The 71565-nt window shown below is 52.5% G+C and overlaps 1 protein-coding gene across 2 annotated transcripts; it reads left to right on the top strand.

Moving 5' to 3' along the window:
• Positions 1-31977: 31977 nt before the first annotated feature.
• LOC116944612 (neuroligin 4-like) lies at positions 31978-63262 on the top strand. 2 transcript variants are annotated; one of them, XM_032958335.2, is made up of 8 exons: positions 31978-32476; positions 38181-38420; positions 39680-39808; positions 41111-41260; positions 41629-41814; positions 42655-43815; positions 44949-45246; positions 46703-63262. In XM_032958335.2, exons 3-8 carry the CDS (start codon positions 39703-39705, stop codon positions 48357-48359), a joined length of 3558 nt encoding a protein of 1185 aa, XP_032814226.2. In that variant the 5' UTR covers positions 31978-32476; positions 38181-38420; positions 39680-39702; the 3' UTR covers positions 48360-63262. The 2 variants fall into 2 exon arrangements, with proteins under 2 accessions (XP_032814226.2, XP_032814225.2); XM_032958334.2 differs by having other exon boundaries at positions 38175-38420.
• Positions 63263-71565: the final 8303 nt, after the last annotated feature.

Below are 71565 nucleotides of genomic sequence, written 5' to 3'. Positions count from 1 at the left end.
CCCCACTCTACACTACCCCCTCCATCATTCACAACCATTCACACCACACTCTACACTACCCCCTCCATCATTCACAACCATTCACACCCCACTCTACACTACCCCCTCCATCATTCACAACCATTCACACCCACTCTACACTACCCCCTCCATCATTCACAACCATTCACACCCCACTCTACACTACCCCCTCTATCATTCACAACCATTCACACCCCACTCTACACTACCCCCTCCATCATTCACAACCATTCACACCACACTCTACACTACCCCCTCCATCATTCACAACCATTCACACCCCACTCTACACTACCCCCTCCATCATTCACAACCATTCACACCACACTCTACACTACCCCCTCCATCATTCACATCCATTCACACCCCACTCTACACCACCCCCTCCATCATTCACAACCATTCACACCCCACTCTACACTACCCCCTCTATCATTCACAACCATTCACACCCCACTCTACACTACCCCCTCCATCATTCACAACCATTCACACCACACTCTACACTACCCCCTCCATCATTCACAACCATTCACACCCCACTCTACACTACCCCCTCCATCATTCACAACCATTCACACCACACTCTACACTACCCCCTCCATCATTCACAACCATTCACACCACACTCTACACCACCCCCACTCTACACCACCCCCCACTCTACACCCCCACCCCTCACTCTACAACCCCCCCCACTCTACACCCCCCCACCCCCCACTCTACATCCTCCAACCCCCCACTCTACACCCCCACCCCCCCACCCCACTCTACACCCCCCCACCCCCCACTCTACACCCCCCACTCTACACCCCCCACTCTACACACCCCCCACGCCAAAATCCCTACCCCCCCACCACCACCACCCACAACCCCCCACCCACCCCCCCCCAAATGCAGAAACACTGCGGGCGCGCACTCACGCGGCCGCATTGAAGCGAGGACGCGGGGGGGGAGGGACAGGGGGAGAGAGCGGAGAGGGGGGAGGGAGAGGGGGGATGGAGAGGGGGGAGGGAGAGGGGGAGGGAGAGGGGGGAGAGCGGAGGGGGGGGGTAAACAGATGGGGGGAGTGAATGAGTGTTAAAAAGGGAGCAGAGGGATGGGAGAGAGATAAGGGGAGAGTGGATAGAGATCAAGAGTGTGCTCATCATCATCATGAAACTAAACTTTGTTTTATTTTACCAGGTAAGGTCCCACTGATCTTTGCAGATCTTTTTCAGAAGCGACCTGGCCACCACGAATGATATCCCGACGAAGTGGCTCATCGTCACCGTGCGGACATTCACAACACTCTCAACGCAAAGTCTCCAAGCGCGTTTACATTATGAGACCTCCTTTGCCAGTAACAAGATATAGGAATGGGTTTTACCCTTTTAACTGGCACAAAAACTGACACCTTTATTCAAGGCATCATGTTTGCAATAACCACAAAACAAGCAGTCAAAATGCAAACAAAAAAGACAACTCTGATAATAATATGCACTGTCCTTGAATATGAGAAAAGCTGTCTCGGGTGTGGACCAATAAAATTCAAGGAAAGTGCATATTATTATCAGAGTTGTCTTTTTTGTTTGCATTTTGACTGCTTGTGTTGTGGTTATTGCAAACATGATTCCTTGAATAAAGGTGTCAGTTTTAGTGCCAGTTAAAAGGGTAACACCTATCCCTATCTCCAAGCGCGTGTTGTCGATTCTAAAATGTGGAGGGAAACACGGGACGACCCGAAGAAACATTCCACGCGATTCGAGTCGACCTCGAACCCACCACGACCTCCTGCATACCGGGCGAGGGAGTTAACATCTCCTCGCCACCGTGGGGAGAGAGTTGGATCTTTCATTTAAAAAGGGGGGTGGGTGGCACTTAAAGCAAAGCATTGAAAAACAAACAAAAAACGAAATGATGAACGAAGCAAAGTGCTGACTACACCGAGCATCTTCCTCGTGTGCCCTCTGATCGTAAAACAAGAGAGTTGGGGAGGGAAAGGAGAGTGAGGAGCGGGAGGAGGAAACGGATGAGAGGCAGTGAATGGTTTGGGGGGTGGTTGAGAGTGCAGAGAGAGAGAGAGAGTTGGGGAAAGAGTTAAAATTTGAGACTTTGGGGAGCCCAAAAAAATGGGATGGAGAGAGAGAGAGAGATAAATCAAGCCAGGCGAAAGAGCAGAGTGTGATACTGGAGAGATAGAGATGGGGAGAGAGAGAGAGAGGGAGGGAGAGAGCATCTTCCACGCTCTGGTCGGAGCCAGGGTGTGTGGGCTGGAGTTCCGCCGTGCGCGGCTGACCCACGCCGTGCCGGCCTTCAAGGAGCGGTGGGCGCTGGAGGAGGCCGTGTGCTCGGTGGCAGATGACGGTAGAGAGCTCTGTGCATGCAGATCTGAGCTGCCCGTCGGAGGCCGTAGGACTGTGGGAAGGGCTGCGCGCAGATTCAGCACTTGTCGTAGTTATATAAAAAAAGAGAGAGAGCGAGAGAGTGAGCGAGAGAGAGAGCGAAATGGAGTAGGAAGAGAGGGGGCAGAGAGAGGGGGGGGGGCAGAGAGAGAGGGGGGCAGAGAGGGGGTAGAGAGAGAGAGAGGAGGGGCAGAGAGGGGGGGTAGAGAGAGAGGGAAGGGGTAAGGAGAGCAGAGAAAAAAAGAAAAAATATTTTGTTGGGTCTTTCATTTAAAAAGGGGGGGGGGGGTGGGGGGGTTTACATAAAGCAAAGCAAAAAAACCCCAAAAAAAAACGAAATGATGAACGGATGAAAGTGCCGACTACCACGAGCATCTTCCTCTTGTTTCCTCTGATCGTAAAAAAAAAGAGAGAGAGATGGAGAGAGATGGAGAGAGAGAGAGAGGATGCACGGAGAGAGTGGGAAGGCCCTGGAGAGTAGGACGAGAGGCGAGCGAGTGGAGAGGTACAGGAGAGAAAGTCAGATTTACGGTGGGTAGAGAGCGATGGGAGAGGCAACTGAGAACAGAGAGGCCAAGACGGGAGAGGGAGATGAGAGCTCGGGATGAGGGAGAGCGTGCGAGAGTGAACAAGTGGAGAGAGCGGAGTGATCTGGGAGAGCGAGGGAGCGACTGAAAGAGTGCGAGGCAGTGGGTGACGAGGAGAGAGAGTTGCGGGAGAGGGAGCGAGGGCATAGACATGATAGAGGGGGGGGGGGTAGCATAGCGAGAGAGAGAAAACACGGAAAATATTTAATTTTAAAGGGGGGGCACATAAAGCAAAGGAACGCCCCCCCCCCCAAAAAGCTGCATGAACGAAGCAAAGTGCCGACTAAACCGAGCATCTTCTTGTTTCCTCTGATCGTAAAAAATAGAGAGAGAAGGGAGAGATAAACGAGGGAAGGGAGCGACACGGGGAGAGAGCGGAGGGAGAGCGCGCGGAGAAACACAGAGAGAAGGGAGGGAGAGAACAGAGAGACACAATTACTGGGGAGAGAGGCACGGGGGGGGGGGGGGGGAGGAGAGAGTGAGAAGCAGCGGACGGGCAAGAGGGAGAGAGAAGAGAGAGCGGGGGGAGCAGCGACGAGAGAGAGAGAGGGAGCGAGGGGTGAGAGGAAGGGAGCGAGAAGCGAGCGAGAAGAGAGAGACGTAGAGAGAGAGAGAGACGTAGAGAGAGAGAGAGAGAGACGTAGAGAGAGAGAGAGAGACGTAGAGAGAGAGAGAGAGACGTAGAGAGAGAGAGAGAGACGTAGAGAGAGAGAGAGACGTAGAGAGAGAGAGATGGAGACACAGCGAGAGAGAGAGAGACCCACCACATCGCTTCTCCATTCACCCGCGCAGCCGTGAGCAGCCATCGGCGCCCTTCGCTATGAACAATCACGGAGAAGCGCAGCATCATCATCAGCAGTAGCAGCAGAATCATCATCAGCAGCAGCAGAATCATCATCAGCAGCAGCATCAGCAGTAACAGCAGAATCATAATCAGCAGTAGCAGCAGCAGCAGTAGCAGCATCATCAGCAGCAGCAGCATCATCATCATCAGCAGCATCATCAGCAGCAGCAGCAGAATCATCATCCTCCTCTACTGCCACCTCTTCACAATCGGAATTTTTTGTCGTCGGCCCGGAATGAGTAAACAACATTGAGATTTCATTATTTTTCATTTGTATTTATTTTTTTATTATCATTTTAGGGGGGGGGGGGGGGTGTGGCGATTGGATTTAAACGGACGCTCGCTCGCATACCTGTTACGATGCGTCTAATGAACGCGCGTCCTTTGGGGTTGATGGCAAATTAATTGATGACGTTACGTGTACATCCTCGCTGCTGGATGGTGCCTGCAACAAGGACAGCCAGCAAGAATGCACATTTCGCGTGATGCACCGCCACCACCACCACCACCACCGTCGTCGTCGTGGTGGTCGTCGTCGTCATCGCGCGAGCTTGGGATGAAGATCGTGGTGCACGCGATGCCGGCGGTGATGGAGACGGCGGCGATGGGGACGGCGGCGATGGGGTTGAATTGTCGGCGCGGGGCTTGAGAGAAGGTGGGTTGGCAGGGGGGGGGGGGGATTTTGAGCGGCGCGCTCACGATGACTCTGCTCGTAGCCGTACCGAGTTCGAGTCCCAAAGCCACGGGTTGATAAATGTGCGGCGTGGGCCTACTCCTCCCGTAAACAACAACAACAACATAGTAGCCTGGTGGTGCGTCTGTGTTCATGGCCATCGTCGCTTGGGGAGATACAGACGGCCCGGAGTGTGGGGATGGCTACATCACAGCTATCCTGCGCACTGCCGGCTTTAATAGGTGCTCGCTAACAGCACGACTTAATAGTCTGTTCAAGGGTATATGGGGGAGGGGGGTTGTGCGTCTGTACTGCATGCAAGTGTACGTGTGTATTGCACGTGTGTGTGTGTGTACTGCATCTATATCAACTCCGTGTGTACTGCGTGTGTGTATATGCACTGCAAATCTGTGTGTTTGTAATTATTGAGTGTAGTGTGTGTAATTATTGAGTGTGTGTTTGTAATTATTTAGTGTGTGTGTGTTTGTTATTATTTAGTGTGTGTGTTTTTGTTATTATTTAGTGTGTGTGTGTAATTATTTAATGTGTATTTGTGGTTCGAGCGGTGGCGTAGTGGTTAGCGCACTGCGTTAAAAACCCCCGGCGACCAAAATTAGAATCCCACTCACGGCCCAACATCAGCGGCGAATCTCTGAAACCGCTCCGGGCCCTCCACTGGGTCAGCTCTGGGGAGACAAAGGCGGCCGGGGCTGGTGCTGGATATACCGTCGCCTCGTGTTTCGGTAAAGTAAAAAAAAAACACAGCACTTGCCTCGGCAGCTATACGGGGGATATTTGTCTTTGTGCACATACGTGTGCGCGCTGTGCGTGTTGTGTGTTGATTAGCGTTGACACGTGACTGAATTTCAACCATAAGTGCCGCATTTCTGTTTCCCCCTTTACCCCAGTAAGGCCACGCGGAGTCTCGAGACTAATTGTCGCGAGGCTCCCTCCTCCTGGCCTCGGGCTATTTGGCGAAATGTGGGCAGCACAATTGGTGACGGATCCATTTTTCGATCAGTCCACACGTTTGGGCGGTTTAATGAGGCTGCGTGTCGCCACCTCCGAATTATGAAATGAAGAACATCTAACGTGGCGCTTTATGCGTTATTTGAGTTCCATTAAAATGCATGCCAGACGGTTTGTCAAACTGGTTGTGTGTGTATTATATATGGGGAGCGGTGGTGCAGTGGTTAGCGCGCTGCTCTACAAACCCGCCTTCCCCGAGTTCGATTCCCGCTCACGGCCAACACCGGTGACGAATTTCTTGAACCGGTCCCGGGCCTCCCCTTAGGTCGATTCGGCCCAAAACGAGTACCTGCAGCGGTGTGTAAACATCGCCGCAGGGGAGACAAAGGCAGCCGGGCGTGGTGTTGGCCACCCACCCCGCGTGTGCCGTTCCAGCCTTCATAGATGCTCGCGAATAACACTTGCCCCAAGGCTATAGTGGGATCTTTGTACATGTTGTGATGCCTGGGTTTGTGTGGATGTGCCGATGCGTGTGTGTGTTTGTCTTATGTGTTACTATACATCTGTGGTACTATCCATGTTACAATGCGTGTTGTTTTTTTATTATGCACGTTTGCGTATGTATGTGCCGTATACCCGCTCACAGCACTTGCTCCAACAGTCTGTTCAGGCTATACGGGGGATCTTTGTATGTATGTGCGTTCGTACACATATCCATACGTACGTAGGGTCCTCGCTCACAGCACTTGCCACCAAAGAGTCTGTTGAGGCTATGCGGGTGTAATCTTTCTCTTTGTAAACCACCCACGTGTGTGCGTCTGTGTGCGCGTGTGCTGTTAATCATGAGTTCAATTGCTTGCCTACACATGCGGAGGCGTACGTGCGTACATGCATCCGTTAATAACCAATGCATAGTGGATGCTACTTTGGCTGTATTGCGTCCTCGCACATTTGGCTATTATTACAGGTATAGCTGCTGCTGCAACAGTCTAGAGATGTAACAAACAAAAAACACTCCCCCACAAATCTTTAGACGGAAAAAAGGTCAAATTTCCCTTCTACGTTTCTCAGCCCCAGAAATGTCATGACATATTAGTCTTGTTAGTACATTAATAATTTAATAACATCACATACAACATGCGTGCCTACAAATGTCCTCACGTTACATAAGCTCGCGCGCGCGTGCGTGCGTGTGTGTGAGCGCACGTTCCGAGGGATATTGTATATTGTTATAGGCAAGTGCGTTGTATATTACGCTGGAGGCGATATTGACACTGGCATGGCCAGAGATGGGATGATGATGGTGACGATGGTGATGGCCTGGCAGTCGAGGCTAGCGACGGAATGCCAGCCAAAGGATTGAACCTCGGCTTGACGGGGCTCGACAGATCGAGGAGCGATGCAAATCGACTCCCGTGCGCAAGGCGATGATGGGTGGATGGATCGTTGCAGCGTTGCGAGACCGTGGGGCGAGATAACGGCGGCGTTTGTGTGCGAAGCCTTAGTCCAGCAGTGGACAGATCACGGCTGATTGATGACGACGGTGGAATATTGATGCGAATTGCTTCCGCGAGGAAGGCCACGCTGGGTTGGCAGCAGAGTCCTGCTGCGTTGGTACATGTTGTAACATTCAAACGGTGACGAGACTTTGCAGGCTTGCTTTGCGATAAAAAAACACCCTCCACACGTGGACATTAGTAGCGGAGATCTCTGCACAGACAGATTTAAGGATCCACCGCTCCGCTGTTATAGTTCGGCCGCCTCGTAGCACCTCCGTGCCTAAAAACTAAAATATTGTACCAGGCAATAAGTCGCCACTGAGCCGTATAGCTCTTGTTCAGAAGCGACCTAGCGGCCACAAATGTGTAGCGGCCAAATAGAATAAGCCAGTGATTCTTAACCTTGATTGCAGCATTGCACCCCTTTTGATTCTCAATCGTAAACAAATCGAATCTAATGTGAATAAGCACATAGGGTTGATGAAACAAAGTAGTTGTACTTAGGTGCCAGTGCTGAATTTGTGTTTACCGTGATTTACTTTCTCAACAAATCTGGTGTATCTCGCACCCACATCTGGGAGCTTGCACCCCAGGTTGAGAAGCTCTGCTCTAAACGCGTGTTAATTATATATGTGGATGGAGAGAGACACGCAAACTCCTAATATACAGCAGCAGGCGTCAGGGTCTGGATGGAACCCACGACCTCCTGTACACCAGGCGAGGTAGTTAACATCTCCCAGCCACCTTGATGATGATGAGAGACACACAAACTCCACATATACAGCAGCAGCAGGCATCGTCAGGGTCTAGATGGAACCCACGACCTCCTGTACACCAGGCGAGGTAGTTAACACCCCATAGCCACCTTGATGATGAGAGACACACAAACTCCACATATACAGCAGCAGCAAGCATCGTCAGGGTCTGGATGGAACCCACGACCTCCTGTATACCGGGCGAGGTAGTTAACATCTCATAGCCACCGCGCACCATAACAGAAAAACATCCTTGGCGGTTTCCCATCTAAAGTTGTAGCCATTGATCATCGGCATCAGCAGCAGCCATGGTCAATCCACTGCTGGATAAAGGCCTCCCAGAGTATCATCTTGAGCCACTGCCACCACCTTACCCCTGCCCCCCCCCCCACCTCGACATTTGCCACGTCGCAACAATCCACGCGGCACCTGCGCACGAGCTCATATCATCGCTCCATCTCCCTCCCTAACGGCGCCGCGCGGGGAACGCAAACCGCCGCGTGCAGCTCTGATGTACGGACGAGAAACATCGAAGCCCGCAGGGGAGATGGCAAGGAACGTGAAACGTGCCCCACGGGAAGCTCGCAGGGCCATGCACGCACGTCCCGGGAGACGGAACGAGGAACACGCGGGTCGGGGGGGAGGGGGGGGGACGGACGCAAATCGGAGCGACGTCGATTTAGGGCAGCAACGCGAACATAATTCGCGCTTTGGGCGGGAGGTGTCACGGCTGCGCGCGGGAGGATGCCCGATGGGACGGGACTGCTAACGGAGTGTCGGCCAAAGGAAGGAGCGAGCCCACGTGCAGACACCGCGAGGAGGGATTAGGAGCGACGGGGTCGTCGGCTCGACCGTGCGAGATGGATCGCGCCGGTCCGGCGGCGCGCCGGACCGGCGAGCGATGGCGACGGCGTGGTGGAGGAGTTCATTCGGCAGTGGCTGGATTCTGTCAGCCCTTTTTTTGGGGGGGGTTTTTTCCACAGGTTTGATAAAATGCGCGTGGCGTGGTCTTGATGGAGCGGTGGCGCGGTGGAAAAAGATAGCGGCGCTGTGCATTGGAGCCACGACCGATGCGCTTGGTTCGTATCTCAAATCACAATTCCCTGCGGACCACATTTGTAAATCCCGCGCTGGATGAGGATCTCCCCACGCCGTGCGGTTTCGTTGCGGGGGGGGGGGGGGGGACGGTCGGGGGGTGGTGGGGGGGTATTGGATCATACTCAATTCACCAGGGCTGCTCAGCGCGGCGGTTACTTGTAAGGCGGAGAGAGTAGAAGCGGCACCATAGAAGTACGGTCCAGTGGATTGAGCCGTGCGACCGCCCTCTTTGCGGCCCACGATGTAGGCTCGCGCGGCCGGGCGCACGGTGGTCACCCGATGCGGTCAACCTCACCGGGGGGCTCGACCCGGCTCGCGGCCACTGAGATCCGACGAGGTCGGGACGCGTCGCTGCCGGTGCTCTTGGCCGTCGCGGTCTCCTCCGACCGAATATTGCGGCGCTCCGCACGCGGGCCATCGCTCGAGCCGCAACACGCGTTGACGTGCCGACGACTTGAGCGGAGAAGTTGAAAACCGTCTTCTTTGGCTCTCTCGGTAAGGTCACGTAGAATGAGAATAAAATAATAAATTAATAGAATAACATAACACGGTAAAATTCTCACGACGTTTCGGCCACAACACAAGTAGCCTTGTGTTGTTTTATTTGATTAGTTTATTATTTCATTCTCATTCTACGTGACTTTACCGAAAGAACCAAAGAAGATGAATCCTTGCAGTCACGAAAGCTTTAAATCGAAAGTTGAAACCGGTCGAGACTTTAACCGCTTTAAACGAACGACAAGTTGGGAAGGTTCACGGAAGGCCGCCGGGCTGGTGGGCTACTAGGCAATGCTCCGATGGACTTGCAGGCAGTGTGTGTGTGTGCGCGTGTGTGCTGTGACACGTCAAAGCAGCTTTTGTACACAACAACAATGAAAGTCGTGGTGGTGTAGCCATCGAGCATTCGGGCAGTGCAGGCTTCACCGGGGGGCCTGATAGCGTGACTACGAAGAGCGAGGGGCAGGAACTCGGGCACGGCAGGACCTCGTTTAGTTTGTGAGACCATGGGGCCCTGCCAACCAGGCTAGGCCACTCTTTTTTGCCCAGAAGGTTGCGCTCTTGGGTGGCAGATGCGCACATTAGGAGAGCGAGTGGCGAGGTGCTGTTAGTTTTTCGGTTTATTGTTTTTTGGTTGTCTTCTGAAAGTGCAAGGTCAAGTAGACGTTTTTTTCGAATGGAGCTGTGGAAATGGTGGCAATTGTTCTGAATGTGTTGGAAGCATTTAGGTATGGGCGGATGTATGCTGGACTTCATTCGCACCATAAGTTGCCAACCGTGCTAATTGGGTGCGACAGCTGTGATCAGCTAGGCCGCCGCGAGTCTCGACTGCCGGACCATCACCTAGTCATCATCATCATCATCCCATCTCTCGGCATGACAGCTTCTTGCGTTTAGTTTGTCGTCCTTCCCCCGCACCTCTGGCTAAGTGCGGTGCGGAGTTTAATATGCGTGCATGCATACGGTTCGTACCCGAGGGCGAGTTTGTGCTTATCGCAGAAACTCCGGCCAAGGTCGTGCTGACGTTGAGAGATTTATTTCGCGTGACAGGCGAGCGGGAATTAAGCAGATATCAGCCTGTCATAGGGACAAGTGTGGGAACGCTTCATTCAATAATCCGTGACGAATTTGTTTGCCACAGGTGCGAGTCTGTTGTGTGCCAAAACTGTTCACGGTAAGGCCGTACGTCAAACAGAATTGTCGTGCCTCGTCAGCTACATTTCTATCGGAAGGCAATGCGTGTTTTTTTTGCATTAATGCAGCCGGCCCACGTCTTGGTAAATTGTCATGAATCAGAAGCGTGTGTGTGTGTGTGTATATATAGGTATATATCGCAACTTTATTTTGTCAAAGATAATTTCACTTGAAATCTTCAGGGGCGAAGCGATCTTCTGATGTGCAATCGTGCAAGGGCGCTTCTGTCTCTTGAACACGTGTGACGTCTGTCTGCCATCTAGTGGCAGCATCTGGCGGGGGGGGGGGGGTGGTGAATATGTTGCACGTGAGTTACCAGGGTCATGGACCAGTCACTGCAATGCTTTTAAAGATATAGGTTACAGAATTATTAACGCGATCTTTACTTGCCAGGGGTTGTTCGGGAGCGCCTGCGGCACACCTCACGACCATTTACGGCCTTCTACCAGGAGAGTCACGAACAGAAATTGCACACACGAACGACGCATTCACGCACGCGCCCGATGCTCCGTTTTGAAGTTTTAAAATGAAACATCTTTGAATTGTATTATGTTTTTAATAATATAATTTTATTTCTTCAGTGAAAGCTCGTATCATTTTACATCTGGAAGACGTCATTGAAAAGGACATTTCGCGTGAATTTTCTCTCGTCGTTAAGTAGATGATGGCCTTGCTGCGTGTTCGGTTCGATGCGGACTTTCACCTGGTTCGGGATTGCGTGATCGAGATAAGGCGACGTGGAGCTGCTGGCCATGCGAGAAGACCGCCGTCTGCAGATCGATTCCAACGTAATCGAACGTCTGTCCCTGCGCCTCCGTCGTTCATGCAGGGGTAGCGTAGCTTTGCAGCGCCCCCTGCATGAAAACTACGGAAAGTGCAGCGTTCATCACAGATAGATTAAAGTTGTGCGCTTATATCTTTACTTATTCAACCATTGTCATGTAACACTATTTTTTGTTGTAAAATAGACTTGTGTTATATTTAATGTACTGATGTGTGCGGGAGGCATTGCTTGCAGTGAGGGAAAAAAAAGTATTTGATCCCCTGCTGATTTTGTACGTTTGCCCACTGACAAATAAATGCTCAGTCTATAATTTTAATTGTAGGTTTATTTGAACAGTGAGAGACAGAATAACAACAAAATCCAGAAAAACGCATGTCAAAAATGTTATGAATTGATTTGCATTTTAATGAGGGAAATAAGTATTTGACCCCTCTGCAAAACATGACTTAGTACTTGGTGGCAAAAACCCTTGTTGGCAATCACAGAGGTCAGACGTTTCGTGTAGTTGGCCACCAGGTTTGCACACATCTCAGGAGGGATTTTGTCCCACTCCTCTTTGCAGATCTTCTCCAAGTCATTAAGGTTTCGAGGCTGACGTTTGGCAACTCGAACCGTCAGCTCCCTCCACAGATTTTCTATGGGATTAAGGTCTGGAGACTGGCTAGGCCACTCCAGGACCTTAATGTGCTTCTTCTTGAGCCACTCCTTTGTTGCCTTGGCCGTGTGTTTTGGGTCATTGTCATGCTGGAATACCCATCCACGACCCATTTTCAATGCCCTGGCGAGGGAAGGAGGTTCTCACCCAAGATTTGACTGTACATGGCCCCGTCCATCATCCCTTTGATGCGGTGAAGTTGTCCTGTCCCCTTAGCAGAAAAACACCCCCAAAGCATAATGTTTCCACCTCCATGTTTGACGGTGGGGATGGTGTTCTTGGGGTCATAGGCAGCATTCCTCCTCCTCCAAACATGGCGAGTTGAGTTGATGCCAAAGAGCTCCATTTTGGTCTCATCTGACCACAACACTTTCACCCAGTTGTCCTCTGAATCATTCAGATGTTCATTGGCAAACTTCAGACGGGCATGTATATGTGCTTTCTTGAGCATGGGGACCTTGCGGGCGCTGCAGGATTTCAGTCCTTCACGGCGTAGTGTGTTACCAATTGTTTTCTTGGTGACTATGGTCCCAGCTGCCTTGAGATCATTGACAAGATCCTCCCGTGTAGTTCTGGGCTGATTCCTCACCGTTCTCATGATCATTGCAACTCCACGAGGTGAGATCTTGCATGGAGCCCCAGGCCGAGGGAGATTGACAGTTCTTTTGTGTTTCTTCCATTTGCGAATAATCGCACCAACTGTTGTCACCTTCTCACCAAGCTGCTTGGCAATGGTCTTGTAGCCCATTCCAGCCTTGTGTAGGTCTACAATCTTGTCCCTGACATCCTTGGAGAGCTCTTTGGTCTTGGCCATGGTGGAGAGTTTGGAATCTGATTGATTGATTGCTTCTGTGGACAGGTGTCTTTTATACAGGTAACAAGCTGAGATTAGGAGCACTCCCTTTAAGAGTGTGCTCCTAATCTCAGCTCGTTACCTGCATAAAAGACACCTGGGAGCCAGAAATCTTTCTGATTCAGAGGGGGTCAAATACTTATTTTCCTCATTGAAATGCAAATCAAATTATAACATTTTTGACATGCGTTTATCTGGATTTTGTTGTTATTATTCTGTCTCTCATTGTTCAAATAAACCTACCATTAAAATTATAGACTGATCATTTCTTTGTCAGTGGGCAAACGTACAAAATCAGCAGGGGATCAAACACTTTTTTCCCTCACTGAAGCACACGAGCCTTCAAACCAGGGCAACCTGAGTTCGATTCTAGCCACGGCTAAACCAGTCCGAGACTTTCACCAACCCAAACTCATGAGCGTCGTGAAGTATGGTGAAAGAACCCCCCCCCAACCCCACCCTTGACCAACTTTGCAGGCCTTCATCCAGCAGTGGATTTACAGATGGATGTACATTATAACATGTCGTACGCATATTCAGTATATTATAAGATACATTATTTTAAAATATTTACAACGAAGGTTGACAGCATTAATGCATGTTGCCCTGTCTGTCTGTAACCTGGGTGGTGGTGGTGGTGGATCTTGTCTCTCGTACAGGTGATCTAATATTTACTCATTACCTGGTGATGCCGCTGCTGCTGCTGCGTTGGCACAGAGCACAGTTAGGAACAAAAATACTCAACACATTCGTCATGTACGTGTGTTGAACTCCTTTCGCACCGTACGCAGACAACCGTGCTAATTGGATGTACTGCATATGTTTGTATAATAGTACGTATATGTTTTTATAATCGTATTATATATTAAGTGTTTGACGTTTGTGTATACGTGTGTGTGTGTATACGCACACGTAGCGGGTTAGCGCTACGCTGCGCTATGAACCCGGCGACCCGGGTTCGATTCCCGCTCACGGCCAACACCCAGTGACGAATGTCTGAACCGGTCATGGGCCTCCCCTAGGTCGACTCAGCCTCAAATATGTATCTGGTGCGATGCGTAAACATCGCCACTGGGGAGACAAAGGCGGTCGGCCGTGGTGCTGGCCACCCACCCCCTCGTGTACCGTTCCGGCCTTCATAGGTGCTCGCTAACAGCACTTGCCCCAACAGTCTGTTAAGGCTATACAGGGGATCTTTGTCTTTGTTGTGTATACGCATATTGTACATACTGTACACATCGGTAAGCAAACACCAGTTGGCACAGTAGGGAGCACAACTGGTGGCATCTGTCAGTGCTCTCGGTCAGTGAACCCATGGCACCTGCAGGGTCTGTCCCGTGACTTCCTGCCAGCGGCGAGCCTTCGACACTTCACGCGGGCCTCAAAGTGCACCTGGCCTGGCACTGTCACGAAGATGACTGTGACGTCACTAAGTGACTGTGACGTCACGGTCACTTCGTGGCCAATGGCGGGCATTGGTATTGGTACAGCCTTCGAAGGCGCGCGCTTGGGCCACTTGCCCCAGTAGTCTCTGAAGGCTATACGGGTGATCTTTGTCTTTGTATATGGGGTGGGGAGCGGTGGTGTAGCGGTACAAACCTGGCGACCCGGGTTCGATTCCCGCTCACGGCCACCGCCAGTGACGATTATCGTCTGTGCCGGAGCTGGGCCTCCCCTAGATCGACTCGGCCCCAAATTAGTAGCTGGTGCGGCGTGTAGAAAACACCGCCGCTAGGGAGACAAAGGCGGTCGGGCGTGGTGCTGGCCACCCATCTCCTCGCGTGCCGTGCCCGGCATTCATTCGGTGCTGCCCGCTAACAGCACTTGCCCCTACAGCACTTGCCCCAACAGCACTTGCCCCTACAGCACTTGCCCCTACAGCAGCATTCCAAGGCTATGCAGGGGGGGGAGGGGACCTGTATTTGTGTCTTTGTGTGTCCACTTGGTGTGCTGGATGCCGAGCTATGTTCCGGAGTTCAGCCCTGGACAACTCCGAATGAGTGTAAGTCCCGCGTGTGTTCGTGAGACGCACCACGCACGTAGCCTGGTAGCAGACTGTAGGGGCAAGTGCTGTTAGCGAGCAGCGCCTGTGAAGGCCGGCACTGTGGCGGGGTGGGTGGCCAGCACCACGCCCGGCCGCCTTTGTCTCCCCAGTGGCGATGTTTTCTGCACGTCGCACCAGGTACGCATTTGAGGCTGAGTCGACCTAGGGGTTGGACACACACTGCCCGCGCGTGTCTCGACAGCCGTGCCCCGTGAAGCCACGCGGCCTTTAAAGCGGCGTCTGTTGCTAGAGCAGTGTGCACGTGTAGCTGTGTGTAGCTCTGTGTTGCTGTGTGTAGCTGTGTGCAGCTGTGTCTATGTAGCTGTGTGTAGCCCTGTGTAGCTGTGTCCATGTAGCTGTGTGTAGCTGTGTCCATGTAGCTGTGTGTAGCTGTGTCTATGTAGCTGTGTGAAGCTGTGTCTATGTAGCTGTGTGTAGCTGTGTGTGGCCCTGTGTAGCTGTGTGTAGCTGTGTGTATGTAGCTGTGTGTAGCCCTGTGTAGCTGTGTGTAGCTGTGTCTATGTAGCTGTGTGTAGCCCTGTGTAGCTGTGTGTAGCCCTGTGTGTAGCTGTGTCTATGTAGCTGTGTGTAGCCCTGTGTTGCTGTGTGTAGCACTGTGTTGCTGTGTGTAGCTGTGTCTATGTAGCTGTGTCTATGTAGCTGTGTGTAGCTGTGTTTATGTAGCTGTGTGTAGCTGTGCAGCTGTGTGTAGCTGTGTAGCCCTGTGTAGCTGTGTGTAGCCCTGTGTAGCCCTGTGTAGCTGTGTCTATGTAGCTGTGTGTAGCTGTGCAGCTGTGTGTAGCTGTGTAGCCCTGTGTAGCTGTGTGTAGCTGTGTGTAGCCCTGTGTAGCTGTGTGTAGCTGTGTGTAGCCCTGTGTAGCCCTGTGTAGCCGTGGGTAGCTGTGTGTAGCCCTGTGTAGCCCTGTGTGGCTGTGTGTAGCCTGTGTAGCTGTGTGTAGCTGTGTCTATGTAGCTGTGTGTAGCTGTGTCTATGTAGCTGTGTGTAGCTGTGTCTATGTAGTTGTGTCTGTGTAGCTGTGTCTATGTAGCTGTGTCTATGTAGCTGTCTGTGTAGCTGTATGTAGCTGTGTCTATGTAGCTGTCTGTGTAGCTGTGTCTATGTAGCTGTGTCTGTGTAGCTGTGTGTAGCTGTGTCTATGTAGCTGTGTGTAGCTGTGTCTATGTAGCTGTGTGTAGCTCTGTCTATGTAGCTGTGTGTAGCTGTGTCTATGTAGCTGTAGCTGTGTCTATGTAGCTGTGTGTAGCTGTGTCTATATAGCTGTGTGTAGCTGTGTCTATGTAGCTGTGTCTATGTAGCTGTGTGTAGCTGTGTCTATGTAGCTGTGTGTAGCTGTGTGTAGCTGTGTCTATGTAGCTGTCTGTGTAGCTGTATGTAGCTGTGTCTGTGTAGCTGTGTGTAGCTGTGTCTATGTAGCTGTGTGTAGCTGTTTTCTGTGTAGCTGTGTGTAGCTGTTTTCTGTGTAGCTGTGTGTAGCTGTTTTCTGTGTAGCTGTGTGTAGCTATGTCTATGTAGCTGTGTGTAGCTGTGACTATGCAGCTGTGTGTAGCTGTGTCTATGTAGCTGTGTGTAGCTGTGTCTATGTAGCTGTGTCTATGTTGATGTGTGTAGCTGTATGTAGCTGTGTGTAGCTGTGTTTATGTAGCTGTGTGTAGCTGTGACTATGCAGCTGTGTGTAGCTGTATGTAGCTGTGACTATGCAGCTGTGTGTAGCTGTATGGAGCTGTGTGTAGCTGTGTCTATGTAGCTGTGTGTAGCTGTGTCTATGTAGCTGTGTGTAGCTGTGACTATGCAGCTGTGTGTAGCTGTGTCTATGTAGCTGTCTGTAGCTGTGTCTATGTAGTTGTGTCTGTGTAGCTGTGTGTAGCTGTGTCTATGTAGTTGTATGTAGCTGTGTGCAGCTGTGTGGAGCTGTGTGTAGCTGTGTCTATGTAGCTGTGTGTAGCTGTGTGTAGCCTGTGTAGCTGTGTGTAACTGTGTGTAGCTGTGTCTATGTAGCTGTGTGTAGCTGTGTCTATGTAGCTGTGTGTAGCTGTGTCTATGTAGTTGTATGTAGCTGTGTGCAGCTGTATGGAGCTGTGTGTAGCTGTGTCTATGTAGCTGTGTCTATGTAGCTGTGTGTAGCTGTGTATGTGCCGTGCTGTCCTTCATAGGTGCTCGCTAACAGCACTTGCCCCAACAGTCTGTTCAGGCAGAAGGGGGATCTTCGCCTTTATTTGTGTGCTCGATGCATGTTTGCTCCGTGTGAATCAGGCCTGCAGTTCGCCTGAGCATATTTATTCATATTGGAGGAATCCGATGAGCTATAAAGCTCTTTTTCACAGATGTCCAGTAGGGGCACGAGGTAAGAACGTTACAACAACAAACGGTACAAAAAAACACGACGGTAGTGCAAAGTACAAAAAAAGGTTAAGAAATCGCCCAAACACAAACAAATACAACCACTAAACCATCGCCATCCTACCAGGCAAAGCCCACCGAGGTATGAACTTATTTGTCAGAAGCGACCTGGACATCACAACTGATCGCCGTTCAACAAAGACGCCCATCGTTTTGGATAATCTATGGCAGCGAAAATAATCGAAATAATCTCAATGCGTGTTGATAAATGTGGAGGGGGTGGCCGAGCCTCACGTATCGAAGGAAGGAGGCAGCCTCCTGTGTGAGCGCCCTGGCTGATGTGGGGCCATGAGCATCGGAGAGCGATCGGGAGGAATCCTGAGCCCAGGTAAAACACTGGGCGGGGATTACCTCAATGGGCAGGATGACCTCACTAGGCAGGGATGACCTCACTAGGCAGGGAGGACCTCACTGGGCAGGATGACCTCACTGGGCAGGGATGACCTCACTGGGCAGGGATGACCTCACTGGGCGGGGATGACTTCACTAGGCAAGGATGACCTCAATGGGCAGGGATGACCTCACTAGGCAAGGATGACCTCAATTGGCAGGGATGACCTCACTAGGCAAGGATGACCTCACCAGGTAAGGATGACCTCACTGGGCGGGGATGACCTCACTGGGCAGCGATGACCTCACTGGGCGGGGATGACCTCACTGGGCGGGGATGACCTCACTGGGCGGGGATGACCTCACTGGGAAGGGATGACCTCACTGGGAAGGGATGACCTCTCTGGACAGGATGACCTCACTGGGCAGCGATGACCTCACTGGGCGGGGATGATCTCACTGGGAAGGGATGACCTCACTGGGCAGGGATGACCTCACTGGGCAGGGATGACCTCACTGGGCAGGGATGACCTCACTGGACAGGGATGACCTCACCAGGTGAAACTGCTGGGGCCGGCCCGGCCAACACACAATATTACAGCCGCTTGGAACGCGATAACAAAACTAAAACGTTTAACACGTAGTAGGCTTTCGCGACCAATCTCATCCACAATACAGGTTTTTGTTACGGGTTAGATCGCGTAAATATATAAATGTGTCGTTAAACCTGGCACCACCCGGCACAGCCAATTCGTAAAGTTTGTCACGTGAACAGAACGTGCCAATTCGTTACTAGTGCAGAACAAAAAAGGTTTCTGCAGGATAAATAAAAATAAAGGATGCAACAACTCCAGTGTCGTCCTCCGACATTCTACAAGAAGGGGGGGAGGGGGCGGGGGGCCGTAATAATTACTGGGGGGGGGGGGGGGGATCGTCCCTTACTTGTGTACTTGTGTACGGTAGGAAATGTTCTGGAGAGGATTTATTCAACAGCGCTTTAGCCGCGGCCTCGTTGCCTGAGGAGCTTTGTGGAGACCCCCCCCCCCCACCGCCCCCCCACCGCCCCCCCCACCGTCCCCCCACCGTCCCCCCCACCGTCCCCCCCACCGCCCCCCCCACCGCCCCCCCCACCGCCCCCCCCACCAAATGTGGTTTCAGGCAGGGGCGGTCCTGCACAGACGCAATTTTCCTCGCCTGCTACAGCAGAGATTATATTTTTCATCAGCTGTACGACGCTGAACGAAAGCTTGCCTGGCCTGTCACTCCACACGGAGCTCTTTCTGGGTCTTCTCGCTTCACGGTTTGTGGCTCCTTTAATTTCGACGCTTGGACTATTTTACTGGAACACCTTGCCACCGGCTTGGAACGTTCAGGGCTGGCCTGCCTAACGATCCATCCTGGATTTGAGCAGACTGGATCACGGTGTGAGGAGCTCGCAGACTCTTGAAAGATCTGGACACGGTCACATCATCATCGAGCTCGTCCGGCATGCGAGGAGGCTGCGTTTGGCTGGGGGTCATGTGGCCACCGCATTGCCCAGCCAACGCATTGCCCAGCCACCGCATTGCCCAGCCACCGCATTGCCCAGCCACCGCATTGCCCATCCACCGCATTGCCCAGCCACCGCATTGCCCAGCCACCGCATGCCCAGCCACCGCATTGCCCAGCCACCGCATGCCCAGCCACCGCATGCCCAGCCACCACATGCCCAGCCACCACATGCCCAGCCACCGCATGCCCAGCCATCGCGTGCCCAGCCACCGCATGCCCAGCCATCGCGTGCCCAGCCATCGCATGCCCAGCCACCGTATTGCCCAAGCAGCTTTTGTTTGGCCAGATAGAAGGGGGCTGCACGGGTGCGGCACGGCCTACAGAAGACATGGGCTTATGCGGTACGAGCGGATGAAGAGTTGAGTAGACTTTTCCCACGACTGGCACTATTGGTATGTGTGTGTGTAAATTTATACGTATGAATGTAGGTCGACTCAGCCTCAAATGAGTACCTGGTGCGGTGTGTAAGCATCGCCACTAGGGAGACAAAGGCGGCCGGCATAGTGCTGGCCACCCATCCCCTCGTGTGCCCTGCCGGCCTTTATAGGTGCGACTCGCTAACAGCACTTGCCCCAACAGTCTGTTGAGGCTATACAGGTGATCTTTGTATGTGTATGTATGTTGAACTTCTTTCCCACCGTACGTAGCAAACCTGTGCTAATCGGAGGCGTGTATGAATGTACATCTACGTACATGCGTTTTACAGATGGCTAAAAACAACACAAATGTAATTGGTACTGTGTGGTATTGGTAATTGGTTTGTAATTGGTCAAATATCCAAATGCCGAAAAATTATCTGCAAATTACCCAATTGGGATTTCACGCAGCAGAGGCATCGCTCTCCTCCCGCGGGAAAAGAAAAATCAAACTTAGCCAGACCCTTGGGGTAAATGACACAATGCCTACCGTACGAATGAATATAAATACGCGTGTATCTATATTAAACATCTATACGATGCATTATGTAAATATATACATATTGCTAATATGGCATTGCATGGGGAATGCCGTCATCCAATAGCGGATTGACAAAGGGCTGTACATTATCCGTGTATAAATACATATTAGTATTCATATTAGTATATGTGTGTGTGTGTGAGACCCGGCCTTCATAGGTGCTCGCTGACAGCACTTGCCCCTTAGAGCCGGTGCAGGCTATACGGGTCATCTTTGTTTTTGGTGTGCGCATGCGTTACACGCGGGGTGGGGGAGCGGTGGTGTAGTGGTTAGCGCACTGCGCTCCGAACCCTGCGAACCCGAGTTTAATTCGCGCTCACGGCCAACACCGGTGACGATTATCCGAATCGGTTCTGGGCATCCCCTAGGTCTACTCAGCCTCAAATGAGTACCTGGTGCGATGCGTAGAAAACATCGCCACTGGGGAGACAAAGGCGGCCGGGCGTGGTGCTGGCCACCCCCGCCTCCCTTCCCCCGTCATGGGTACTCGCTAACAGCACTTGCCCCACCAGCCTGGCAAGGCTATACGGGGCATCTTTGTCTTTGTCCCGTTACACGTGGGGCTGGGCTATAGGAGGCGAGGGTTGCGTCGCTCTTGTGATTTCACTCACGTAACCAACTCTGCACGGGGAAGAGACCACGGGGGGAGAGAGAGAGAGAGAGGGGGAGGGAGAGAGGGGGGGAGGGAGAGACAGATCGAGAGAGGCGAGGAAAGGGAGGAGAGAGAGGGCACAGATGAGAGCGGGAAAGACGATATGGCTGCGGAAACGTATTGTCACATTCGAGTTACCAAACGTCCTGGCTTGGCCCGGGACAGTCCCGGTGGTTTCTGAAATCCTCTCGCGGTGTTCTGGGACATTTTGTCAGTGCGTTTTCAAATACTTATGCCCACGTGCTCAACTCATGGTAAGGCGGGGGTGAAGAGGAGGAGGGGGGGGGGGGCAAGGGCGGGGCTAGTAGGGGAGTGGGTGTGGCCTCGTCAAAGTGGGCGTTGGTCACAGCGGGGTGGGTGGGGGGTGCTAAATAAACCACGTGTCCTCGTTGAGGCTCCGGGAAATGCTGCAGATTGAGCCAGGCGTGAGACGGCTTGGGGACGTTGGCATCCAGGCACCAACACCCACCCGTCAAGCAGTCAGGGTTCACCTGGTCAGGGTTCACCTGGTCAGGGTTCACCTGGTCAGGGTTCACCTGGTCAGGTTCTCACCTGGTCAGGGTTCACCTGGTCAGGGTTCACCTGGTCAGGTTGTCACCTGGTCAGGTTCTCACCTGGTCAGGGTTCACCTGGTCAGGGTTCACCTGGTCAGGTTCTCACCTGGTCAGGTTCTCACCTGTCTACGCCTAACCCATGCAGGCTCTCACCTGGTCAGGCTCTCACCTGTCTACACCTAACCCATGCAGGCTCTCACCTGGTCAGGCTCTCACCTGGTCAGCCTCTCACCTGGTCAGGTTCTCACCTGGTCAGGGTTCACCTGGTCAGGGTTCACCTGGTCAGGTTCTCACCTGGTCAGGGTTCACCTGCTCAGGTTCTCACCTGGTCAGGGTTCACCTGGTCAGGTTCTCACCTGGTCAGGTTCTAACCTGGTCAGGGTTCACTTGGTCAGGTTCTCACCTGGTCAAGGTTCACCTGGTCAGGGTTCACCTGGTCAGGTTCTCACCTGGTCAGGGTTCACCTGGTCAGGGTTCACCTGGTCAGGTTCTCACCTGGTCAGGGTTCACCTGGTCAAGTTCTCACCTGGTCAGGGTTCACCTGGTCAGGCTCTCACCTGGTCAGGGTTCACCTGGTCAGGTTCTCACCTGGTCAGGGTTCACCTGGTCAGGGTTCACCTGGTCAGCTTCTCACCTGGTCAGCCTCTCACCTGGTCAGGCTCTCACCTGGTCAGGCTCTCACCTGGTCAGCCTCTCACCTGGTCAGGCTCTCACCTGTTCATGCTGTCATCTGGTCAGGCTCTCACCTGTCTAGGCCTAAACCATTCAGGTTCTCATCTGGTCAGTCTCTCACCTGGTCAGGCTCTCACCTGGTCAGGCTCTCACCTGGTCAGCCTCTCACCTGGTCAGGCTCTCACCTGTTCATGCTGTCATCTGGTCAAGCTCTCACCTGTCTAGGCCTAAACCATTCAGGTTCCCACCTGGTCAGGTGCTCACCTGGTCAGGCGCTCACCTGGTCAGGCTATCACCTGACCAGGCTATCACCTGGTCAGGCTCTCACCTGGTCAAGCTCTCACCTGTCTAGGCCTAAACCATTCAGGTTCTCACCTGGTCAGGTGCCCACCTGGTCAGGCTGGCATGCGAGGGGGACTTTGAGTTCCGGCTCCAAGCCTCCGAGGTTTTCATCGAACATTGCCTTCGATTCACGGAATATGCCGCACTTGCGTGCCGCTCGAAATGCGTATGGGAGAGCGACGTCTCCGTTTGACTTGGATCACACCCTCTCGACGTGTTACCTCCAATCAGCGCGGTTGGTTACGTACGGTGGGAAGGAAGTTCAACGACACACACCGTTGGTGTGAAAACCTGCTGATAAATGTAACTGAAATCCGTTCATATTTACAGGTTGCTCCGGATTTCCACAAACCCCATCCCACCACCACCACCACCTCTTATCCTCTGCGTCCTATCCCTCCACGCCAGTGGTTCTTAATCTTTCCTGCAGCCTTGCAACCCCGTTGGTTCTCAATTCTTCAAACAAACAAAAAAAAGTACAATGTGAATAAATAGATAGGTTTGATGAAACAAAGTAGTTGTCACTTACGTTCCCGTGCTCAATTTTGTGTTTCCGATGATTTACCGTCTAAAAAAAAGAGTCATCTGGCCACGTGTCGCACCCAACAGGAAGGGCATCTCGCACGCCCAGGGGGTGCGTGCCCCCCAGGTCAACAAGGAGGAGAACTCTTCCTTGGTTCTTTCGGTAAAGTCGCGTAGAATGAGAATAAAATAATAAATTGATAAAATAAAATAAAACAATAAAATTATCACGACGTTTCGGCCACAACAGAAGCAGCCTTCATCAGGTGAAGGGACGAGACTGTCTGGAGGACAGCGCTGGAGCGAGCAAAGCCACGCTCAGATAGCGACCTTTAAGCTGCGTGTTATTTTATTTTATTTTATCAAATTATTATTATTTTATTCTCATTCTACGTGACTTTACCGAAAGAACCAAAGAAGATGAATCCTTGCAGTCACGAAAGCTTTAAATCGAAATTTAAGGAGGAGAACCACGGCCTTACGCGATGACTCGGTGTGTGTGTTGACCAGGATGCATCTGGCCCCAAATGCGGTGATGACCCAGTAAATGAATGCCGCTGTACATGGAGGGGTTGCCTGTGGACTCGCAGTGGCTTCAATTTAGCGAGGTGGGGAGGGGGGCGAGAATTAATAAAAGCAGAAGTTGGTGTGTGTGACCTTGGGAAATGAACTTTATTTTTTTTGTTAAGCGGAACCTAAATTGCACGCGTTCATTATGATTATTAGGTGATGGAGATTTGGAATGGGTTTAGGGAGAGATAGTCGGGAGAGGTGGTTAGTCAGAGATGTTACAGTGCAAGTGGACTGGAGAGAGGGAGACAGTTCCACGCGACCACGAGGAGAGAGAGAGAGAAATGCGAGAGAGAGAGCGAGAGAGTGAGCGAGAGAGAGCGAAATGGAGTAGGAAGAGAGGGGGCAGAGAGAGAGAGAGAGGGGGGGTAGAGAGGGGGGTAGAGAGAGAGAGAAGAGGCAGAGAGGGGAGAGAGAGAGAGAAGGGGTAAGGAGAGTAGGAAAAAAAAGCAAATATATTTTGTTGGGTCTTTCATTTAAAAGGGGGGGGGGGGGGGGGGTTACGTAAAGCAAAGCATAAAAAAACAAAAAACCGAAATGATGAACGGAGCAAAGTGCCGACTGCACCGAGAATCTTCCTCTTGTTTCCTCTGATCGTACAAAAGAAGGAGAGAGAGGGAGACACGCAAACTCAGAAGATGCAGGGTCGTGGGAGCGAACCCACGCGATCTCCTTGTATACCAGGCGAGGTAGGCGACATCGTGGCGTCCTGGACGAGTCTAGCCGCAGGGATCTCAGCAGTGCCAACTCAGCGCCCTGTACCTGCAATTGGCATCTGGCCCGCAGCGCCGCATGAGAGATGGTTCGAGAGAGCGAGTCTGAGAAGAGATGTAGGGAAAGAGCAAAGGTTATGAGGAGCGATGGATGGGTGCGTGTCTTTGTCTCGGTGTGTATGTCGCCGTGGGTAGCTACGTCTGTTGCTTTGTGGCTTTGTGTGTGTGTGTGTGTATACGGAGGTATTTGTGTGTAGCTGTGTACAATATAGCCGAGTCTAGGTGTGTATGTCACACCTGTCAACCCACACGGGTTTACCCCGTATTCTTGTGCAGGGTAATTGAGTTTTCAGATCCATACGGCGTACAGCCGTTTCAATGCGGGCCACATTTTTATTTATTCTGTGTGTTTTTGTGTTTCTCCCTTGCGATGTGACTTTGTAGGATGAACGTTGAGATTTATAAGGGGCACGGGGTGACCAATAATGTCTGAATTGGTCTGTAATAAGGTAGGGCACTGATAAGGGGTGCATGTCGCTGTGTGTAGCAATGTCTATTGTGGCCATGTGTGTGTATACAGACGTATTTATGTGTGGCTGTGTTTAATATAGCCGAGTCTCGGTGTGTATGTAGCTGTCGGTAGCTATGTCTGTTGCTTTGTAGCTATGGGGCCGTCCATAAATGACGTCACGCACCTGGGGGGGGGGGGGTCAGACATTTGTGACGATGTGTGACGAGGGGGGGGGGGGTTTGAGAAATGTGACGTCACATCAAAATGCGCAACTTTAAATAAATACAAGACAACACGTTCTACTTAATTAAATAGACTTTTTAACAAATGTTTTCTCCTACAACATCAGAGTGCAGCGCCACATTAAATACGCACTACAATGACAATAGTTTAAAGCGATTTGAAGCATGTTTTATATTTTTTGGGGGGGGGGGGGGCAGAGCTTTATGACGTCATATTTGAGGGGGGGGTCTGACTTTTTGTGACGCCGTGTGACTGGGGGTGGGAGGGTCAAACATCGTCCAAAATCGCGTGACGTCATGTGTATACGGAGGTATTTGTGTGTAGCTCTGTGTACGGCTGTGTATACGCGTGTATGTAGCTACTACGCCTTTAGCCACGTACCAATATCCCTCAATAGCGGTATTTACACAGCTGTAAGCGTAGCTTCGTTTGGATAGCTGGGTCTGTGTATGTGGCTCTTTCTACAGTTGTATGCATGTATGCACGTTGAACTTCTTTCGCACCGTACGTAGCCAACCGTGCTAATCGGGGATGCGGAGTGCGGGAGACACTCGCACACAGAGGGGGAGAGATGGTGAGTTGAAGAGGGAGAACGATGGGGGGAGCGAGTGGGTGAGTGTTGGGGAGAGAGAGAGACTGCGAGAAGGGCTGGGGGGGTAGAGAGAGAGGGGGTAGAGAGAGGGGGTAGAGAGAGAGAGAGGGGGTAGAGAGAGAGAGGGGGTAGAGAGAGAGGGGGTAGAGAGAGAGGGGGTAGAGAGAGAGGGGGTAGAGAGAGAGAGGGGGTAGAGAGAGAGGGGGTAGAGAGAGAGAGGGGGTAGAGAGAGAGGGGGTAGAGAGAGAGAGGGGGTAGAGAGAGAGAGGGGGTAGAGAGAGGGGGTAGAGAGAGAGAGGGGGTAGAGAGAGAGGGGGTAGAGAGAGAGAGGGGGTAGAGAGAGAGGGGGTAGAGAGAGAGAGGGGGTAGAGAGAGAGAGGGGGTAGAGAGAGGGGGTAGAGAGAGAGAGGGGGTAGAGAGAATGGGTGAGTGTTGGGGAGAGAGAGAGAGAGGGGGTAGAGAGAGGGGGTAGAGAGAGAGGGGGTAGAGAGAGAGAGGGGGTAGAGAGAGAGGGGGTAGAGAGAGAGGGGGTAGAGAGAGAGAGGGGGTAGAGAGAGGGGGTAGAGAGAGAGGGGGTAGAGAGAGAGAGGGGGTAGAGAGAGAGGGGGTAGAGAGAGAGGGGGTAGAGAGAGAGGGGGTAGAGAGAGAGGGGGGGTAGAGAGAGAGGGGGTAGAGAGAGAGGGGGTAGAGAGAGAGGGGGTAGAGAGAGTGGGAGAGTGTTGGGGAGAGAGAGAGGGGGTAGAGAGAGAGAGGGGGTAGAGAGAGTGGGTGAGTGTTGGGGAGAGAGAGAGAGAGGGGGTAGAGAGAGGGGGTAGAGAGAGAGGGGGTAGAGAGAGAGAGGGGGTAGAGAGAGAGGGGGTAGAGAGAGAGGGGGTAGAGAGAGAGAGAGGGGGTAGAGAGAGGGGGTAGAGAGAGAGGGGGTAGAGAGAGAGAGGGGGTAGAGAGAGAGGGGGTAGAGAGAGAGGGGGTAGAGAGAGAGAGGGGGTAGAGAGAGGGGGTGAGTGTTGGGGAGAGAGAGAGACACTGCGAGAAGGGCTGGGGGGGTAGAGAGAGAGGGGGTAGAGAGAGAGAGAGGGGGTAGAGAGAGAGAGAGGGGGTAGAGAGAGAGGGGGTAGAGAGAGAGGGTAGAGAGAGGGGGTGAGTGTTGGGGAGAGAGAGAGAGGGGTAGAGAGAGAGAGGGGGTAGAGAGAGAGAGGGGGTAGAGAGAGTGGGTGAGTGTTGGAGAGAGAGAGAGAGACACTGCGAGAAGGGCTGGGGGGGTAGAGAGAGAGGGGGTAGAGAGAGAGAGGGGGTAGAGAGAGAGAGGGGTAGAGAGAGAGAGGGGGTAGAGAGAGAGGGGGTAGAGAGAGAGGGTAGAGAGAGGGGGTGAGTGTTGGGGAGAGAGAGAGAGGGGTAGAGAGAGAGAGGGGGTAGAGAGAGAGAGGGGGTAGAGAGAGGGGGTGAGTGTTGGGGAGAGAGAGACACTGCGAGAAGGGCTGGGGGGGTAGAGAGAGAGGGGGTAGAGAGAGAGAGGGGGTAGAGAGAGAGAGGGGTAGAGAGAGAGGGGGTAGAGAGAGAGAGAGGGGGTAGAGAGAGAGAGGGGGGTAGAGAGAGTGGGTGAGTGTTGGAGAGAGAGAGAGGGGGTAGAGAGAGTGGGTGAGTGTTGGAGAGAGAGAGAGGGGGTAGAGAGAGTGGGTAGAGAGTGAGGGGGGGGGTAGAGAGAGGGGGTAGAGAGAGAGGGGGGGTAGAGAGAGGGGGTAGAGAGAGGGGGTAGAGAGAGGGGGGTAGAGAGAGAGAGGGGTAGAGAGAGAGTAGAGAGAGAGGGGGTAGAGAGAGGGGGTAGAGAGAGAGGGGGGGGGGTAGAGAGAGAGGGGGGGTAGAGAGAGGGGGGGTAGAGAGAAGGGGTAGAGAGAGGGGGGTAGAGAGAGAGAGGGGGTAGAGAGAGGGGGTAGAGAGAGGGGGGTAGAGAGAGGGGGTAGAGAGAGAGGGGGTAGAGAGAGGGGGTAGAGAGTGAGGGGGGGGGGGTAGAGAGAGGGGGTAGAGAGAGGGGGGTAGAGAGAGGGGGTAGAGAGAGGGGGTAGAGAGAGAGGGGGGGTAGAGAGAGAGGGGGGTAGAGAGGGGGTAGAGAGAGGGGGGGGGTAGAGAGAGAGGGGGGTAGAGAGAGAGGGGGTAGAGAGAGAGAGGGTAGAGAGAGGGGGTAGAGAGAGGGGGGTAGAGAGAGAGGGGGGTAGAGAGAGGGAAGGGGTAGAGAGAGAGGGGGGTAGAGAGAGAGGGGGGGGTAGAGAGAGAGGGGGGTAGAGAGAGAGGGGGGTAGAGAGAGAGGGGGTAGAGAGAGAGGGGGGGGAGAGAGAGAGGGTAGAGAGAGAGGGGGGTAGAGAGAGGGAAGGTGTAAGTTGGAGGAGAGCAGAGCGTGGAATCTTTCATTTAAAAAGGGGGGGGGGGGGGTTACATAAAGCAAAGCATTAAAAACAACGAAATGATGAACGAAGCAAAGTGCCGACTACACCGAGAATCTTCTTCTTGTTTCCTCTGATCGTAAAAGAGGGAGTGGTAGAGAGTAGGAGAGTGGGAGAGATGAGGGAGAGAGTGGGAGAGAGAGTGAGAGAGAGTGAGAGAGAGAGTGAGAGAGTGGGAGAGTGGGAGAGACTGGGAGAGACTGGGAGAGAGTGGGAGAGAGTGGGAGAGTGGGAGAGAGTGGGAGAGTGAGAGAGAGTGGGAAAGAGAGAGTGGGAGAGTGGGAGAGAGTGGGAGAGAGTGGGAGAGAGAGAGTGGGAGAGAGAGAGAGTGGGAGAGAGTGGGAGAGTGGGAGAGAGAGAGAGTGGGAGAGTGGGAGAGAGAGAGAGTGGGGGAGAGTGGGAGAGAGGGAGAGTGGGAGAGAGAGTGGGAGAGAGAGTGGGAGAGAGAGTGGGAGAGATGAGGGAGAGTGGGGGAGAGTGGGAGAGAGTGGGAGAGAGAGTGGGAGAGAGAGTGGGAGAGAGAGTGGGAGAGAGAGTGGAAGAGAGTGGAAGAGAGTGGGAGAGAGAGTGGGAGAGAGAGTGGGAGAGAGTGGGAGAGAGTGGGGGAGAGTGGGAGAGATGAGGGAGAGTGGGGGAGAGTGGGAGAGAGAGAGTGGGAGAGAGAGTGGGAGAGAGAGTGGGAGAGAGAGTGGGAGAGAGAGTGGGAGAGAGAGTGGAAGAGAGTGGAAGAGAGTGGGAGAGAGAGTGGGAGAGAGAGTGGGAGAGAGAGTGGGAGAGAGTGGGAGAGAGAGTGGGAGAGATGAGGGAGAGATGAGGGAGAGAGTGAGAGATGAGGGAGAGAGTGAGAGAGAGAGTGGGAGAGATGCGCTCATGCACTGTATGCGACGTGGGGAGAGAGAGAAGCAATGAATGAAAAAAATCCGGCGTGAGTTATGGATTTGTGTGTCGGTGCACACGTGAATGAGCGAGTGGGAGTGCGAGTGACTGAGTGAGAGAGTAAATGAGCGAGTGGGTGAATGCGTGAATGAGCGAGGGAATGGGGGAGTGAATTAACGAGTGAATGTGTGATCGCGTGTGTGTGAGCGGGTGAGTGTGTGAGTGAGTGTGAGCAGGTGAGTGTGTGAGTGAGCGGGTGAGTGTGTGAGTGAGCGGGTGAGTGGGTGAGTGTATGAGTGAGCGGGTGAGTGTGTGAGTGAGCGGGTGAGTGTGTGAGTGAGCGGGTGAGTGTGTGAGTGAGCGGGTGAGTGTGTGAGTGAGCAGGTGAGTGTGTGAGCGGGTGAGTGTGTGAGTGAGCGGGTGAGTGTGTGAGTGAGCGGGTGAGTGTGTGAGTGAGCGGGTGAGTGTGTGAGTGAGCGGGTGAGTGTGTGTGTGAGCGGGTGAGTATGTGAGTGAGTGGGTGAGTGAGTGTGAGCGGGTGAGTGTGTGAGTGAGCGGTGAGTGTGTGAGTGAGCGGGTGAGTGTGTGAGCAGGTGAGTGTGTGAGTGAGTGGGTGAGTGTGTGAGTGAGCGGGTGAGTGTGTGAGTGAGCGGGTGAGTGTGTGAGTGAGTGGGTGAGTGTGCGAGTGTACTGGTGAGTGAGCGGGTGAGTGTGTGTGAGCAGGTGAGTGTGTGAGTGAGCAGGTGAGTGTGTGAGTGAGCGGGTGAGTGTGTGAGTGAGCAGGTGAGTGTGTGAGTGAGCGGGTGAGTGTGTGAGCAGGTGAGTGTGTGAGTGAGTGGGTGAGTGTGTGAGTGAGCGGGTGAGTGTGTGAGTGAGCGGGTGAGTGTGTGAGTGAGCGGGTGAGTGTGTGAGTGAGCGGGTGAGTGTGTGCGCAGGTGAGTGTGTGAGTGAGTGGGTGAGTGTGTGAGTGAGCGGGTTAGTGTGTGAGTGAGCGGGTGAGTGTGTGAGCAGGTGAGTGAGTGAGTGGGTGAGTGTGTGAGTGAGTGAGTGTGTGAGTGAGTGTGAGCGGGTGAGTGTGTGAGTGAGCGGGTGAGTGTGTAAGTGAGCGGGTGAGTGTGTGAGCAGGTGAGTGTGTGAGTGAGCGGGTGAGTGTGTGAGTGAGTGTGTGAGTGAGCGGGTGAGTGTGTGAGTGAGCGGGTGAGTGTGTGAGTGAGCAGGTGAGTGTGTGAGTAAGCGGGTGAGTGTGTGAGTGAGCGGGTGAGTGTGCGAGTGTACCGGTGAGTGTGCGGGTGAGTGTGTGTGAGCAGGTGAGTGTGTGAGTGAGCGGGTGAGTGTGTGAGTGAGCGGGTGAGTGTGTGAGTGAGCGGGTGAGTGTGCGAGTGTACCGGTGAGTGTGCGGGTGAGTGTGTGTGAGCAGGTGAGTGTGTGAGTGAGCGGGTGAGTGTGTGAGTGAGCGGGTGAGTGTGTGAGTGAGCGGGTGAGTGAGTGGGTGGTGAGTGATTGTACCCAACTGACCCACGTCTACCCTAATGACCCCACGTCCACCCCACGGACTCACGTCCCTCCACATGGCCTTGTGGGGGGATCAACAAGTGCCCGGTACGCCTTGCACCGCCACCGGCATTGCACACGATCCTTGCTGCACCTGAGACCGGCGCATCCCGTGGGCTGTGATGTAAATGTCGATGATTTTGATGACTGATTACGTTGACGGTGGCAACGGTATCCGGTGACAATTTCACGACGGTTATGGTAATGATGGCGGCGTCGATTATCTATTTTTTTACATATAACGACGCGTTTTATATATTTATATATTGCAGTGTTTCTGTGCCGCTGATGATGTTTCCCACCGACTCTGTTGATGATGATGTCGGCGATGATGATGATGATGATGACGCTGTTGACACGTTCTCTCCCATCCCACCGTTGTTCAGAGACCCCCGCGTGCTGCCTCGACTGAGTTGGGCGGACGACGAGGTCGCGGAGGCGAGGAGAGACGTCGAGGAGGACAGAGGGGAGGCCGGCGAAGAGGAGGAGGAAGAAGAAGAAGGAGCGAGACGACAGAAGGAGCACGTGGCTGGAGGCGGTGAGCAGAGGCGGGAGGAGCGGAGAGACTGGAGGAAGGAACGGAATGGAGTGAACGCAAAGACAGAGAAGCTAAGGAGTGGGGGGGGGGGGACAAGTGGAGGAAGGGGCAATAGAAATCGGTTGAAAATAAAATTGTACAGGAGGACACGAAGGGAATATAAAAAAAGAGGTAGGCAATTATAAAGAGGGGAACAAGCGGACAGAAAAAGAGGAGGAGGAGGGAGAAAACTAGAAGAACAAAAACAAGGGGGCTAGAAGGGGAATAGGGAGGGGAGGATCAATAGAAGATCAGGAAGAGTGGGAAACAGAGAGAGAGAGAGAGACACAGACACAAAGGGTCAACTCAAGAAGAGGAAAATAGGATAGGGAAGAGCGGTAAAAAGAGGAGTCAACAGCGAAGAGGAGAGAGAGGGAGAGGAACCAGAGCCATATAACACCCGGGCATTGAGTGAGACGGTAGGAACGAGGGTGGCGAGAGAAACGACGCGAGAGGGCACGCAAGCGAGGGAGAGAGACAACGAGAGAGAGGGGAGAGAGAGAGAGAGATCACGGAAAGTGAGAGGCCGAGTAAAATCAAACTAGGGAAGGAATCGAGAGTGGGGAAGAGCAAAATAGAGAAAGGAAGAAAAACGGAGAGTGAGAAACGCGAATTCAGCAGAAGCGGAGGGAGGAGACTCTGCAGAGGAGGAGGTAGACAAGACGACCAGGGGGAGGAAGAAGAGCAATAGGTGAAAGAAGAGCAGGCAAGGAGGAAGGAATGGACACAAAGGAGTAGAAGATGGTGGAGTAGAGGAGGGAGAAAAACACGAGAAAGAAGAAATGCAGAGGGAGTGAGAGAGCGAACGAGAGCCAGGCGACAAAGATCAGGGAGACAACCACAAAGAGCAGGGAGAGAGGGATCACAAGAGAAGAGAGGACTTGTTGAGGCGTAGGAGGAGGGGTGGGGGGAGGGAGGAGGAGGGACGAGGAGAGAGGAGGAGCAGAAGGAGGGAGGAGGAGTAGGCGGAGGTGCGGCGTCCGTTAGCACAGCGCGAGGGGGGTGGGGGTGGTGGTGGTGCCGTGCGTGGCGGAGCGGGGATGGGCGTGGGCCCGTGGGTCCGCGTGGCCGTGGGCCTCCTCGCCGTGGGGGTGTGCGCGGCCGGCGTCCCGCGCGCCCGGGACCCGGGCCGCCGCCGCACCTTCTACAGCGACGACGACGACGACGGCGACGACGGCGGCGGCATCGGCGGAGGCATCGGCAGCATCGTCGACGAGGAGCTCAACTACAATGTGCAGCGCATCAACGAGGAGAAGACGAGGCACGGCCAGGGGGGAAACTTCGGCGACGACTTTGGGCTCCCGAAGAAGGGCGGCGGCGGTGGCGGCGGGGGCATCTTCGGCGGTGACGATGACGACGAAGACGACGACGATGACGACAATGATGAAGGTGACGACGACGGCAAGGGAGGCGGCGGGAAGGTCGGCGGCGGTGGACGCCGTCGCCTGAACGAGCCGAATCGCCCCGTCGTGGCCACCAACTACGGCAAGCTGCGGGGAATCCGTGTCTCCCTGCCCTCGCCCGACGCGGTGCTGCGCTCCGACGGGAGAGGTGAGGGTCCATCCCAGGCTGCAGGGGGTCGGACGGGTCGGACGGGGGGCAAGATAGTTTGACTTCTATAATTGGAAACCACTGGAAATAAATAATAAAGGTGTCCAAACTCCGCAAAGAGGGGGGCAGCCGGGCAAAGGGCAGGCACCCAGGCACCCAGGCATTTAGGCAGTCAGTCAGGCAGCCGTAATAAAAGTCAGCGAGTCAGTTGAGTAGCTAGTTCAGCAGTCAATTGGGCACTCAGGTGAGTCAGTCAGTCAGGCAGGTGGACAGTCGAGAAACCGTTTTTATTCAGGGTAGACGATTCGGCAAAGGGAAGACAGTAAGTTAAGCAGTAAGTCACGTGATGCGGTTGTCAAACGGGTGGAGAAACAGGCAGGCAGGTATTTAGTTGGGTAAGTGAACAATCAGTGTATAAGATAGTCGGGCGGTAAGACTATTTGTCACTCATTGCGATTTCCAACAAAGTGGTACGCATTTTTTCCCAATGAAACCTGGCAGAATGACGATGATTGTATGATGGTCCGAATCGACGCGCTGACAGAAATGCATCCTCCCAACTCCGGACGTCCTCGCAGCGGCGGCTTTTGGCTGGCCATCGAACAAAGACGGTCACCGCATCATCGCGCACTTTCAGATGCACTCTTGCGGCCGTCTGGAACGCTCTTACTTCTGATATTAGGAAGCCACTGGGAGCTATGCAATTTTAAATCATCATCGAGATTGAAAACTAATTTCTTTCGAACTGCTTTTTGTGTTTTGTTTGTTATTGTTCCCCCACACCTCTGAATAGCACGGTTGGCTACGTACGGTGCAAAATAAGGACACACTCACAACCCCATACGACCGTGGCCAAGTGCTCTGATAGCCGTTGTGCGGAGTGGCCGGTCAGTGAGGCAGTCGATACATTCGGACAATCGGTGGTTTAATTATTCGTGCAGACATGGAAACTGGTACTCAGCAAATCAATTTACCTGACCAGTCGAGCAATTAATAATTTATCCAATCGAGTGGTAACCTAATCAGCCAGTAAATCAATGGTTGGGTCAGGTGATAAGCTCATTAGTCAATCAGGCAGGACGGCTAGATAACCAGTAAGATAGTTGTTAAAGTCAGTCACTTATCCAGGTAGATTAAAATAACTTTGACAGTTCCTTAGTCAGGCTATTGTTCACTCTGTCAGTTGGTGAGGCAAGTTAGCTGTGGCCAAATGATTGGTCAGTTGGTCGATTGTGCAGTCAGTAAAGTTATTCGATGCTCATGCTGAAACAGTACCGTTTTTTCCTATCATTCAAATGTTCGCAACCTCCGATTAGCACGTTTGGCTATGTATGGTCATGACACATGGGTATTAACATCGTTGGCAGTGATGACCTCTTGACCCTGAAGGCTTTTCACTTGCCTCATCGATTGTCGGGGTGGGCTCTCAAAATTGAGGTTAAATTAAGTTGCGTGGATCGCTATGGATGTCCTGTAGAGGAATAGAACACGACGCCATGTTGTTATGGAAATTAGGACGCCATTTTACCTGCTGGTCCAGTACTGTACACTATTACCAACCTATTACAATATTCATATTTCATTGTAACCTACGGTATATTAAAATGTGTAAAATACAGTACTTTACTGCAAATAATTAATGGCATTCATCAATCCACTCGTGAATGAGGGCCTTGTTATGTCATATGTCGATCGTTTAACCATATTTCGCCACGTGGGTCAATGTGGGATGAGATTTATCACTTCACACCAATTTTAGCAGCGTCCGGGATTCCAACTTGGGTAACTGGGCGTTAGAAGCAGCGTGTCACCACTCCCCCTTCGATATAATTAAATGGGTGTGCGGAGGGACAGTGCATGTGTGTCTGCATACATTCGTGTGCATGAACAACCTGCTTGTCAATTCGCTGCTGGATCTAAGGGCCTCGGAGGTTATTCGATCTTGCTTCACCACGCTGGTTCAGTGCGAGTTGGTGAAGGTTTGGAGGAGCATGTGGACCTGGGACCAGTATGGTTGCAAACCTCTGAGGTACAAAAATTCTGGGGCTAGCCGTCGGACAAAGACTAGAACGCTCTTCCTTCCAACATTAAGAAGCCACCGGAGCTATGCACTTTAAAATCGTCTAGATTGAACACTAATTTATTTAGAACTGATTGTTGTGTTTTGTTTGTTATCCTTGCGTATGGTGCGAAAGGAGTTGAACATATATACAAGAAATATCTCACATTACCAGAAGATTAGTTTTGTATTTTACTTTGATTTGTTACACGGATGATGATCCCGTTTATCCAGTTGCCCTGGCTATTTTATAAAGGGAGATCCGACGCGAGCATAGCAACAAGAAAATAAGTCAATATTGCAGAAAAAAAGTACAGGATTGATGGGGAGACCTTCACGTAAATGCATTGTCCCGAGTGGTGTGCCATCGTGCAACTGACAAAAAAACTGGGACTTTGAATGTATTACAGATTTCCCACAGACAGCTCCTGCTGCATTCAAAAGGAGGACGATCCAGGGGGAAAATAACGTGACGGGGATGTGATGTGCAACTTTGTAACCAAACAGAATTGATCGATCAATCTGTATCAACAACTTTGCAGTGTTAAAACACGTATGTATGTGTACATATGTATGCTGAACTTCTTTCGCACCGTACGTAGCCAACTACACTAATCGGAAGTGTGTATGCATGTTGAACTTCTTTTGCACCGTACGTAGCCAACCATTCTAATCGGAGGTGTGTAGCCAACCGTGCTAAACGTGGGTTATCGCGCAGCATCGCGGTAATTAAACAAAAAAATGCGCGTAAAGAACATTGCATAGGTTTAATTTGATTTGTGCTTCACACTGAATAATGAAGGCATTCCCCCGGGGTGAAACGGCCACCGAATGGACACACTTCGTACTGCCAGGGGTTTATGTGGGATGTGATCCGGCCCGTGTCTTTAGCAAGGGGTTTCCAATGAGTGTAAACGCGCGATAGAAAAAAATACCCCTCAAATGTTTAAAAATGTCGATTGTGCTATCGGCATGTATGGCCTCTTGGAGCCACCCGGTCACCTTACATCGGAGGCGTTCAACACATCAATTCGGTAGACAGCATTGCGGCAGCGAACGAGGGAGTCCAGTTCGTGGCCGCCGTGCGACGCGTCATCCGAGCACCGTGCAACATGTCGTGAACGACCACCCGATCATCATCGCTCGACAGCGATCCGAAACGAATCTGTTGCAGTCCGCCCCGCCGCCCCCCCCCCCAAAAAAAAAATGCCACACAAAAGAAGAAGAGTGAACAATGGCACGGCCCTGTTTGTTATACCGGGGGGGAGGGGTGGTTCCTCCCCCCCTTCAGATTTGTGCTACTAGGTGGCAGATGCATCATGTGATCAATGATGGCCCTGGTGGCCCCCTTTGCACCATCGCACATTCCAAAAGACACGAGCCCATGTGCTTCTTTCTCTCCCCTTTGTCGCCTTCCGCAAATAAGTTAAGGCGGGTGAAAACGTACCGACGAATCAGGCCGCGGCACGGTGACAGGCGTGTGTGTACGACACTTTGGTCTTTCGCGACCAATGTTATTCATAATAATGTTTTTTTCTGGGTGTGATCGCGTAAGTTTAAATGTGCAAAATAGCCCGATGATGCTGGATGTAATTACTGGCGAAATGTCACAGTACTCAAATTGTGAATGTTGTAGATTTACTCTCCAACACACAACCGGTGGGCTGACGTAGTAAACCTATTGTAACCTTTTGTTTACATGACAAAACCTTACTTTTTGGCAGTGTCAGGTAGCAGCGGGTTAAGGACACATGTATACTTACGCGCTCTAACCCCCCCCCCCCCCCCAAAAAAACCCCTTTATAACGAGGTGTGTACACGAATGTGCGTGCGACGTTTGTGAATGGGTGGAACGGCCGTACACGGCACGCGGGGCGAGACCTTGGCAAGGCGGTGGCAAGCAGAAGCTCCCGGGCCGGACTGACACTTTCAACCCTGGCCAAGGTCGCACTGGTGTTGAGAGATTTACTTTTGGATGACGGGCGAGCAGGAATAGAGCGGATATTGGCGGTCACGGAAATATACGTGCGGGGATAGAGTTCATCGAGTAAACCGTGACAAGTTGAATTTCCCCCTTTCCCGACTGCCCACTGCCCGCCCACCCCGCCTTGGGTGCCAAAAAACGTTAACGCGATACCATAGGTCAAACGTGGGGGGGGGTTCGCGTTTGCCGTGCCTTATTGCAGAGATTAAAAGGGTCACATCTGCCGTGGCTTGTCGGTAAAAATTGCCCCGTGAAGGTGATGCATTTTTCGTCCCGTGTCATCACTGCCAATGAACCTTTGGAGACAATCGTCGTCTGCCTGGAGATAGATGGTTACCAGTGCTAGACAGCTGAATTGAAGCACGCAGTCTTGATTTGAAGCTTTCGTAACTGCAGGAATCCATACTCTTTGATTCTTTCGGTAAAGTCACGTGGGTATAAAATAAAGTGAATCACGGCGTTTCGGGTGCAACACAAGCGTCCATCATCACACGCTTTCCCACCTGATGACGGACGCTTGTGTTGCGCCCGAAACGTCGTGATTTATTTTATTTTATACCTACGTGACTTTACCGAAAGAACCAAAGAGTATGGAGCACGCAGGTTCACCAGTGAAGAAAAACAACTTTCTGCCGACAGGTATTAATGGCGGACGTTTTTGAGTGCAGTTTGAGTTTTGGTTTATTTTACTTGTTACGTGGATGATTCCGCTTAGTCAGTTTCCCAGGCTATTTTTCTAGGGAGATCTGCGGTGTGTTGAGCACAGCATGCAGGGTCCGATAATAGACAAACAGTTAAATGCGTTTGTTCTGTGGTGTCACGTAACCCGTTCCAAGTTAGACGCCTAAATTGTAATAATTTCCCGTTTATGCCTACACGAGATCAAAGCTCGGCTTAGAACGTTTCTCCTGGAATTGATTTTCCTCGTCATCGAACAAAGACGGTCACCGCATCGTGCGCTTTCAGATGCGCTTGTGTCGGCCATCTGGAATGCTCTTCCTTTCGATATTAGGAAGCCACTTGACCTAGGCACTTTAAAATCATCCAGATAGAAAACTCATTTATTCATAGCTGCTTTAAAGTTAGTTTGTCCTTCCTGCGCCCCTCAAATTAGCACGGTTGGCTATGTACGGTGTGAAAGAAGGTCAACATACGTAACATACATATCAATTAGCACATATATAAACATCCATGGAGATTATTTATATTATTTTGCTGCTATAAATTTCCACATGATATAAGCCACTTTGTTGAGCTATCATTTGTGGTAGCCAGGTCACTTCTGAAAAATAAGTTAATACCTCAGTGGGCTTTGCCTGGTAGGATGGGGGATGGTTTAGTTTCATTTGTATGTATTTGGGGTGATTCGTTTGCCTTTCTTGGAATTTTCACTCCTATCGTGTTTTTGTATTGCTTGTTGTTGCAACATTCTTACCCGGTCCTCCTACTGGACACGTGTGAAAAAGTGCCTTTATAGCTCACCGGATTTCTCCAGTATAAATAAATATTCAGATTCTGATGATAGGCATGAGGAGGTGGGGGGGGGGGGGGTCGGCAAAAAGAACTTGGAAGATGGCGACGAGTGTGTGACCTTACCTCATCGACGGCGTTCTCACTCTCGTTGCGATTTCACGGCCGACTGTCTCTCGTGCCAGGTGCAGAGGGACCTGGAGCTGGCCCTGCGGGGACGCCCGGCGGAGGCCCTGGCGGTGGAGGCCCCGGCGGCGGCGGCGGCGGCGGCGCCCCCCTGGTCGTGACGCAGTTCCTGGGGGTGCCGTACGCCCGCGCCCCCCGCGGCGAGCGCCGCTTCTCGGCGGCGGAGCCCCCCGCCGTGTGGAGCGGGGAGAGGGAGGCGGCGACGCGGGGCCCCCCCTGCCCCCAGCCGGTGCCCAACCACAGGGGTGCGTTGCGGGGCCCCGGTGACTGATCGGGATAAAAAATATATATATCAAATAAATAAAATAAAGAATTATAATAATCAAAATCGGTGCAGGTATTTATGAACCCACCAGCCCAATTTCGGGCCATAGGCAATTTTCTTTTTGAAATGGTTGTGCGATGACAAACGGTGTAAACCAGTGGCAAGACTTGCGATGTGACGACGTGTTCGCGTGGTTTTGCTGTCACGATCTCTCATTGGCCCCAATTGGTTGCTGGGTCCCGAAGGAAACAAATGGGCCGGTGAAGAAGAATCTCTGGGGCTGCCGAATATGTGGGAACTTTGATGCCAACCAGGAGCGTAAATAAGGGATGAAGTGTACACGTAAGAGGTAATAAAATATTTAAAAAAATATATAAAATTACTTAAAAAATCAACTATTTTTATTTTAACAGGTAAAGCCGGCTGAGCTTCTTTTCAGAAGCGAGCTGGCAATCACAGATGCAAGCTCAACGACGTAGCCATCATTGTGTGGAAATTTATAGCAGCCAAATACTCTAAACGCACGATGTTGATTCTAAACTTGGAGGGAAAAACCGGAGGACCCGGAGAGCAAAAAAAATCCATGCGACTATGGTGTGAGAGAACCAGATTTGCAAACTCCGAATATAGAGGCGTCAGGATCGGGATCGAACCCACGACTTCCTGCATACCAGGCGAGGGTCAGTGATGTCAGCATCTTGGTTCGTATAGATATGTATCGATATTCTGTGCATGACCTGCGATGTGACACTGATGTCCTTCGCGGTCGATGTACTCGGTAAATACGAACCGTACGCCGTTGGAGTGACCGTCTCATTGACCGTACATTTTGGCCCAGCAAGTTTGTCGTCACCCAAGGTTGACAACCTCCGAGCGACAAGAAAACCGGGATATGTGGGAAGTGGAATACCGTATCTCGATACCGGGAGAGGGGAGAACGATGCGTCAACGCATCACTTCGAGGGGTGTAGTATGACTCAACTGCGCGTATGAATGTTGAACTTCCATTGCAATGTACGTAGCCAACTGTGCTCATCAAAATGAGAACGATCCTGGGAAAACTATCCTAACCACCGCCGTCGTCCTCCTCCTCATTACAACCAACACCACTGGTTTCAGATGCCAATGGAGCTATGCGCTTTAAAATAATCTAGATTGACAAACTCATTTCCTTATAACTGCTTTTTTGTGTCTGCACCGTAATGCGTCTGCGTCTACGTGTCCACGCTCCTATGGCAGGGCCAGACTGGACTGGCTGGGGGATGCTGCCCGTGTGGGAGGCTGGTAACGAACGTCTGGCCACGTGGCTAAGCTCCAAGCAAAGCGAGGAATGCCTCAACCTGGATGTGTACATCCCGGGCCGCGATGGTGAGAGCACACACAGAGACAAAGATCCGCCAGTGTAGCCTCAAACATCACTGTTGGGGCAAGGGCTGTTAGCGAGCAGCACTGAATGAAGGCCTTTACTGTGGCACACGAGGGGGTGGGGTGGCCAGCACCTTTGTCTCCCCAGATGTTTACACGTCGCACCAGGTACTCATTTGACTCGATCTAGTGGAGGCCCAGGACCGGTTTAGATCATTGTCACCGGTGTTGGCCATGAGCAGGAATCGAACTCAGGACTCCGGGTTCGGAGCGCAGCGCGCTAACTGCTATGCTACCGTTCCACACACAGAAACATATGCGGACATACAAAGACAAACATCACCCATATAGCCTTCAACAGACTGTTGGGGCAATTGCTGTTAGCGAGGGATGGTGGGTGGCTTCGCATCACACTCGGCCGTGGTGTTTACATGTATACCGCACGAGGTACATAACTCCTGTGAGGCTGAATCGACCTATGGGAGGCCCAGGACCGGTTTACATAATCGTCACTTGTGCTGGCCGTGAGCGAGAATCAAACTAATGCCCACTTTATTGAGGGCGATATTGGCACATAAAATAAAGATTGATTGGTTGAACTCGAATCGTCGGGTTCACAGCACGGTGCGCTAACCGCGGCACTTCCGCTCCCACCACATACGCACTATCCCGTGTGCACGCACAACAACAACAGTAACGTTCCGCTCACTCTTGAGAGAGAGAGGACGACTCAATGGTGCGAGGAACCACATACAAGTGGGAAGGCGGCAACGACGTAGTGAGCTGGCACCAAACAATTGCCCAAGCCCTGCGGTCCTCACCATAACATAATGATGAGGGTTGCCATGGTGACGACATGTTAACTACCTCGCCTGGTGTACAGGAGGTTGTGGGTTCGATCCTGACCCTGACGGCTGTATATTTGCATGTTCTCCCCGTGGTTGTGTGGGTTTTTCTCCTGGTGCGTTTAGAGTATTTGGCTGCTATGAATGTCCACATGCTTAGCCAATTGCGTTGAGCTATCATCTGTGGCCAGGTCGCTTCTGACAAAAAAGATATTGGCTCACTAACAGCACCTCCTGCATACCAGGCGAGGTACAAGCGGGTGCCTCTTTGTCCGGGCTTGGTCTGTGGAGTAGGTGGCAATCCTATGTGCGACGCTAACATTGATGTTAACGTTGATGTTAACGTTGATGCTAAAGCTGATGCCAATAACGTCGGTGCCAATCACGCCGATGCTAACGCTGACGCTAACATAGACGCTAACGCCGATGCTCCTCACGTCGATGTCGATGTCGTCGTTAGTCCCCGGTGAGAGGCCGCCCCTGGCCGTGATGGTGTTTCTCCACGGGGGCTCGTTCCTGGACGGAGCGGGTGGCCTCTACGACGGCAGCGCCCTCGCCGCGCACGGGGACGTGATCGTGGTGATCGTCACCTACCGCCTCGGCGTGCTCGGTACTCGCCACCTCATCATCGTCATCATCACTGCCATCCTCATCATTGTCATCATCATTGCCATCCTCATCATTGTCATCATCATTGCCATCCTCATCATCGTCCTTATTGCCCTATCGCACCACCGCCTCCCCCCGACCAACACGGATGAGACAGAATATATACAAGATGGACGTTATGAAGGATTCTATAACAAAGAATGAGGGCGTGTGGTACAAATGAAATGGACAACAAAGCAACAGACGAGGCAGACGATACTAAACGCTGGCGGCACAAAACGACCCAAAGAAAAATCACTTTCTTGAATTGAATGTTGAACCCCGTACTGCGTGACCCCTCACTGAAGTCCAACTCCCGCGGGCCCGCAGGTTTCTTCAGCACGGGGGACTCGCTGGCACGCGGCAACTACGGCCTGCTGGACCAGGTGATGGCGCTGCGCTGGGTCCGAGAAAACGTCGGCCACTTTGGGGGTGACCAGGGGCGCGTGACGCTCGTGGGCGCCGGCACGGGGGCCGCGTGTGCCAGCCTCCTCGCGCTGTCGCACCACGCTGAGGGTACGGACACCGACACCGCGGGCAGCGTCGCCCCTCCACCCCCTCCATGCCACCGACAATTTCACCACCGGCGCTATCGCCACCTTGGTCAACACCGCCAGCGCCACCATCGTTCACTCAGCCGCCACCGTCATCGCGGGCAGCGTCGCCACCACCCTCCCTACCCACCGACATCACCACCACCATAGCTATCGCCACCTCGGTCACCACCGCCAATTCAATGGGCGTTCTCTCAGCCGCCGCCGTCACCGCCAAAGTCGCTGCTGCAGCCAACACCAGCCACCCCTTTTTCACAGCCACCGCCACCATCACCACGGGTTTACAGTAGAAAGTGTTGCAGCAATGGTTACAGGTGACAGTTGGCGGTAACAGTTTGCTCCCAAAAATTTCCATCGTGCATTATGGTCTTTACTAATCAGATTCCAAGGACCTTCTAACCTGAGGGTGCCACAGTGGTGAGATGTTAACTATCTCATCTGGTATACACAGAAGACCGGTATGTTTGGAGTTTGCATGTCTCTCTCCCAGGGGTCGTGTGTATTTTTCTCCTTGTCCTCCGGTTTTCCCCTTGGTATTTAGAATCAGCACGCATTTAAAGTATTTGGCTGCTGCTATAAATTTCCACGTGACAAGCCACTTCGTTGAGCCATCATTTGTGATCAGGTCACGACTGAAAAAGAGCTGCATAGCTCAGTGGGCCTTACCTGGTAAAATAAAAAATTATAATTTTAGTTTTGTTTACTGGGTTCAAACATTCCTCATTTACACGAAGTTAGCGGTTCTTCAAAACCATCCTGGGTTTAGGGCTATTCTCATCCCATCGCTCGACCCCACCCCTAGGCCTCTTCCAGCGCGTGATTGCTCAGAGCGGCACGGCCCTGTCCAGCTGGGCCCTCAACCATCGCCCTGAGCTGTCGGCGGCTGCCCTGGCGCGCTCCGTTGGCTGCCTGCGGCCCCTTCCGCCGCCCCCACGGCACCGCGGCTCTGCGCCCCACCGCCAGCAGCAGCAGCAGCAGCAGCAGCAGCGGCAGCGGGACGTGACGGTGGTGGGCCCGGCTGCCATGGCGTGCCTGCGGCGCAAGTCAACGGAGGAGCTCGTCGAGGCGTCGGCCTCGCTCTCCGAGTTTTCTTTGTCGTCGTCGTCGTCGCCATCGTCGTCGTCGTCGTCCTCGCCGCCACCGCTTTCTCCGTTCTCGTTCTCGCCCTCGCACTTCCGCTCGGTGTTCGCGCCCACGGTGGACGGGGAGGTGATCCCGGACGACCCGCGCGCACTGCTCGAGCAGGGGGAGTTCCTCAACTACAACACGATGCTGGGCGTCGCGCAGGCCGAGGGCCTCCGCCTCGCCGAGGCCTTCCTGGAGCCCGACGAGCGGCCGGCCTTCAGCCTCGGCCTCAGCGGCGGCGGCGGTTTTGGCGGCGGCGGCGCCGAGGCGCAGGGCGGCCTCGACGGGCGGAGCGCAACGGCCACAAAGCCCGGAGCGAAGGTAGCCGCGGTGGAGTCGCGGAGGCCTGCACTTCCGGGGGCTCCCCCCGCCATTGCCGAAGCCGCTCCGGCCGTCCTGGGCCCCTACGAGGACCGCAACCCGGCAGGAGGCGGCGCTTTCTCGGCGGCATTCTCGCGTGCCGTCGATGAGCTGGTGGACGGGCTGTATGCGGCGGAGGTCGTGGGCGACGGAGACGGTGGCGACGACGACGACGACGACAGCGACGACCAGGATTCGGAGCCGCCGGGGACGGAGGCGCTGCGCGAGACGGTGCGCTTCATGTACACGGACTGGGCTGACCGGGACAATGCGGAGATGCGGCGCAAGACCCTGCTGGCGCTCCTCACGGACCATCAGTGGGTGGCGCCGGCGGTGGCCACGGCCGACCTGCGCAGTCAGTTCGGCTCACCGACCTACTTCTACGCGCTCTACCAGCGGTGCGACGGGGAACCCACCCCGTCCGTCGGTGCCGGCGGCAGCAGCGGCAGCAGCGGCACGACCGGTGTGAAGGACAGAGGTGAGAGCAGTGCCGGTCAGTGATGGGCAATAAAAGGAAAAGCGTTGCGAACACTCGAGAGTCCGGGGATGTCACTCGAGTAGCAGTGGTACATTCGGGACATCGCAGTCAACGGTATGCCACTGCGGTGAAGCCAGTAGGGGCCCACACCTGACAGGCAATTGAAAGGTTTGTTTTGTGTCTCGCTTGCTCTCTCATCAACGAAGCCTAAGATGCATCTCCAGACTGCGAGGGGAACATTCGCCCTGAGCGCTTATCTGCTTATCTGCAAAGATAAGCGCTATAGTTAGGATTGTTTGTTTTGTGTTGTTATTATTAACGCGTTATTGACTCTGAATAAGAGTAATAAGATTAAATATTGAATTAGTATGGGGGCTAGTAGAGTACTGTACGTGATGATAGCTTTGATCCCGATGTGCGCTCAGCCGTGCGATTGCTCGTCACGGTTTGTTGGGCCATAGCGCTCATCAGCCTGTGTGTTTGCGCCCTCGTGGCAACTACCGTGTAAAAAAGAGCTTCGTAGTTCATCAGATTCCTCCGGTGTTCATACACATTCTGATCCTGAACTGAGCTAGAGCTGGGGACACGTCGGTCACGTTTGTTAATCGACTGCTTCCTTTGTGGTCGATTACATGGGGTACCTTTAAACGTGGCGGCCACCCTCCGGCTGGCACCCTGCCTCCCGAAGGCAGGAAACCCCCTAAAATGCCACGCCGAGCGTGACACGTGCTGACGATGCCGATTACGTCGCCACCAATGCCCCGCCCATCGCCTCCCGTCACGCGAGGTGATTTTTTCTTTCACTCAACTAATTGTTGATGAATCGAACCCATAGTCGGTGGAGTAATCGGTCACTTAAATAAAGGGATAGTCCAACTCTAAACTGTAGCCTTCTTTCCTCGTGCCGATGAGCACAGTTGGCTACGTATGGCGTGAAAGAAGTTCAACGTACGGTACATCAACATACATGCCCTCCTTGCCGTCACTGCTTCTGTCCCCCGTCACCATTGGGTAAGGGGAGCGACTGCTACCCCACCATACACCTCCATCCAATCGCAGCCGTTCACTTGGGTCGCACTTTACTCGCTCAGCGCCTCCCGCGGTCGTTGTCGTTCTCTCGCCGTCGATCAAAGGCGGGGGGGACTCGGTGGCCTCGAAGACTTTGACGGCAGCCGCGTCGGTGCCGTCGGCGCGGGCGGGAGCCGCGCCGGCGCCACCGGCGCCGGCGGGGGGAGGAGCGGCGGCGGCGTCGTCGTCGAGGCCGGCCTGGGCGGACGCGGCGCACGGCGATGAGCTGCCCTACGTGCTGGGCGCGCCCTTCCTGCGCCCATCCTCGCGCTTCTCCCGCATGTTCGCGTGCAACTTCTCGCGGGGCGACGCGGCGCTCAGCGCCACCGTCATCGCCTACTGGAGCAACTTCGCCAAGAGCGGGTGAGCGGCGCCTCGCCGGCAGCTTCAGTTCCACTTGCAAATGAGCCCCGATGCTAACCCCAGCCACAGTAGCTCTAGCACGCGGGTCAGCAACCTGAGGCTGTGCAGGACTGCTTCGTGACGTCATTCATTTAGGACCGCCGCCCTCGTGCTCACAGCGCTTTGTGGCCCTGGGAATACCGAATGGGGGGAAAAAGAAAAATTACTCTTCTTGTTATTTTGGTTGCCAATCCCTGCTCCAGCGCCAACCCTTGCCATATTGGCACTCCACCTGACAACCCGTGTCATTCTAGCGCTCGCCCTAGGCACACTTAAGTAGCAATGTCAAGTGGTCACGTGACCAGGCTTCATGCACCCTTGCAGCACTGCCGTGCATCGCACGCACCCGCACACAACCGTCTGATGTACCTGTATGTATGTATGTACGTTGAACTTCTTTCGCCCCGTACGTAGCCAGCTGTGCCAATTGGAGGTGCGGGGAAAGAACAACAAACGAAACACAACAATCAGTTCTAAAGAAATTAGTATTCAAAGTAGAATTAAAAGTGCATAGCTTTCAGTGACTTCCTAATAGTGGAAGGAAGAGCGTTCCAGGCGGGCGCAGGAGCACATTTGAAAGCGCGCGATGCAGTCAGCGTCTTTGTTCGACGGTTAGCCAAAATGTCCGATGGTTAGCCAAAAATAATGGAAGTGCATTCACACATTAATGAATACAATTTTTTATAACGAGCACATTTTCACAAAGAGGACACTTTCAGAGACTCTGTGCAGCCAGGCTTGGGGTTCTGCCTCATACGACCAAAAATAACAGATGAGAGGCAGCCTTCATCTGCCTCTTAAAAGTGGTGCTGGATTGGACACGGCTACTGCTGTTGCTGTTGTTGCTGCTTTTGGGAATGCTCATCTGTGAATAGCACAGTTTTGGTTAGAGGGAGGGGGACAACGAGCGGGCTGAGGTCTGTAGTAGTGTCCAGGGCTTGACTGTGTTTTGAGGAGGAAGGCTGTGGAGAACAGTGACGAAGGGCGACCATCTTGAACTGAATCTGAAGACCAGTGTTCTTCACTAATTTTCAGAGGGAGGGGGGTGAGGGCACTTTCGCTGAAAAGACATCGTCAGTGTGAGGGCCGCCACACATTTGAAACCATTGCTGGGTTTAACAGCATGATGGAGGTGCATCGGGGGGGGGGGGGGGCACTTTAGGCCACCAGGGTCCGCCAGTGGCCCGCAGGCCTTGCAATTGAGAACAGTGCTGTAGACTGACTGATGATGAGGGCAGCAAGTGCAAGGATTTGAGCGTGACTAATCGTTTTGCCTTTGAAGCTTTCCATCGAGGTCACACGCATGCACACATCACCATGGACAACTTTACTGCGCCACGCTGGCTGTTGTAAGAACAGCTTAACAGACCTTGACACCCAGATGCCTGCGTGCCCGATTCTCTCCCTCCTAACGCAGCGACCCCAACCGCCCTGAGATCACGGATGATGACGATGACGACATCGATGGCGGCGGCGGCGGCGGTGGCGCCGGCGGCGAGGACGGCGCCGACGGCGGCGCCCGCTCCAGCGTCTTCGTCGAGGTCCCTTGGCGCCGCTACAGCCCCCGTGAGCAGCACTACCTCCACCTGGGCCCACGGCCGCGCCTGCGTGAACACTACCGCGCCAACAAGGTCGCCTTCTGGCTCGAGCTGGTGCCGCACCTGCAGTACATGGCCTCCTCCTCGTCCACCTCGTACGAGGGCCGCCACTTCACGGGTTTCGGTGCTACGCGGAGGCCGCCGGGGGCCGTTGGCCGCCGGGGCCCCTCGGGCACAGGCTACGGCACGACGAGGAGGCCCAAGGGGCCGGACCGCGCCAGCCGCAAGGACAAGGGAGGGGTCGACACACCGGGCGGCGGTGGAGGCTCGACCCGGCGGCAGGAAGGCGGCACCGGCAGCGGGATCGAAGGTGGCAATGAGGCCGGGCGGGATGGCGACGCGAGCCAACGGCGGGACTACTCGACGGAGCTGAGCGTCACCATCGCGGTGGGTACGTCGATGCTGCTGCTGAACGTGCTGGCCTTTGCCGCGCTCTGCTACAAGCGCGAGAAGCGGCGGCGCGAGGAGGCGGGCCTCTACCCTTGCCGGCACGGCCACCAGCGAGGGGGCAGCCTCGCGAGCAGCGTGAGCAGCGTGGGCAGCCACCGCACCCAGCAGCACAACCATCACGGCGGCGGCAGCAACCTACACCGCCACCACCGGCAGCCGCAGCACCAGCAGCAGATGATGGTGGACCCGCACCACCAGCACCTTCATCACCACCAGAGTGAGCAGCATCTGGGCGACGATCAGCACCATCTGCAGGAGCAGCAGCAGCAGCAGCACCGGCGAGCGCTGTGGGGTGACAGCGACGATGAGGGGGTGCTGCCCTCGCCGCTCGACGTCGAAGGCAGCGGCGGTGGCGGCTTGTGCGTCGGCGGCTACGGTGCCAGCGCGTGCCGGGTGCTCATCCACGACGATGACGATGTCATCGTCGACAACGGCGGCGTCGCCGACAACAACGAGGAGGATGACTACGAGGAGTACGAGTACGACGAGGAATTCCGCAACGGCGCCGGCGCCACCTCCTCGCTGCTCTTCCACCATCACCACCACAATAACAACCAGCAGCAGCAGCACCACCAGCCGCAGCAGCAGCAGCAGCAGCGTCAGCCACGGCGCAAAGCGGCAGCCATGATGAGGAAGAGGAGGTCGCTGACGACCACCACCACGATGACGCCACAGAGCGTGGTGGACTACTTCCCCGACGAGGTGGCCGTGGTGGCCGTGCCGGACACGTTCGAGTGCCCGCGCGACTACGCGCTCACGCTACGCCGGTCGCCCGAGGACCTACCCCTCACGCTGGGCCTGGGCCTCGGCCTGGGTCTAGGGCTTAACCACCAGGGGGGCCACGGGCACCACCACCTTCACCACCACCAGGGACTTGCGCCGCACGCGGCCAACGTGGCCCAGGGACCTGGTGGCCTGGCCCAGCAGGGCCAACAGGGCCAGCAGAGCCTCCAGTACCAGCACGGCCCGGTCGGGCAGGCTTTGCCAGGCGGGTTTGGGGAGCAGCACAAAGTCCGCCATTGTTGAGTGTGAGGGCTGTGGTGGTGGTGGTGGCGGATGTAATGATCGTGGCAGTTTCGGGGTGATGGTGGGCGGTGGTTATGGAAGTGGCAGTACTGGTGGAGGCTGCAGGTAGTGGTAGGGTTGCCACCTTTGAGGTATAAAAACCAGAACATATCATAGGATCAAGGATATCTCACGATGCCATAGGAGGGGCAAACTACATGTAAATGGATTGTCTTGCGTGCTGTATTATTACAAAAGCTGGGTCTTTTAAATGTCCTGGGAAGACTTACATATTTCCCAGGACAGCAACCTCAAACAGAGGATGTCCTGGGAAAACCAGGACAGGTGGCAACCCAAGCTTGTGACGGATGTGGAGGGTGTGTGGTGCATGGTTTGCCATCTAGTCTAAAGGCCCGATTTTTAAATAAGGTGTGGAAAAGAGCTTTACCCCTATATAAATATTGCAGGTGGAAACCAGGCGGGAGGACACAGTGAAGGGTCAAGAGTTATATTAATGTAACGGCAAGGAGTGTGAGGTAAGAGGAGGCAGGGTTTCCAAATTTTTGTTTTAACCACACAGGCCTAAACAAAAAAAATGGCTGCTTTTGGGCATTTGGTCAGGTTTGGGTACAGTCCATGAGCCAGGTCCAGATATTTGACTTGTTTGGTACCATAGCCTGCAGTGGCATCGCTTTAGAGGAGGTTCCAATCGCTCGATGTGGTCAAGTAAATTACATGAAATGTGGGATTATTACAAAAAATTCACTCCTATCCGCTGTATACATAAATTGGCATGACTGACGCTTTGATACCATGGGTGGTACCAGTTTGTGCTCTGGCCCATTGACCGAGTGAGTGGCGTTGATCTTTGAGAAAAGAAAACCAGACTCTCCAAATGGTCCCAGAGATGTGGGGGACATTGAATTGTATTGCAAATGGGCCAGAATGATAGAGGTCCAGGTGCGTCCGGCCTAACTAACCCTAGGCAGGTGGCAACTGTGATTGTGTTTGGGCACAATCAACACGCGACGATCCACAGCGATCTGATTTTAACTCCTGCTCGTGATGCCGTATCACCATCATTGTTGCCATCGTCGCTGTTATAACAACCAGCAGCAGACAGTTTGCATTTGAGCCTGGCCTGGGCCTAACCTTGGTTAACTCGATAGGAACATGGATATCTCACCTGGGGTGTGGTTGCAGAAGTTGAAAAAGGTAAAAATATTAAATGTCAAGTTACACCTCCCCACCCCCCCCCCCCCCTCAACAATTGTGTCAACTCTCTATCAAAAATGTAGGTAAAATTTGCAGTCCCAAATATTACAATGTTCCTTTAGCAAAAATCGAATTAACACACAACACGCACACGTACATACATACATATGCAGTATTGATGTCCTGTGTGTGAGTACATAAACAAAATATACACAAAGCAGAATGTAATCGTACTCTACAGTTTAATGCTAACCCATTAACATAATAACTGGTGTTTTGACTAGTTACCGCTTAGTAACCACACCAAATAACTATTTCGAATTGATTATTTTGCAGGGTGACAACTGAAGTGTTGATGAGACTTTTTATGACCACAGCGATCAACTGAACGTTTGCAATCTGACCCCTGATCTTTCATCAGCACCGAACTAAACGTTTACAAAGTTCACTCGTCGTCGTCGACTGACTCGTTAGCCGCACGCGTAACTCTTTAAAAAGTAGCGGTTGTCCGATCAGCGGGGGAAAGTGTTACTCGTACAAACAAGTAAGTTCTGAAAAAAAAAATGGTCAAGACTCATGTTTTTTTTTTTAAGTGCCGTTAACACTGGAACAAATAGTTCACTTTTGCCCGGCTAATGCATTCATTCGCTCGTGAAGAGCTAAAGCACCCCACACACACTGGGTGGGTGGTGTGGGCCGGGAATGAACATCGGCTGCACTGTGCACGATGAAGCCAGCTGGAAGACGCACCACGGTGGTAGTTTTCTGGTGCTGCTCCCTGCCTTGACAGGTGCTCGCTCACACCACGTGTCTCTGTCAAACGGAGGCTCTTCCCCTTTATCCGATTAGCGCGGTTGGCTATGTACGGCGCGAAAGAAGTTTGACGTACGTTACGTACGCGCAGGGGATGAAGAATCGCGACGTCTCGCTGCTGACTTTTGAGACCCCCCCCCACCGCCTACACATTCCACATGGAGTGACGAACCCCATATCTGCATTTGTCATCAATATGCTAAATTCCTCTGTTGATATGTAAACTCCTTTGTCAAGGCGCTCTCCTCCTCCCACCCAGCTTAAAAGACGCTGCCAAGCTTAGCAGTGTTCATTGGAGCGCTGTCTTTCCGACAGCTCTGTTCCTTCACTTGAGGACGGCTGCTTGCGTTGTGGCCGAAACGTCGTGAGAATTTAATGTAATTATGTTTTATTATTATTTTATTATTTCCGTTCTACGTGACTTTACCAAAAGAACCAAGAATAAGTCTCCATGCTAATTTCCCTTTCTGGCCTCCGAGCCTGCGGTGTTAATTCCACATTCCCAATGCCAAGGCCGAGATTGGGTGTTCACCCAAGGATAATCGTCGTCATCATCATCATTGTTATCATCAGCCATGGTCAAGCCACTGCTGGATGGAGGCCTACCCAAGCCACCTCCATCTCTCACGATCCTGAAATGTAACGGTTCGCCGGGCACCTGAACAGGAGGTGATTTATTTGCTCCATCTCCTCCGTGGGCGGACCATCGCACACGTTGTGTTCCATTGTTGTCACTCCGTCGTGATCATTCGGCTATCATCCCTTCAAGCTGTGACATGTCCTGCCCAAGCCATCTTATCTTTACAGTTTGAATCAGTGGTGGAAATGCCCTGGGACGTCATAGGTTGGGAGTGAACATTTGAACCTCGACTGTGTTCCAGAAGGAATCAAGGATTCATCTTGTTTTATTTGACTCACAGATAGACCACCTAGACTAACAGAGAGACCCACCGACACGCACAGAAACCCACAGACACGAATAGAAACTTACAGACATCACATAAACAGACACACGCAGACGCCCACAGACACGAATAGAGACCCACAGACACGCATAGAGACCCATAGACCCACGGACAGATACCCACAGACATGCACAGACACAGGCACCCACAGAGGCCCACCATGGACCCACAGACATACACAGATGCCCACAGATGCATAGAAGCCCATAGACACGCATAGATGTCCATAGACCCACAGACAGATACCCACAGACACGCACAGACACAGGCACCCACAGAGACATACAGGGACCCACAGACACACACACATACCCACAGATGCATAGAGACGCATAGAGACCCATAGACCCACGGACAGATACCCACAGACCCACGGACAGATACCCACAGACACGCACAGACACAGGCACCCATAGAGACACACAGGGACCCACAGACATACACAGATGCCCACAGATGCATAGAGACCCATAGACACGCATAGAGACCCATAGACACGCATAGAGACCCATAGACCCACGGACAGATACCCACAGACACGCACAGACACAGGCACCCCCAGACACACACAGGGACCCACAGACACACACAGATACCCACAGATGGATAGAGACCCACAGACACAGATAGAGACCAATAGACCCACAGACAGATACCCACAGACACGCACAGACACAGGCATCCACAGACACACACAGGGACCCACAGACATACACAGATGCCCACAGATGCATAGAGACCCATAGGCACGCATAGAGACCCATCCAAGCGTTCCTGTGTCTATGTCTCAACGTGAGTTCAAACATGCACGTCTCCACACTTCTTGGTCCACTTTTAAGTTTTCGTTAACAAAAAAACCACTGACCATGCTTCTGAACTCTTGGTTATAGTAGGCAGAGTGTACATTGATGAATTGCTTTTTTGCTTAGGATGTACGTGTTGTGTGACTTTACACACCGTGGTCAGCTTGCCAACAGCACCCCTACATTTTTTCACCGGTGGGATTAATCCCTTTCAATCCTATTGTATTTAAATTCCGGATTTATGCAGTCAGATTATGTGCTAACCAGTGTAATCCTATTAAATCATATTGTATTCAAAGACTGGATCTTCGGAGTGAGATTATATGTGCTAACCGGTCTAATCCCGTTGGATCCTATTGTGTTGAGAGAATATGGACGATGTTAGGGTAATGCTGCAGGGTTTAATTAGTTAACTCTGGAGCCAGATTACTTGCTTAGAGGTGCTAATATTGAATCCTATTGCATTTAAATACTGGGGATTGTGTAAGCCAGGTTGAATACCGTCGGTCGTGTTAAGTAGGTTAACTATGGCTATGGATTACATTAGCCAGTCTAATCCCTCTGAATCCTGCCGTGATATAATAGCGGTGTTACCCGAAGTGTTAACCGTCAAATTACGTTAGCCGGGGTAATCCTATTACTTTGGGACGTTAGCCAGGGGGGGGGGGGGAAGTGTCTACCGTGAGGATGAGTAGTTCTGTGATGTCGTCTCCCCGCGGGAGATGTTTTCTGGCACAGTGTGGGTGCCCTGTTCTTCGTCCGGTGACGCGAACGCCCATAGCACAACCATGATTGCAATTGGCAACGAAGAGTTTGGATTAAGCGAAACACATCCTTAATCGCAAAGCCCTTAGAAATGTCACCCTAATCCCAGCCGTGAAGCCATACTTAAACTGTACAACTCACTTTAGGCTGAGTCGACCTAGAGTGGAGGGGCAGGTCGGGTTCAGATAAATACCAAGTGGCCCACACGTACAGCAGTCAAACTCGGGGATTGTCGTGCAGTGTGTGAATCACTGTCCCTCCCCCAGCCCTTGCCCTCCCTGTATAGCGACACAGACGCTTAAGTGCAGGTGCTGTTAGTGAGCACCTATTAAGGCAGGCGTGGCATACGAGGCGGGTCGGGTGGACAATTCCAACATCCAGCCACCGCTTTAATCCCAGCGCTGATGTTGACAAACGCTCGCAACGCCTGGGACTCCTTTTAAGGCTAAGTGGATCTAGAGGAGGCCCGGAAGCAGTTCTCACATTTTGGTGGGACTCGAATTCAGGTCACGGCTGTTTGTAGGGCAGTGAGCTGAGCACTGCGTCACCACTGCGCCCCACACTGCCACGATTGCAGACGACCCATTTCCAACGCGACATTATTAACATATGCAAACATATGTTAATAATAATATCTTCGAAATATATTGTTTCCTTGAATCGCAGACGAATTACTTTTCATTTCGAATGCGTTTTTTGCAGAATCTGCAGATTTAAAAACCGCTTAATTACCAAACTTACCCATTTGCGAATTATAATACGCGCTGTAATTGAAATTATAAGTTAAATGTATGCATATATACGCCAAACCCCTATGAAAGATAATGGTAGGATCTGCAGATAATTACAAAAACTCACCGGACCGGACCATCGGTGCCATACCTCCAACCGAGCCACGCTCTGTCATCACCCCCCCACCCTCCTCCTCTCCCGGCCTACTCCGGCTGTAATGAATAATAAATACACGTAAAGTGTACATAAATATGTCGCGAGGTGTGTACATAATTTAACGGTGAATACACAATTTCCCCAACACCCCTCCCCGTTCTCTAAATAAGCCGACAACCTTGACTAACACTGACCGTAGCTGTGTAAATTCACGTGTTTTTTTTTACCAACTCGCGTTTCATACACACACACACGGTGCCCGTAAAGAAGGCATCATGCGTTTCAAAAATATATATATTTTGTATTTCGTAAGGCTACCTTTGTTTTGCCAATCCACTGCTGGATGACCAGGAGCTTCACCCACCCCACTCCCCACGCCGCTGTCGCCTGCATCGCCATACTTCACCCACGCCGCTAGGGTTTGCTTTGTTTTTGAACGACCGCAGATCCGTCGGCCGTCCGAACGTGGCAATAAAAACAAGACACAAAGGCTTCGGCTTCGTGTGAACAAAGCCTCACACAAGCTCGAGACGAGCGCCTCCTCGTGTGGGGCGAGTGTCGCCCTTGGCACGCGGCAGACGAGACGAGGTGCACGGGGAACTCGCGCAGTGAAACCTTTCAAATCCCATCGCGTGCGCGCGCAATTCTATTCGCCACCTCGCGTGTTATTAATACGAAGCCGTTTGTCCATCTACTGCTAGATGAAGGGAGCCGCCCCCCCCCCATTAACGTGTCTTATGTGGCCATATTTCACCGGTGCATGTTGATGAAGGGGGGGTGGAGGGCAGCCAGGACAAAAGACAAAGATCCCCCCCTATAGCCTGTACAAACTGTTGGGGCAAGTGCTGTTAGCGAGCGCCTATGAAGGCCGGCACGGCACACGAGGGGGGTGGGCGTGCCAGCACCACGCCCGACCGCCTTTGTTTCCCTAAGTGGCGATGTTTACGCACCGCACCAGGTACTCATTTTGAGGCTCAGTCCAACTAGGCAACCGTCACCGGTGGTGATGGCCGTGAGCGAGAACCGAACTCGGGTCGTCGGGTTCGTAGCGCAGCGCGTAAACCGCTCCACCACCGCTCCACCACCGCTCCCCCACCGCTCCCCCACAGGAAGGAGCTCTCACGCGCGTCTCGTGTTCGCCGTGGCCGGGAATCTTAACACGAGGCCACGTGGTTTCATAACACAGTGGGCCTATAACCACTGCACCGCCGATCCACCCGCTGTTGAATTATAGTTATTTAACGATAGATGATGATGATGATGCATTTTATGGACGCCCTGCATTCGACGATATTTAATTTGTTTAATTAGCTGACCTAAAATTGAAAGAGTAATCAACTGTTGTTCATAGTCGCTGGTAAATCACCGATTTGTCGCCAGCATCGATGTGCATTGATGCACCCAGTTAGCTCAGAGTGGCCGTGTCGGGTGCACTGCGCCGGCAAATGTTGGGACCTCGGTTCAAGTCCTGGGGCCAGGCCTCTTAATTGTACGAATGCGTGTCAAACTTCTTTCACACCGTACGTAGCCAACCGTGCTAATCGGAGGTGCGGGGGAAGGGCAACAAGCTAAACACAAAAAGCAGTTATAAAGAAATTAGTTTTAAATCTCGATTATTTAAACGTGCATAGCTCCAGTGGCTTCCTAACATCGGAAGAAAGAGCGTTCCAGACGGCTGCAGAAGTGCATTTGAATGCGTGCGATGCAGTATATTGTTGGGTGCCCTTGAACCAGTGATGGAAATTCCACATTGTCACGCCGAGTACCTGTCTGGCGGCTGTCGACCTATCACAAAAGTGTTTCCTCATTTTATTCACCCCCCGAGTGAATACAATGAGTTGCCTCCTGAGCAGGATTTTAAATCGCGACCGCGCACCACAGCAGAGCCACCTTTGCCAGATGACTTGTGCAATTACGTGCAAGCTCTACCTTAACCGTACTTCACGCTTGGGTTTCGGTGAACCGAGTATGCACAGGACCGGCTCAGATTATCACTCGCCACGTGGTGTTAGCCGTGGCCGGGGATCAAACTCGGGCAGCCAGGGTCACAGCACCGTGCGCGAAACGCTGTGCCACACCAAATCCAGCCGACAGAGCAGCTATGTCGCTCGCGTATTCCGCGCGGCAGACGGAGCTCCGGATGAGGTTTTTTTTTGTTCGGATCGTTGAGAAATTCACCCTCCAAATGTCGACGCTGTTGGCGAAACGTAGCTTCGACGTTTGCGCTTTAAGAGGGCCATTTCAATGCTTGGTTACCCGTTACGGTATCTAGAGCCAATCTAATAACGGCGGCATTACATTTTAACCGCAACGTTACTCCGAAAACACCGCACGACGGCTAGGGCCTTCAGAGGCCAGAGAAATGTGTCTCAATGAAAATCGCTTAATGAGTTTTTTTTGTGTGTGTTGCAATAAATAAATAACACAATTCCCGTTTTAGTTATTCCAAAGCGCAACCCACGTGGCGCGCTGTTGAGTGGTGATGACGTGGGGGGGAGGGGGCGGCGGGGTTCGTGTCGCACGTTCACGCGCCCGGACCCCCCTTTGTTCCCTGTCACGTGAACTCAAGCCGTGCAGCAACAATTGCGGCCATACGATGAACGTTTTTAATTAATTATCGAGCGTAATTCGTGGCTTTTTAGTTGTTATTTACGCATAAAAAAGGGCCAGTAGGCAGCTGTATCTGCCGAAGGGCTGGCCAGACTTTAGGGGTGGGGAAATCCGTCCACGCAAGGTGATCTGGGTCACTGCTATCCTCCTCTCCTCGTTTCCGACCAAAGTTTAAGCGTCGTTTGCTTGAAATATGTCGCTGGCGTCTCCAGAATCCTACACCACCAAGTCTACCACCACCACGTGGACGCACTGTGTACATAACCCACTGGCTCTCTCTTAGTCCATGGGCCAGAGCAGAAATCGGTACTGCCTCTGGTGAGCAAAATCTTTAGTCCTGCTGATTTATTTATACGGCTAAGAAGAGTTAATTACTTCCTAAACCACACTCATGTCAAGCGGTTGTCATTGGCCACGTAAAGACATTGGAACCGCCGATAAAGATTTGCCACCTCAGGTGGTACCGACAGAGTGAAAGCATCTGGCCCTGGCTCACGGTTCTTTTCTGTGTACATCCGCTACCAGGCTGGGTTCACACTGAATATCTGGCATTACGTTAGGTGAAAACGTGTTCACGCCACCGCAGCGGAATTGGAACCTCGCGTTCGGGTCAGACGATTGTGTGATGATAGTTCGGAGCCCTTATTAGGCTTCGCCCCAGCCCTTGGCCTTGCTGTCGGTTCACTCAGTGTTTAATTTAACGTTGTATAGTTCACGCAGTGTTTAATTTAACGTTGTATAGTTCAACTCGTCGACGTTATACCCAGGTAGCGCCACTCATGCGAAACCTAAGTGGCCGTTATGTCACGTGCGTTAGGGTATCCCGCGTGAACCCACCTTGATACCGCGACGAAAATCATGGCGAGTGATATATATATTTTAATTAGGTCACTTAATTAACTCGAGAATTGTGCTTCCTTGAACTCAAACGAAGGGCTCAGAATGGGAAGGGTGGCAGATGACGATGACTGGAGGGATGGCTTCTCGTGCTGCTCTGATTGGTTGTTTTGGTTTGGACCGTGAGTCACCGTTTTGTGCTTTGGCGCTAACTAAAACAATGCTTTGTAATTTTTGTTAGCCATTGCCATTCCACTGCCGGATGAAGCCATCACAATTTCTGCTCGGTGTGGATATGTTGGAGGGGGAAAGCCCAGGACCGGTTCAGAAATGACTCTCGCCATTGATCGATGTTAGCCATGGCTGGGAATCGAACTCAGGTTGGCAGGCTATGGACCACTGCGCTAAGTTGTAAAATGTGGGACAACTGCAAAGTGATTCAAATGCGTGCGTGTAAATGCCAATCCTAAGCCATACATTATATTCCTTCCCCCATCAAACGTCTGCGTCACATTTCACCAAAGGCGCTGTGTGAAGTCGCGCACTCAAAGGAGCTCCCAAAAACCTGACAGCGCTAAACACAAAAAACTGACTCCTCACAAAAAAGTTACGATGCCGGTTGAGAAAGTTCACAGTTATCAATGAAACTATTATGCTTCCAAGTGAATGTTAGACGGTCCAAGAAAAATATCCCTACCGTGTATCTGCGTTACGAACAAAAAAATTATTTTTGTCCGCGTTGGTCCTCTTAACATGGGATGTTGCATTGATGTGCAACTTTATTCAAAACGACCTCTCAAATACGTGCGAAACAGTGCTCTTATTGGTGGGATAGGGACACGTGAATTGTGTGACTATGCTGTATCCAACATGGTTGATTTTTAGACATTTGAATAATTTAGGTTGTTATACTCACCCACCACCTCCGATGAGCACGGTTGGATACGTACGGTGCAAAATAAGTTCAATGTACATTTGTGTTTGGGTTTATTCATAAAGGCATCCTTCCTCGCCTCGATCCTCTGCCAGGTTCCAGTGGGCTAGGCCATCTAGGTGAGAGTTGAGGGCATGGGAGTCAGTACTTTGGACTTGATAGCCTCTACTTTATTAAAGTCATCATCCTTGACCGATTTCAGTGGCTTGGTTGATCTGCAACTGTGCGTTTAAACAAACAAAACCCCACCGATGTGGATCTTCTGCAACATTTTAAATAACACATCACACGACTTGCAGGAAAGTTGCGTTTTTATTTCTAAACCTTTTGCCCCCCCACCCCCCTCCATCCTCTCCACTAACACGAAAGGTGTACAACCATATAAACACGTTTCACAGTAATTTAGTTAGCACCACGATCATCGGCCACCTCAAACGCGAAAGCCACGTTTGCGTGCAGCAAAACGTCGGCCGTAACTTCACCGTTTATTCCATCAATAACCACGGCCCCCCCCCCAACCCCTAATCCAATTAAACCTCTTCCCCTAACAGCCTCCGCATAGCGCTGCCCTCAACCATAATCCCGCACATCATTCCCGTCCTGAACCCCTAATCCGTAACCCCTTGTTCTAAGACTAACCTTTGCTCTGGCCTTATCTCACGCACCCCCCCCCCCCCCACCACCACCACCGCTAAATCCTCAACGTGGACCCAACTGGAACCCCTGGCCGGCAAGGGCAGTTGGGCTCGGGCTAACCCCTCTTTATCCGCTCCACACTTTGCCGCATGCCTTGTGTAATGATTGCAGCCCGAAAGCGTTGCATTGATTTTGGCTCGGTGCAACCCCCACAACCCCCACATCTCTCTCTCGTCTCACTGCTCGACTCTCTCTGGGGGTATCCGTGGTGGAGGTGGTGGGGGGGGGGGTGGAAGCAGCAGGAGCGGGGAGCACGAGAAGGAGGAGGGAGAGACGGCTGTACGTGCTGTGATTGCGAATTGCGACTAAACCGCAAGGCTGCGCGGGGGTTTTCGGAGGTGATTATCGAGACGTCGAAAATGCGATGTCACGGATTCCTCGCGCTCCGTAAAGTGAGCGATGAGCTCATTGTTGCCGAGCTGGTGACAATATCCACATTCCTATGGCAGCTCCCTTGCCATAACAACGACCGCTTCTGGCTAGCTTTGCGCGGTGCTCGGTGCAGCCTTCACCACGAGGTGAATATTTTACCGACCACAGAGGGATGGTAACGATGATGACTACGACGACGACGATGATGATGATGATGTCGCTCACGATGATGTCGCTCACGATGATGGCAACGATGAGAGGACCGAGTCGACCGCTCTCGGGTTATGAACTCGCGACGTGAATTGTGGCCCCGCGGCCCCGCCGACTGAACCGCCGTTACTACACCCCTCGCTTGAAGATCGTCGCCACTTGCACAAGAGCCGACTGCGCTCCGTGCTCAGTCAGACAATTATCGGAGGAATGCCCACGTCCTTGTGCAGCCCTTGGACCGGAGGTAGAAATTCCGCTCTCCTATGGTGGGAGGCGGGGGGGGGGGGGCAGGGATCAGTCTCCCCAATGAGACGACTGCACGCTATCTTTGTACACACGCAGCGTATGTAACCATCGGAGGACATGTCCTTCATAGGCCAGAGACGCCTTTCATAAGACTCACGTCGAGGACATGTTCTCCTGAACGTTCGCCTTTCTCCTAGACAATGGTGTTCATGTAGCAGCCAACCCTTGAGCCGACACTGTCAGCCCATCCATCAGTCCATCCTTTCACCCAATCAACTGTCTTCGTCTAATGGACCACGATCTTTGCCGTGGTGCCACGGAGACAATGGGGTGGGATGGGGGGGGGTGGTTTGTGGAGTTTGGTGTAATGCGGGCGAGGCTCACGGTGCACATTTATCATTTTCTGTCCATTGCGTAGACTGGGATTGCCACCTGAGCTACACATTTTCAAAAAGAACAAAAAAAACCGGCCAAATGTCACGGAAGGAAGGATATCTCAATACTGGAAGGGTGTGCAAAAATTACATATGAATGAATGCGTTATATCGAGGGGTGGTATTATTACGCGACTGGCTCAAAATGAAAACCTGAAATAGAAGAAGATCCTGTGGCGAGCAGGTCAGGTGGCAAACCCTAGTGGAGACTCGGTCGTGCATGATCGTGCGGGACGCGCTGTGCCAAACGGGACCTCTCCCCCCCCCCACCTACCGCTTCACTCACAAGTGGCGGCGGTGGTGGCGGCGGCGGTCGCCGTGGTTTAGAAGGAAAATAATCGGCGTGGAGCGATGTCGGTTCTTATAGGATCTCGACGCACGTGTGTGCGGAATCGCGTCGCTGTTGTTCGAGATCGGTTTCTTTTTGTTGTCAAATGACTTGTAAATTGAATGCTGCCGTGGCGTAAGAGTTAGTTGCGCTGGAATAGCGATCCAGAGGTCCCCGGTTCGATCTGATTCAATCTCCCGGCGTGGCAGATGAAACAATGGCCAAGTTTTTATTTTTATCGCCCCCCTGCCCCCCCCCCCCCCCCCCCCGCTAACTCCACCTCTGATGATCCAGCAGTATAAACGGGTACACCGCAGTTCGTCGACCGGGCCCGGTGGCATAAGTTGTGGGTTCTATCACCTCCTGAAGACGTCTGCCCAGCATGGAAGAGTGTAGGGAACAAATAAAAAATATCCACATTGCTCTCTTGAGCTCCACCGTAGTGGAGACCCCTCTACCAGCAAGCGGCGTGATAAGCAATTGGAGGGCTGCCCCTTTAACATTGTGTTTTTGTAATTTGTGTTACCTTCAGGCTAGGGGTAGCGAACCTATGGCCCATGACAGCATCTGGCCCGCAACTTCGTATTATATGGCTCACGGCCACATGAGGCCTGTTCACTTCTAAACGGCCTGAAAAAGACATTTATCCATCGCAGCAAGCGTCTTAGCCGGACCAATCGGGTACTCGGGGTGAATGTCAGACCTGGCAACGTTGCGTTAAAAATACGCGCCCTCTGTGAAGGTGAGCTGCTAACTATTTTTTTTCGATATTATTATTTTTCGATAACATTGAGGCGTGTTAACGTGTGGCCCGCCAAAGGTATGTCCAACCCCACCCTCGGGAAGGAGAAGGTTCCCCACCACTCTACTTTAGGCTAACAAAACAAACGAGACAAGACAAATGAGACAAAACAAATGGGACGGGACGTACGTAAAAGACGATACAAACAAGACTTTGAGACAAAGGAAAATATTATATTATCGAATTCTGGCCCCCATTTTTTGACAACTCAACGAATCGCTGGGAAGTTGAATCGATACGTGCATATCAAATACTAATACAACTGTAACGATAAGGAACATTTGTTTATTCTGGAATGCTTCCCTGAATCTCGACTCTTTTCGAAAGGTTCTATACCGGGATTTTTGGCCATTTCTATTTTCTAAAGAATGTTTTGGGGGGTAGTAAGAGAAAACTGAAGAACATATACGTAAGATGACGTAACAATGAGAGGGTCTTATAGATGTGTTCATGGATCCACTTGCTCCAACTACCGCGATGAGATTTGAACTCCGCACTGAAAATATTTTGCAGTTGGGTTTGTTAGGGTTGGGCCTAGTTTTAAGGCCAGCTACCTGTATACTAACTCTAACCTTGTCACCGCCAATACACTTACTGGAGTATTGCATAACAACACCAACCGTATAACGTAAACACAAACAAGGGTCAAACCTATTCTTATTTTTCATCATTTTGAATACTGGAAAAAAAGGTCCCATCGCTACAAACAAAACTATCCGTAAAACGAATTCTAAATTGAGCCTTATAACAACCATTACATTGATCCTGTCTCATTACCTCAAGCTGTCACTAAACCGAACCATAAAACTACTGTATTGTAAGCCTAATCAATACCCTATTTATAGCTCAAGCCTAGACAAAAACCTATTATGCTACCCTTACACTAAGCTACACAATGAGATAGCGTAGATGGGTATGAGCCCTGGTGCACGAAATTAAATGGGGACCCCCTGTCCAATTTCCCCTTCTTTGTCGTCCACCACTTGGGTCCCTTCATCCCTTGGGCCAAGATGCAGTTGCACCACTGGCTCTATGTTTAGTTTGTTGGTGTGTTTAGTTTGTTGTTCTTCCCCCGCACCTCCGATAAGCACGGTTGGCACAGCATACGGTGCGAAAGAAGTTCAACATGTGGACGCTCGAGAGCTACGTGAACCACGACTTAGCACCATTCACAACAGCATGAACGTTGGCCAAAATTATAACACTAGCTCCAATCTCCTATCGCTATCCTAACTCGGGTCGCCATCTGTCCGGGTTTTCACCTGTGCGGTCCAAAAATTTGCATCCGTGTTCATGTCGCCAGTAATTTATTTGTACCGAGATCTGGTGGTGGTATTGAGTTGAATTGCCCAACAGTGTTTTTTGCACAGGTTTGCTAGACGTAGGCTGACTGGAAAATATGTCCAGGCTAGGCCATGTGCAAAAGGTTACAACCCGATAACTGGAACTAACCATAACTTTTAACATAAGCACGATCTAAATCGGTGACACCCATCCTAAACCTAATCGTGTGTGGAGTTCGGTCCCATATCAGTGGTGATGAGACATTTTCCTTCGTTTTATAGGAAAAAAAACATGGCCCGCTGCACTCTACACCACACTGTATGACGCACTGGCTACAATATAAGATAGTGGTTTGTACAATTCACTGTACATTGCACTATAACGTGTGAAATACCACACCGAATGATGCACTGTGCACACTGAACGGTTAACTGTACTCTGCACAATACCGCACAACGCACTGCACAATGCACTGTATTACACACTGTACAACTGTACAGTTAAATGGATGAAAGAGTCCACTGTACAGTAGAGTTAAATTCCTTATGCAACCCTTCATGTTATACTATTATTAAAACAAAAATATAAAAATATAACGCGTGATGATGTTTTGCGTTAATTGTATGCCTCTTAAAGACAATGTTTATACTATGAATAAAAAAAATAATGACACTATTCCATTAATAATTACTATTAAATAAAGTTTAATTTTTGTTTCATCATATGTGCGTATGTTTTGACAGATTTGCGAACACAATCAACACTGTAGGGTTTTGGCATCCTGGAGGTTCCGAATAGGACAGTGGGAATAGAAGCATAGATGTACAATCAGGAAGAGTAGGTTGTGATTGGGTGAGACGCATGTGCAAGATAGGGAGGATTTGGTAAAGCAACTTGGAAGTTTGTATATGACAACGTGGTAATGGGTGGGGCATTGCGTGGAGAATAGAGGAAAGGGTTTAAACAACTTGAAAGTACACAGTAGAATGTGGCGAGAGAGTGCTGCCGATTTAATGGGGGAAGAGAATGTTGCGATGCGGGAGGGCATTGGACTGGCACCCAGATGTCAGCTGTCAAGGTACAGACCTTAAAGCCAGTCTTCTTCTTCATCGTGTCTCCTGGTCAACCTATATGGTCTTTCCCCAATATTCTGCACAGGCCACCGCTTCTGGTGTTGACATTGTCAAATCTTGAGGAGTGCATTGTGGTGCTGCAGGGCATCTCATGAGATTATCCATGGTTTGCTTCTCCTGACAAGCACATTGGTCGGTTGGGTAGAAGTCCCATGATTTCATGAGAGAATTGCATCTACCGTGGTGGCAATGATCAGCCGTTAAGGTTTGCTCGAAGAAGGACGTGGTGGTTGGATATCGTCATAGACTTGAAAAGCAGAGGGAGGGACCAGGCGGAGTTACCTGGGGAGGGAGTTCCAGAGGGTTGGGGGTAAAGTGGCTAAGAGAGTGGTGGAGTGGCAGATCTTGGGACCAAGGAGGAGGCCAGAGTTTGTGGAGTGGAGGGAGCGGGCTGACAGAGACAGTGCTGGAGGAGGTCGCAAAGGTATGGGATGGGCAAGGCCGTTGATGGATTTGATTGCGAGGATGAGAATATCGTAGTCAACACGCTCATGGATGGGAAGCCATTTAATTGAGGCCAAGACTGAGGTGATTGGTGGACTGGGAATTTAGTTCAGGAAAGGACCAGAACGGTATAATGTTGGAACAGCTGTACTGTAGTTTCTTGTGATTTTTCTCTGGAGGAGGAATGTCAGCAAGGAGAGGGAGTTCAATTCGTTCGTTTCTCAGTCCGCTGGTCCTGGTGAAGGTCGCGGCAGCAGCATGTTTGAGTAGAGCGGTCCAGACCTTCCCAGGCGTTCCCAGGTCAGCTGAGCGACATAGTCCCGTTAGCGTGTCCTGTGCTGGCCCCGGGGACTTCGCCCAGTGGGACGTGCCCAGTCGAGTTCCAGGCGGAGTATATCGGGAGGCATTCTTACCAGGTGCCTGAACCACCTCAACTGGCTCCTCTCAATCTGGAGGAGCAGCGGATCGACTTTGAGGCTCTCTCAGATTACCGAGCTCCTCACGGAGAGTGAGCTTGGCAACCCTGCGGAGAAACCTCACTTCGGCCGCTTGTATCTGCTATGTCATCTTTTCGGTCATTACCCAAAGCTCATGACCATAGGTGAGGATGGGAATGTAAATTGACCTGTAAACCGTGAGGTTTGTTTGAAAAATCAGCTCCCGTTTCACTACCACGGAACGGTACAGTGCCCGAAACATTGCGGACGTCGCACTGATCCACCGGCCAATTTTTCGCTCCCACTTATGTACCATCACTCGTGAAAGAAACCCCGAGGTGCTTAGACTCCGCCGCTAAGGAAAGCTGTTTCCGCCCTCACCTGGAGAAAACAATCCACTGTCTTCGGGAGTGAACCATGACCTCAGATTTGGAGGTTCTGATCCTCATTCCAGCCGCTTCACACTTGGCTGCAAACCGTTCAAGTGCATGCTGGAGATCACAGACTGACGAGGCAAAGAGGACAACGTCATCTGAAAAAAGCAGCGATGCCACATCCATGCCCTCATACTGAATACTTTCCATACCGCGGCTGCGTCTTTATATTCTGTCCATGAAATTCACAAACAGGAGTGGAGACAGGATGCACCCTAGGCGGAGTCCAACACCCACAGTGAACGTCTTTGATTTATCACCAAGAATACGGACACAGCTCTAACTTCGGCATTAGAGGGACCAGATAGCACACAAAAGTGGCACCGGTACATCATACTCCTGCAGCACCTCGCACAAGACATCGTGGGGAACACGGTCATATGCTTTCTCCAAGTTTACAAAACGGAGGTAGACTGGAGAAGCATACTCCCATGACCCCTCAATTATCTGTGAGAGGGAAAATAGCTGGTCCATTGTTCCACGACCATGATGGAATCCGCATTTTTTTTCCCGAATCTGAGCTCGACCACAGCGCAGAGCCTCTTCTCCAGCACTCTGACATAAGCGGGATGCTGAGAAGTGTGATTCCTCTGTAGTTGCAGCACACCCTCTGGTCCCCTTTTAAAAAAAATTGGAACCATGACCCCAGTTTGCCAATCTAGAGGTACTGTACCCACCTTCCATGCAACAACGAAGAGGCGTGTTAAACACGACACTCCCACACTGTCCAGCGCTTTCACTAACTCTGGGCGAATCTCGTCCACCCCAGCAGCTTTGCCGCTATGAAGGCCTTCGACCGCCGCAGCTACTTCAGCAGCCGTGATGGATCCGACCCCCCCCACACCCCAGATGTTTCCAGGGCTGCCTCCTAAGAGGAGGGCATGTTCACCGGGTTGAGGAGCTCCTCAAAGTGTTCTTTCCACCTCTCGACTATCTCCTTACTGAGAACATCCTGAACAAGCGCCTGGTGGCTGGGTGACCCACGTGACCCTGTGGGGCCCAGCCCAACGTGGCGACGTCCTGTGTGTCCACCATCCGCAGGGCGAAGGGTGAGGGGCGGTTGCGATGCCAGTGTGGCAGGGAGGAGAGGAGGGCATTGAAGAAATCCGGCGTGGGTGTCACAAAAGCATGGGCCAGGATCCCAGCAGCAACCGGGGTGACTTGAGTGGAAGTGGGGATGCTCAGCTCGGAGTCGAGGTTGCACGTGGCCAGAGAGGTTTCAGGAGTTCAGAGTCACAATGATGAGTGCCTGGTGCGGCGTGTAATCACCAGTTAGCGCACTGACGATGTTAGTTCGATTCCCACTCACGGCCAACATTAGTGACGAATATCTGAGCTGATTCTGGGCCTACCCTGGGTCTACGCAGCCTCAAATTAGTACTTGCTGCAGTATGTAAATTAACCCCACATCACCCCCTCCCTCGTGTGCCGTGGTGTTCACGGGAGGTCTTTGCTGTTCCTTTTGAATCGGTGTGACATTAATGAGTGTGCGTGATCTGAGTGAGTGTATAATGTGTCATGCACGGGGCTAGAGAAGAAGATATGGACGGATGCGGTACAGGAGGATGTGGAGCTGCGTGGATTCGCCGACGACTGGAACCAGCGGTGTCAAGATCGGCCTCTGTGGAGGAGGTTCGTGAAGGACGCTTACTGGAGTGGGGAGTTGGAGGCAGTCGCCCTCCAGCAACAACGGAGGGCAGAGAGGAGGGACGCTCACAACAACGAGCAGAGCGCCGGGCGCCTAAAACGCAGAATCTGCCAGTCAACTCAGTCAACCCATGACAGCTGGGTCTGTTCCGTGATCCCCTGCCAGCAGGTCTTCGACACTTAACGTGGCTTCAGAGTGCACATAGCATGGCACAAGCGCCGTGGTGACGTCACCGCCACTTCGTGGTGAACGGCGGTTGTTGTTGTTGTTGATCCATCCGAGTGTGTGTGTAGGGTGTATGGGGCCGTCCATAAATGACGTCACGCACCTATGGGGGGGGGGGTCAGACATTTGTGACGATGTGTGACGAGGGGGAGGGGGGGTTTGAGAAATGTGACGTCACATCAAAATGCGCAACTTTCAATAAATATAGACAACACGTTCTACTTAATTAAATATACTTTTTTTAAATAAATGTTTTCTCCTACAACATCAGAGTGCAGCGCCACAATAAATACGCACTACAATGACAATAGTTTAAAGCGATTTGAAGCATGTTTTTTTGGGGGGGGGGGCAGAGCTTTGTGACGTCATATTTGAGGGGGGGGGTCTGACTTTTTGTGACGTCGTGTGACGAAAGGGGGGGGGGTCAAAAATCGTCCAAAATCACGTGACGTCATTTATGGACGGCCCCTATGCACGTGCGCATGTGTGATCCGAGTGAGTGCATGTGTGTGTGTGAGCACGTGTGTATGTGTGCATGTGTGTGTGAGCACGTGCGTATGTGTGCATGTGTGTGTGTGAGCACGTGCGCATGTGTGCATGTGTGTGATCCGAGTGAGTGCATGTGTGTATGTGTGTGTGAGAGAGAGCGAAGATTCGAAGTGCTGCCACATCAGTCATCTCCGCTGCTCTGCCCTGTAAATAAATTGAAAGTGGAACCAATTTCCGGTCTCCTCTTCCCAGAGGAATCCACTCGGAGAGTGACTCCAATCAGGGCTAAGCCTCACGGTCATCAGTTCAGCGACCCAGCCGAGGACTCGGCGTTGTGAGTGTGTGTGTACGTGTGGGGAGCGGTGTGTCTACATTACAAAGGTGCTCGCTAACAGCACTTGCCCCTACAGGTTGTTGAGGCTATACGGGGGATCTTTGTCTTTGTTGGAGCGGTAGCGCAGCGGTTAGCGCGCTGCGCTATGAACCCCGGCGACCCGAGTTCGATGCCCGCTCACGGCCACCAACACCCATTGACGATTATCTGAACCGGTCCTGGGACTCCCCTAGGTCGACTCAGCTTTAATTGAGTATCTGGTGTGATGTTTAAAAACATCGTCACTCGGGAGACAAAGGCGGCCGGGCGGGGTGCTGGCCACCCACCACCCCTCATGTGCCGATCCGGCCTTCATAGGTGCTGCTCGCGAACAGCACTTTCCTCGACAGTCTGTTGAGGCTACACGGGGAATTTTTGTCTTTTGTATGTGTGTGTGGTGCATCTGCCAGTCATCTCAGTCAACCCTAACACGTGGCTCTGTCCCGTGACCTGCTGTCAGGGGAGCCTTCGACAACTTAACGTGGCCTGAAAGTGCACCTGGCCTGGCACAAGCGCCGTGGTGACGTCACCCGTCACTTCGTGGTGCTTGGCCGGTATTGGATTTATTGGATTGGAGCGGTGGCGCAGTGGTTAGCGCACTGCGCTACCGACTCCGCGAGCACTGGAGAGACAAAGGCGGCCGGGCGTGGTGTTGGCCACCCACCCTACTCGTGCCGGCCTTTTTAGGTGCTCTCAAAAGGGCACTTGGCCCAACAGTTTAAAGTGAAGAGGTCTGTACGGGGGATCTTTGTATGTGTACGTGAGCTCGACTGTACATAATTGATATGCACGTGGCTGCCCTGATAGGCGGATGTCACGCGGCACGCACGGCGCATACACAACACAGAGACGCATTTCTCACTCACCGCACTCTCGTGTTTAAATATGGATAAGTGTAACCGCTACTAAGCCTAATATTAAATCTCTCTGCCTTCCCTCCGTGAACACCCCCACTCACCCCTCTCCCCCCAACTCATCCCTCTTTCTCTCTCTCGCCCCCCCCCAACTCACCGCTCTCTCCCACCCACCCATCTTTCCATCTCCCCCCCCAACTCATTCCTCTCTGCCCCCTCCCTCACTCTCCCCCCGCCTCTCCCCCCCCCACCCACAGTCCTCCCCACTCACCCCTCTGTCCCTCACTCACCCCTCTCTCCTCCACCCCCTCTCTCCCCCCCCCTCTCTCTCTCTTCATTTCTCGGGAGCACCGATTTGTCTTTGTCAGGAGCTTTTGTATCATGTTTAATGTGATGTCTATCTCTCAAAGAGGGGGAGAGCGGAGCTGGGGAGATTGAGAGAGGCAAGGGAGAGCTGCGTTTTGTGGGAGCGATAAGGGGGAGGGAGGGGATTGCGATGCTGCTGGGGGGTTGGGTCGCACTCACAATTTGGTAAATCAAGCAAATTGCACGCAGCGATGACAATGGGACCGTACCAACTCGGCAGTCAAACACGGGAGGAGTGGGGGGGGGGGACAATGGGACCGTACCAACTCGGCAGTCAAACACGGGAGGAGTGGGGGGGGGGGGCAATTGGACCGTACCAACTCGGCAGTCAAACACGGGAGGAGTGGAGGGGGGCAATGGGACCGTACCAACTCGGCAGTGAAACACGGGAGGAGTGGGGTGGGGGCGAAGGGACCGTACCAACTCGGCAGTCAAACACGGGAGGAGTGGGGGGGGGGCAATGGGACCGTACCAACTCGGCAGTGAAACACGGGAGGAGTGGGGTGGGGGCGAAGGGACCGTACCAACTAGGCAGTCAAACACGGGGAGTGGGGGGGGGCAATGGGACCGTACCAACTCGGCAGTGAAACACGGGAGGAGTGGGGGGGGGGGGGGGCAATGGGACCGTACCAACTCGGCAGTCAAACACGGGGAGTGGGGGGGGGGGGCAATGGGACCGTACCAACTCGGCAGTCAAACACCAGGAGTGGGGGGGGGGGCAATGGGACCGTACCAACTCGGCAGTCAAACACCGGGAGTGGGGGGGCAATGGGACTGTACCAACTCGGCAGTCAAACACGGGGAGTGGGGGGGGCAATGGGACTGTACCAACTCGGCAGTCAAACACCAGGAGTGGGGGGGGGGCAATGGGACTGTACCAACTCAGCAGTCAAACACCGGGAGTGGGGGGGGGGCAATGGGACTGTACCAACTCGGCAGTCAAACACGGGGAGTGGGGGGGGTATGGAATATTTTTTGCTGCATCGTGAGCTCCTTTAACATTGACGTTAATCAGAGGTGGCCGTGTGGCTCAGGGGTCAGGGCCTTAAGCCGGCACCGCTGGGAGTCTAGGCTCGCGTCTGGCTCTCAGCCGCCCAGCTGTGGTTAAACTTTATACATGTTTTTATTTTACCGTGTAAGGCACACTGAGCTATGTAGCTATTTTCTTAGTAGCGATCCGGCCACAAATGCTGGCTCAAAGAAGTTAGCTTATCAAGGGGAAATGTATCGAAGCAGGCAAATAACACCCTAAACGAATGTTGATTGTAAATGTGGAGGGGAAACCCGGAGGACGCGACCACACGGCGAGTGAACATGTAAACTTCAAATATACAGCAGCAGCAGGCGTCAGGGTTGGGATCGAACCCACGACCTCCTGTATACCAGGCGAGGTCGTTAACATCGTGGCTCTCCGACTGCAGTTAAATTGTGTCGTCTAGCGTAGCAGTAGTCGTGAGTGGTGAGTTAATGGTCATGTTTCTGGTCAGTATAGTTATAAACAAGTTATACTGGTAAGGTTAAAAGTTGCTTCTGCACTTAATTTGGATCGATCACAGCTCTCGTTTACATTCCCCCCCGCCCCCCCCTTGTCAATCCACTGCTGGATGAGGACCTTCCCCACGCTGTTCCAGCCACCGGGGGTGTTGTTGACGTGACCACGTGCGTGAAGGGGCACTTCTCGCACGTGTTCACACACCGCTGGCCACTGACGCTCGCCGCGGCCCTCGATCGAACTCAGGTGGTGGAGGGTTCCGCAGTGGAGCGGCGCCCCCCGAACCATCGCGCGCACCGCTCCCTCGGGATTGTTGTGGGCGCACTGCGCGCCTGTGGATCGCGTTCCTGCGACTAAGGGGACATCCACTCAGCACGTACGCATGGAGGGGGGAGGGGGGGGGGTTAACCCAAATGCGAACCGCTTGCGTACGGGGGGGGGTCTACTGACAATGTACGCATAGGAAACGGTTGGGGGGGTGAAGCCTCGATAATAATTTGTCTACATTGGCCTTCAAATGAGCCACAGTTCAGTTCAGCTGTCAGACAACGAGTACTACCGGGAGAAGTGGGTCTGTGGGAGAGGTGTCACTTGTGTGCCACCGTGCCCCTGACTGCTGGCTATCACGCAGCTCAGCAGTGAGTCTCACATAGTCCGGGGGCCTGCCCCATGGATGATTACGGTACACATCCTTCAATCCGGCCTCACTGCAGACTGCCGCTGGCTCAAGGTTTTAGCTGCCGCGATGCTCTCTGTTCGTGCTGCTGCTGCTGCCCCCCGGACTTGAGTACTGACACTGCTCTGTACATCGGGCTCCTGCTACAGCAGATGTTCAGTCGACGCACTTTATATAGAGACGAGTTCACCGAGTTTTGTGTGTTTAAGATCATAATAGTCGTGTTTTTGAATAACCAGTCAGGATGGATAACACGGTCAAGTATAACTGTGTTGTACAAAGCTGTGTGGAAGGCTAGGCCGATATTTAATCTGCCTGGATTTAATATCGACCGTTCTATAGGATTCGTACGCAGGTGGGGGGGGGGGGGGGGTGTCATTTGAGGGGGAAAGGCGTCAAGTTTTGACAGATTTTTGCGTACCTTCTAAATGTACCTACTAAATGTACCTGTGGG

Source organism: Petromyzon marinus, chromosome 21, assembly GCF_048934315.1.
Source record: "Petromyzon marinus isolate PM22_M1 ecotype Great Lakes invasive population chromosome 21, UKy_Petmar_22M1.pri1.0, whole genome shotgun sequence".
Classification (NCBI taxonomy): Eukaryota; Metazoa; Chordata; class Hyperoartia; order Petromyzontiformes; family Petromyzontidae; genus Petromyzon; species Petromyzon marinus.
Note: the sequence above shows the minus strand (reverse complement) of the source record. Positions and strands in the feature narration are given on the sequence as shown.

Coding starts and splice junctions, on each gene's coding strand:
- LOC116944612 (XM_032958335.2), top strand. CDS start 39,703: ATGCTGCCCGTGTGGGAGGCTGGTAACGAACGTCTGGCCACGTGGCTA. Junction 41,261..41,628: donor CTACCGCCTCGGCGTGCTCG/GTACTCGCCACC, acceptor GCGGGCCCGCAG/GTTTCTTCAGCACGGGGGAC. Junction 43,816..44,948: donor GACCGGTGTGAAGGACAGAG/GTGAGAGCAGTG, acceptor CGTCGATCAAAG/GCGGGGGGGACTCGGTGGCC.